Raw genomic sequence first — 68,839 nt, 5'->3', positions numbered from 1 at the left:
ATTTGATTTCAGTAAATTACATCGTTGACCTGGTCTCTTTATAACAGTGACCATGAGATCAGCATGGAGCATTGTCAGTCAGATTTTAAATCAGAGAGCCGTTCACACACAGATTTGCACAACCTCAATGATTAGAATCACTCACCGGGAACACCAATAATGGCGATGATTGGGTAGAATATTTTCTCAGCTATCTGAACTGGATACAGCATCTTCGGTGTGAAGTGATGTGTCCCTTCGAGCTGCTGACAGTCTCTCTGACTTTAACATCTGACGTTATATATTCCCAAAGCCTTTAATTTATACGCCGTAATGTCACCTGAGGGACATTGCGGCAGCAACCTGGTTTGAAGTTTTTTTTAAAATATATGAACAAACAGATTACGACATTGAGTTCAGTGATGGAAAATATTTATTTTTAGTACTGACTTACTTTGAGTGGAAAGATGCTGTCCATTCAAACACCTTCAGTCCCATCTCGAGATCTCAGAAAGTTTCAGTGGCATCTGTCACTGGACTGTGATATTTCAGTGATTGAGTTTCAATTGTTACCGTGTCTCTCTGTATGATTTTTAACAGTGGGCATTCTGCAATGTGATTTAAGTGGGTTAGAGTTTGGCATGAATTGCAAAATTATGTTGATCAATAATTTGGAACTATTTAGTCTGCAAAGAAATTTGTTTTTTATCCCGAAATCTAATGCAGCTTCTCAAACTGAGAAAATATTCAGAAACAATGGGACATCTCAGAAAATTCAGACCCTGCAGCTGATACCAACACATCACCTCTGAGAGCGGTAAAATAACAGATTTAACTGTGATGAGCAATACACAGGCTCCAAATGGCACTGGACCTACATCTGATACAGTGTTCAGAAATGTGCTCAGATGTGGAAGGAGAGAGATAAGTACGAGAGAGAGGGACAATTTGTGGGATGGGCTGAATCTAGAAAGGGTGCGAGGCTGGGAAAATGAAAGGATAAGAGTGAGAGAGAAAGACTGAGTGAGTGAAAGTGAAAAAGAGGAAGACAGAAGGATAGATAGGGCGGGATTGCGGGCGTGATGATGGGGGAAGCAGTTATTGTGAGAGGAATGGTGTTCATGACAGTAACAACTTAGAGAGAAGTCAGCTCCGTTGGTTATGAGGAGAGGTTGCATAAACCAGGATTGTTTTCAGTGGAAAGACGGAGGCTGAGGGGTGACCTGATCGAGGTTTACAAAATTGTGGGAGGCACAGACAGTTTGGATAGTCAGAAGCTTTTCTGCAAGGGTGGAAGTGTCAATTACAATCGTGCCGTGATTCCAAATGCACGAGGAAATATTAAAGGAGATGTGTGGGGGATGTATTTCACACAGAGAGTGTCGGTGCCTGGAATGTGTTGCCAGAGGAGGTGGTTCAATCAGGCACATTAGCAACTTTTAAGATGCATCTGGATTGATACATTAATAGGAGGTAAGAGGGATACAGACCGAGTAAGCACAGCAGTTTTTATTTAAAATACGGCATCATGATCAGCACAGGTTTGGAGGGTCATAGAATCATAGTAACCATACAGCACAGAAAGAGGCCATTCGGCCAATCGAGTCTGCACCGACCACAATCCCACCCAGCTCTACCCCCCTATCCCTCCATACTTACCCACTAATCCCTCCAACCTACGCATCTCAGGACACTAAGGGCAAATTTAGCATTGTCAATCAACCTAACCCGCACATCTTTGGACTGTGGGAGGAAAGCGGAGCACCCGGAGGAAACCCACGCAGACACGAGGAGAATGTGCAAACTCCACACAGACAGCGACCCAAGCTGTGAATCGAACACAGGTCCCTGGACCTGTGAAGCATCAGTGCTAACGACTGTGCGACCCTGCTGCCCTAGGTCGAAGGGCCTGTTCCTGTGCTGTCCATTTTTTTGCCCTTTGTTCTTTGAGAGTGTGTGCATCAGGAAACACGCAACTGGGGTAAGAGAGAGACCGCAAGGCTGTGCTCCTGCTACAGGCTTACATGCAAAGGCTAAAGCGGGATGATCCATCAAATAATGTCATGTAATGTTGGTCTGAGGAATCGAAAGATCTCCTATGTGACTGTTTAGAGTCCGTGGACTGGTCAGTATTTAAAAACTCTGCGACCAGCCTGAACGAGAACGCCACTACAGTAACTGACTTCATGAGGAAGTGTGTAGAAGACTGTGTGCCCAACAAGATATTCCCTGTGTTTGCCAACGAGAAACCATGGATGAACAGGGATATCAACTGGTTACTGAGGTCTAGGTCTGAGGCGTTCAACTCTGACCGATAAAAGAAAGCCAGATATGATCCACACAAGTCCATCAAAAATGTCAAGAAGCCAGAACCGGACCAAGCTTTTGTCCCATCCGAGCCACACGGGCCCCCACCGGCTATGCCAAAGTCTGCAAGACATAGCAGGCTACAAGATCAGGGCATGTAAAATCGCTGGCTCAAACGGATCCCTCGCTAATAAGCTCAATGTGTTCTATGCCTGTGTTAAGCATGAGGTCAGCGGTAACATGCCCTCCACCCCGGACACCTCGGATGAAGCTGTGTCTGAGGTCACCATTGCAGATGTCAGGACAGCATACTCGAAAGTCAACCCATGGAAAGCGACTGGCCCGGATGGGGTCCCCGGACAAGCACTCACACCCTGCATGGATCAACTGGCGAGGGTATTCACAGTCATCTTCAAACTCTCTTTACAACAATCTGAGTTCCCGATCTGCTTCAAGAATACGACCATTATCCCAGTAGAAAAGATAAAACAAGCAGCGTGCCTTAATCACAATCGTCTGGTGGCATTTAAATCGAATTAATGAACTGCCCGCCCAACTCTATCAACATTCCCGACTGTACCACCGCGTTTGCCGATCCCAAATCGCGCTTTTAGCGACTTGCTAAATAAAAGTCTGAAGCGGGTGCTCCAGACTCTGAAGAGCGCGTTCAGTGTTTCCAACGGCTCTCTGGCTCAGACCAGTGAAGGGGGGGGGGGGAGGAGGGAGGCGGGCCAGCTCATTCTCTGGTTGGAGGGGGGAGGCGGGGAATTAGGTCAGATCGTTGTCTGGTTTGGGGAGGGGGGGGGTGGGGAGGAGGAGGAGGCGGGTCAGATGTATCTCTGGCGGGAGGGGGGGCTGGAAAGGGCCGATAGTTGTCTGGTTGGGGGGGGGGGGGAAGAAGGAGGAGGCGGGTCAGATGCATCTCTGGCGGGGGGGGGGGGGGTTGGAGTGAGCCCAGACCATTATCTGGGAGGGGAGGGGGAGGACAGATCGTCGTATAAGGGTGGGGGGATGGAGTGAGCCAGATCGTTGTATGGAGGGGGGGGCGCTGAGGCCGAACCAGTCTCTGTGGGGGAAGGGGGGGAGGGAGTGAGGCCAGATCATTGTATTGGGGGGAAGGGAGTGAGGCCGGATCGTTGTCTTGGGGGGGAGGGAGGCGGGTAAAATGTATCTCGGATAGGGGGGGCAGATGGATCTCTGGTGGGGGGTCAGACGCAGCCGAGGTGATGGGGGGGCGGGGGGGAAGTGATCTCTGGTGGGGGAGGCAGGGGGTCCGCTGCCACTCTGCGGGCGATCGGTGGCAGGGGAAGTGGGCAGTGGTGGCGATCGGTCTGGGTAGTGGGGGGGTTAATAATGGGGACACACACACAACATTGTCCCCCTTATCTACCACCCCCCACTACCCAGACCGATGGCCACCCTGCCCCCCTCACCCCCCTCCCCCCCATCGATCGCCCACAGAGTGGCAGCGGACCCCCCTGAGCCCCCCGCACCCCCACCAGAAATCCATTTGCCCCCCCACCAGAGATCCATCTGCGCTCCCTCCCCCCCCCCCCCCACGTCCTGCTCCGAGATGCACCCTCACTCCCGCTTGTCACTGCCGGGCCGCTTTCTCTGCTCTCTGCTTTCTGCAGGTCGGAAATGATCCGACACAGGCGCGCTTTTTCCAGTTTTTCTCTAACTGCGCATGCACAGTTCAGAACTCAGAACGTTCCAGCAGCGCTCAGTCCCGCCCACAGCGCGAATGGGACTGGAGATGGCTGAGAGCGTATGGGGGCACCTGAAAGCAGATTTCTAAGTCAGATCTGTACTCTGCCCAGATTCGGCACTTATAATGAAAATGGTAAAATCGGGCCCTTGGTCTGTTGTTGTAGGGGGCAAGGCCTCAAAATAAGGGGAAGCACATTTCGGACTGAGTTGTGGAGGAACTTCTTCACACAAAGGGTTGTGAATCTGTGAAATTCCCTGCCGAGTGAAGCAGTTGAGGCTGCCTCATTGGACGTTTTTAAGGCAAGGATAGATAGATTTTGAACAGGAAAGGAACTATTAGCTATGTTGAGCGCGCAGGTAAGTGGAGCTGAGTCCACGAAATGATCAGCCATGATCTTATTGAATGGCGGATCAGGCCTACTCTGCTCCTCGTTCTTATGTTCTTATCTTCTTCTGTTTACGCCAGGCATCAGTTTTATTCATAACACTGGGCATCTTATTACAGAGACTGGCTGTTTACTGAGGTCATGCTAGTGCTTGAAATTAGTGAGCACGTAAATAATCATCGGAGAACTAGTGTGTGTGTGTTTGTGTGTGTGTGTGTGCACGTGCGCGCGTGCAAAACTTTACGTTTGTCTGTTAGTGTGTGCATGTGTGTGCATGGTTTTCTGTGTCCAATTTCGGTCACCACACTGCCAGAAGGATGCGGACAGGGTACAGAAAAGGTTTACCAGGACGTTGCCTGGCATTAGTTATGAGGGGAGATTGAATAAACTGTGATTGTTGTCCCTGGAAAGACGGAGGCTGAGGAACCATCGGATAGAAGTTAAAAAAATTATGAGAGGTATATTTTTTTTGTTCGAAGTGGTGCAGGACAGAGGGAGAGATTCTCAGCAGGAGTACTGAGGGTGAGTAAAGTGCTGTGATTTATTTATTTATTTAATCCGTTTTTTCGCGGGCTTTTTTCAAGGGTTTAAACTAAAGGAAGTGGGAGTAGGCTGCAGGGGATTCTGGGAGATTGTGTTTTTTAGTATAAAGGTCACTCTATACAGCGGGCAGCGTTGGGAGCGGGCAGTGGAGTGAGTGGGAAGCTGAGTGAAAGCTGTAAGGGCTTTGGCTCACAGGGCATAGGCAGAAAGGGCGAGCAGGGGTGAGCTTAATTCATTTTTGCTGTTTCTACCTGGTACTGGCAAGGTATCTCGAGGGGATGGATGTGCAAGCAGTGCAATCTTCCTCTTGCACTATGTTTGAGGTGAGGGACGACGTCAGTGTCCCTGCTGATTACATCTGTGGGAAGTGCACCCATCTGCAGCTCCTCCAAAGCCGTGTTAGGGAACTGGAGCTGGAGTTGGATGAACGTCGGAACATTAGGGAGGCAGAGGTGGCCATAGACAGAAGCTTTAGGGATACAGTTACTCCAAGGAATGAAAATAGATGGGTGACGGTGAGAGGGGCTGGGAGGAAGCAGTCAGTGCAGGGATCCCCTGTGGTCGTTCCCCTTAGCAACAAGTATTCCGCTTTCGATATGGTTGAGGGAGACGACATACCAGTGGTGAGCCGCAGTGAGAGGATCTCCAGCACTGTGTCCATCTCTGTGGCTCGGGAGGGTAAGGGGGAGAGCGGGAGGGCAATAGTTATTAGGGACTCGTTAGTTAGAGGGATAGATAGGAGGTTCCGTGGCAGCAAAAGAGACTCGAGGATGGTATGTTGCCTACCGGATACCGGGGTCCGTGACGTCTCGGACCGTGTCTTCCGGATTCTTAAGGGGGAGGGGAAACAGTCACAAGTCATGGTGCACATTGGTACCAACGACATAGGTAAGAGAAGGGACGGGGATTTGAAACAGGAATTTCGGGAGCTGGGCAGGAAGCTGAGAGCCAAGACAAAATATGTGGTCATCTCTGGTGCGTTGCCACGTGCTAGCGAGTTGAGGAACAGGGAGAGAGTGCAGTTAAACATGTGGTTGCAGGGATGGTGTAGGAGGGAGGGTTTCAGATACGTGGATAATTGGAACACATTCTGGGGAAGGTGGGACCTGTACAAACAGGACGGGGTGCACCTGAACCAGAGGGGCACCAATATCCTGGGAGGGAAATTTGATACGGCTCTTCAGGGGGGTTTAAACAATTTGTCAGGGGAGTGGGAAAAGGAGTTGTAGTCCAGAAGTCAGTGTTGAGGGTGGTGAGGTATTGGGGAAGGTATCAAGGTCAAGGGTGGGTACCAGTAGAAGGTGGTTGAAGTGTGTCTACTTCAATGCAAGGAGCATCCTGAACAAGGTAGATGAACTTGGGGTGTGGATTGGTACTTGGGACTGCGATGTTGTGGCCATTACGGAGACGTGGGTAGAACAAGGACAGGAATGGTTGTTGGACGTTCCAGAGCATAGATGTTTCAGTAAGTGTAGGGAAGCTGGTAAAAGAGGTGGAGGAGTAGCATTGTTAATCAAGGATAGTTTAACGGCTGCGGAAAGGCACTTCGAGGGGGATCTGCACACTGAGGTAATATGGGCTGAAGTTAGAAACAGGAAAGGAGCGCTCACATTGTTAGGAGTTTACTGTAGGCCCCCAAATAGTAATAGAGATGTGGAGGAAGAAATTGCTAAGCAGATTATGGATATATGTGGGGGTCACAGGGTAGTTGTCATGGGGGACTTTAACTTTCCAAATATTGATTGGAACCTTTGTAGGTCAAATAGTTCGAATGGGGCAGTTTTTGTGCAGTGTGTGCAGGAGGGTTTCCTGACACAATCTGGGGATAGGCCGACAAGAGGTGAGGCCACATTGGATTTGCTACTGGGAAATGAACCGGGCCAAGTCTAAGATTTGGTTGTGGGAGGGCACTTTGGAGATAGTGACCACAATTTGGAGTCTTTTGTTATTGCAATGGAGATGGATAGGGCCGTACGGCAGGGCAAGGTTTACAATTGGGGAAGAGGTAATTATGATGCGATTAGGCAAGAATTAGGGGGCATAAGATGGGAACAGAAACTGTCAGGGAAAGGCACTAATGAAAACTGGAACTTTTTCAAGGAACAAATACTGGGTGTCCTTGATAGGTATGTCCCTGTCAGGCAGGGAGGAAATGGCCAAGTGAGGGAACCATGGTTCACGAAAGAGGTGGAATGTCTTGTGAAAAGGAAGAGGGAAGCTTATGTAGGGATGAGGAAACAAGGTTCAGTTGGCTCGATTGAGGGTTACAAGTTAGCAAGGAATGAGCTGAAAAAGGGGCTCAGGAGAGTTAGGAGGGGGCATGAGGAGTCCTTGGCGGGTCGGATCAAGGAAAACCCCAAGGCTTTTTACTCTTATGTGAGGAATAAAAGAATGACCAGGGTGAGGTTAAGACCGGTCATGGACAGTACTGGGAACTTGTGTATGGAGTCAGTAGATATAGGCGAGGTGATGAATGAATACTTTTCTTCAGTGTTCACCAAGGAGAGGGGCCATGTTTTTGAGGAAGAAAAGGTGTTACAGACTAATAGGCTGGAGGAAAAAGATGTTCGGAGGGAGGATGTACTGCCAGTTTTGAATAAACTGAAGGTCGATAAGTCCCGTGGGCCTGATTAAATATATCCTCGGATTCTTTGGGAGGCAAGGGATGAGATTTCAGAGCCTTTGGCTTTGATGTTTGGGTCCTCACTGTCCACGGGGATGATGCCAGAGGACTGGAGAGTGGCGAATGTTGTTCCTCTGTTTAAGAAGGGGAGTAGAAATGACCCTGGTAATTATAGACCGGTTAGTCCTACTTCGGTGGTTGGTAAATTGATGGAAAAAGTCCTTAGGGATGGGAATTACGACCATTTAGAAAGATGCGGATTAATCCGGGATAGTCAGCACGGATTTGTGAAGGGCAAGTCGTGCCTCACAAATTTGATTGAGTTTTTTGAGGAGGTAACTCAGTGTGTTGATGAAGGTAGGGCAGTTGATGTCATATACATGGATTTTAGTAAGGCGTTTGATAAGGTCCCCCATGGTCGGCTTATGATGAAAGTAAGGAGGTGTGGGAGAGAGGGAAAGTTGGCCGATTGGACAGGTAACTGGCTATCTGATCGACGACAGAGGGTGGTGGTGGATGGAAAATTTTCGGACTGGAGGCAGGTTCCTAGCGGAGTGCCACAAGGATCAGTGCTTGGTCCTCTGCTCTTTGTGATTTTTATTAATGACTTGGAGGAGGGGGCTGAAGGGTGGATCAGTAAATTCGCTGATGACACCAAGATTGGTGAAGTAGTGGATGAGGTGGAGGGCTGTTGTCGGCTGCAAAGAGACATAGATTGGATGCAAAGCTGGGCTGAAAAATGGCAAATGGAGTTTAACCCTGATAAATATGAGGTGATTCATTTTGGTAGGACGAATTGAAATGTGGATTACAGGGTCAAAGGTAGGGTTCTGAAGACTGTGGAGGAACAGAGAGATCTTGGGGTCCATATCCACAGATCTCTAAAGGTTGCCACTCAAGTGGTTAGAGCTGTGAAGGAGGCCTATGGTGTGTTAGCTGTAGTCGCGGGCATTCAGCCTGGGATCTTCAGGTAAGCGTTCTCCAAGGCGGCCTTCACGACACACGACAGCGCAGAGTCGCTGAGCAGAAACTGATAGCCAAGTTCCGCTCACATGAGGACGGCCTAAACCGGGATGTTGGATTTATGTCACATTATCAGTAACCCCCACAGCTTGCCCCCTGATCTTGCAGAATCTCACTAGCTGCTCTGTCTGGAGACAATACACATCTCTTTAACCTGTGTTGAATGCTCCCTCCACCCACATTGTCTGTACCTTTAAGACCTGGCTGGCTGAAGAGATTCGCATTCTAATTAGTATTCTGTAACTTGATTTCTGTGTCTGTGCACTGTTTGAGAGCACATTTGCACTCCATCTGACGAAGGAGCAGTGCTCCGAAAGCTTATGGTATTTGCTACCAAATAAATCTGTTGGACTTTAACCTGGTGTTGTGAGACTTCTTACTATGTTTACCCCAGTCCAACGCCAGCATCTCCACAGCTTAGCTGTTATTAACAGGGGGTTGGAGTTTAAGAGCCGTGTGGTTATGCTGCAACTGTACAGGACCTTGGTGAGACCACATTTGGAATATTGTGTGCAGTTCTGGTCACCTCACTATAAGAAGGATTTGGAAGCGCTGGAAAGAGTGCAGAGGGGATTTACGAGGATGCTGCCTGGTTTGGAGGGTAGGTCTTATGAGGAAAGGTTGAGGGAGCTAGGGCTGTTCTCTCTGGAGCGGAGGAACTTGAGGGGAGACTTAATAGAGGTTTACAAAATGATGAAGGGGATAGATAGAGTGAACGTTCAAGGACCATTTCCTCGGGTGGATGGAGCTATTACAAGGGGGCATAACTATAGGGTTCATGGTGGGAGATATAGGAAGGATATCAGAGTTAGGTTCTTTACGCAGAGAGTGGTTGGGGTGTGGAATGGACTGTCTGCAGTGATAGTGGAGTCAGACACTTTAGGATCATTTACGCGGTTATTGGATAGGCACATGGAGCAAACCAGGATGATAGGGAATGCGATCGCTTGATCTTGATTTCAGATAAAGCTCGGCACAACATCGTGGGCCGAAGGGCCTGTTCTGTGCTGTACTGTTCTATGTTCTATACATAAGGTGAACAGTTGTAAGCTTTTTCCCAGGGCAGACGTGACAACTACAAGGGGTCAGAAGTTCAAGATAAGGAGGGAAAGATTCAGTGGAGATGTGCGGGGGAAGGTTTTTACACAGAGGGTGGTGGGGGCCTTGAACGCACTGCCAACTGATGCAGTCACTTCAGCCACATTTAAGACATATCTTGATAGGCATATGAACAAGCGGGGAATAGCGGGATATAAGCGGTTGATCAGGATAGGTAAACATGATCGGCGCAGGCTTGGTGGGCCGGCCTGTTCCTGTGCTGCAGTGTTTTTTGTTCTTTGATTGTGTGTATGTTTGCGTTCTCTTGTGTCTGTTTGTGCGTGTGTGTGTGTGTGTGTGTGAGAGAGAGAGAGAGCGAGAGAGAGAGAGAGATTATCAGTGAGATTGTGTTTGTGAGCATGTGTGAGTGAGCCTATGCGTGTGTGTATGTGTGAGAGAGTTGGTGGTCGCGAATTTCACACATGAATCACCCTCTGGATGAAAAGAAAATCTCCTCACCTCAGTTCTAAAAGGTTTACCCCTTATCCTCAAACTATGACCCCTAGTTCCGGACGCCCCCACCATCGGGAACAGTCTTTCGGAATCCACCCTGTCTAATCCTGTTAGAAATTTATCATTGATATAAGATCCATTCTAACCCTTTTAATCTCCAATTGAGTGTGAGATGTGTGATTGGGTGTCAGAGTTTGTTACTCTGAGCGTGCATGCGTGTGTGCATGTGTATGAGTATCTGTCTTTGAGTGTGAGAGTGTAAGATTTACTGACTCAGTGTGTGATTGGCTGTGTGAGATAGTGTGAGAGAATGTGTTTGTGAGAGGGTGTGCGTGTCAGCGAGATTTTGTCTGTGTGTGAGAGAGCGAGAGCTCTGCATGTGAGAGACTGGCAATGTGGGAGAGACAGAGACGGACAAATTGACCAAGTGTCTAATGGAGACAGACACACAGAGAGACGCAGGGAAAGATTCGCTAATATTAAAATGATTGTGGATTTGCAATGGGCCACAGGCAGTTTTAGAATTCATGACCAATTTCATCATGGAGTGACATTCTGGAAAATTGACACTGCGGAACACAGAAGCACACACACATAAACTTGGACAGAGACACACACACACATATAGAACACACACACACACGCACACACATATAGAAAACACACACACGCACACACAAAACATGGTGGCAAAGAAACAGACAATGACTGATTAACATTTTGATTTCAAACAAATAAAAGCCCTGTGTAAACTGTCACTGGAGTGTGGGGTTAACCCAGCAAACTCACACAGCTGGGGCAGGATTAAGCACAAGATGGAGACTCGAAGATAAGGCAGGGCTGACAGCAAACTACGCACTGTCAGCAATGAGAGAAAGAATCAAAGAAATACGATGTCTTCAACAACCCTGCAGATGGAGTGCAGTATAGATCAGCATGGTTGCTGCCAGATGGGTCTGTCCGCTCCAGGATGGCCCTCCTGTCGCAAAAGTTCACAGTAATGTCCACCGATGCCAAGCCGGCATTCTCTTCTGACCACTGTCTCCTCCTGGACGAGCATCACCAACTGAAAACCCACAAAGTGGGCGAGGCGTACACTGAAGCTGAAGGTAAAACTTTTGACCCTGGAGAACCTTGAATAACTCAGAAGGGATTACAAAGGTTGGAGAATCGTGAAACCCTTATTTAATTTGATTTATTATTGTCGCATGTATTGCGAAAAGTTTTGTTTCTTGCGCACTATGCAGACAAAACATACCGTTCATAGAGTACGTAGAGGAAAAGGAAACGAGAGAGTGCAGAATGTAGTGTTACAGTCACAGCAAGGGTGTAGATAAAGACCAACTTAATGCAAGGTAGGACCATTCAAAAGTTTGACAGCAGCAGGGAAGAAGCTGTGTTTGAGTCCGTTGGTACGTACCCTCAGACTTTTGTATCTTTTTTCCTGACGGAAGAAGGTGGAAGGGTGAATGTCCGGGGTGCGTAGGGTCCTTAATTATACAGGCTGCCTTTCCCGAGGCAGCGGGAAGTGTCGATGGAGTCAATGAATGGGAGGCTGGTTTGAGTGATGGACTGGGTTTTGTTCATGATCGTTTGTAGTTTCTTGCTGTCTTGGGCAGAGCAGCAACCATATCAAGCTGTGATATAATCAGAAAGAATGTTTTATCTGCTGCATCTGGAGAAGCTGGTGAGAGTTGTAGCTGACAGGCCAACTTTCCTTAATTGAGTCTCCATCGCTTTTTTGGAAAGCTATTAAGGGGAACCCCAGGAGGTTCTTCATCCTGAAAGGAGTTCAGAATGTGAGAGAGAGATGAGGGGAATGTCCCGACCCCGAAAAACCATCTGCTCCGGCTGCCGTCTATGGGGGTGGATACCAGGGAGGATTGCCAGGAGTTGAAGAAACCAGGAGATCTCCCGGATAATTTTTTCCCCGTGAACGAAGGTAATGGTCCTCTTTCCAACACTCTGACTTTGTTACTGTGGGGAGAAGTTGGCCCATTGTCCATATCAGTGACAGGGAACTCAGTGCTACCTTACAGAAAGAGATAGGGAGAGCACCTCGCCTCACTCGAGTTAACACAGGCCTGGATTACATCAACTGCTTCACCAACAGAGTCGAGAAACCACTTACTGTATTGAATGTTCCTGAATTCCAGCAAGTTACCTGTTCAATTCTTCTCCAGTCTCTGTCAATTGCCCTTGCTCTTCACAATGTGTTTGTCTCTGTCTAGCAGTGGTAGTTCACTGGGAATGTTCCAGAGACCTGAACACTTGAGGCAAACACTGGTGCACTACTGAGGGCGCACTGTCAGAGGATCAGTACTGAGGGAGAGCTGCACTGTCAGAGGATCAGTACTAAGGGAGTTCCGCACTGTCAGAGGGTCAGATTGAAGGAGTGCTGCATTGTCAGAGGGTCAGTGCTGAGACAGCACCGCACTGTCAGAGGATCAGTCCTGAGGGAGTGCCGCACTGTCAGAGGGCCAGTTTGAGGGAGTGCTGCACTGTGGGAGGGTCAGTACTGAGGGAGTGCTGCACTACCAGAGGATCAGGACTGAGGGAGTGCTGCACTGTCAGAGGGTCAGATTGAGGGAGTGCTGCATTGTCAGAGGGTCAGTACTGAGAGAGCACCGCACTGTCAGAGGGTCAGTACTGAGGGAATGCCGCACTGTCAGAGAGTCAGTACTGAGCTGGTGCTGCAATGTCAGAGGGTCAGTACATTAGATAGTTAACCTAACCCTTCGGTACCCTCCTTGGCACATGGTACATTTGAATATGAATTTTGCTCTACTCCCTCATCTCCACCAATTAAGTATTCGTGTCCTGCACCTCAAAATGGTTTCGTTATAATAAATACAAACAAGATACTGTATGATAATGCTTGTAATGAATTGGACCCAGTTGTATTAGATTTCACGAAAATGCATTTACAAGATTGGTGTCTCTCTCAACTTAGAGAATTATATTTGCATTTAACACAGAGGGCCCGATTTTACTATTTTCATTCTAAGTGAAATCTGGGTAAAGTACGGATCCGACTTAGAAGTCTGCTTCCAGACGCCCCCATACACTTTCAGCCATCTCCAGTCCTATTCCCGCTGTGGACGGGGCTTAGTGCGGCCGGAACGATCAGATCTCGGAACTGATCATGCGCAGTTAGAAATAAATTGGAGAAAGTGCGCCCGTGTCGGACCGCACCCGACCCGCAGAAAGCACAGAAAGCGGACCCGGAGTGACAAGCAGGAGCGAGGGTGTATCTCGGGCGGTGGGGGCGGGGGCGCAGATGGATCTCTGGTGGGGGTGCAGGGGGTCCGCTGTCACTCTGCGGGCGATCGGTGGGGGGAAGGGGGCAGGAGTGGCGATCGGTCTGGGTAGCGGGGTGTGGTGAATAAGGGAAACAGTGATCTGTGTGTGTATCCCTTATTCACCCCCCAACCGCCCCACTACCCAGACCACTACTCCCACTACTCTTCCATTTGGGCAGCACCACAAACAGTGTCTTGTTATTTATTTCATTGGCAGCTGCCCCGGGTGCTCTTGATGCTCCTGCTGCAGCACCTTTGCTCTTAATGATGGGGGAATGAGGCTCTCAGAGCCCAGAGTAAACATCCAGCAACACCCACAACTCCCGGCTTCCCCCATCTCCAATAAGAGAGACCTCTATCTCAATTTGAAGTGTGCCTTATCTCAATTTAGATTGCTCACTATCCTGATTTAGAGTACCCCATCCCAATTTGGAGCATCCCCTAACTCGAATAAGAGCCTTCTATCTCAATTTAGATTTGGAGACCGACTATTTCAGTTATGGGAGCAACGAATAATTATGAGTGCCCGAATCTCAAATATGAGTGCCCGAGTCAATTAGGAGTGACCCCTGTCAATTCCGGGTGAATTATGAGTGCCCTGGTCAATTAGGATTGCCCCCTGTCAATTCTGAGTGCCCCCTGCCCATTTTGAGTGCCACCAGACAATTAGGAATACCAGTCTCCATTATGAGTACCCCCTGTCATTTCTGACTGCTCAGGTCAATTAGGTGTGCCCCCTGTGAATTACCAGTACACGTGTCGATTTGTAGTGACCCCTATCTCGATTTGGAGTGCCCCCGATCTCAATTAGGAGCATCTCCTATCTCGATTTGGAGTGACCCCCATCTCGATTTAGAGTGTTCCCTGTCTCGATGACAAGTGCCCCACATCTCGATGACAAGTGCCCGCCCCCCCCCCCCCCATGACTATGAGGAGTGCCCCAATGTCAATTAGGAGGGCCCCCTGTCAATTACGGGTGGCCTCGTCAATTAGGGGTGACCCTGTCAATTAGGGGTGGCCCGCCAATCAGGAATACCTGGGTGAATTAGGTGCGCCCCCTGTCAATTATGTGCCAGTGTCAACTCGGAGTGCCCCCGATCGATTATGAGTTCCAAATGTCAATTTCCAGTGCCCCGGGTCAATTAGGAATGCCCTATATCTCGATTTGGAATGCCCCCTATTTTGATTTGGAATGCTCCCATCTCAATTTGGAGTGCTCACTATTTCGATTAGGAGAGGCTGGGTCAATTATGAGTGCCCCTTGTTAATTATGAGTGTCCCTTGTCTATTATGAGTGCCCTCTGTCAATTAGGCATGCCCCTACCTTGACTAGGTGTGCCATTATCTCGAATTGGATTTCCCCCATTCTAGTTGGAGTGCACCCCCATATCCCGATTTGGAGTGCCCCCCATATCTGGGTTTGCGGTTCCTCCCATATCTCGATTTGAAGATCCTCCAATCCCTCGATTTGGAGTGCCCCCCATATCTCGATTTGGAGTTTTCCAACCTCCCCGTATCACGATTTGGAGTGCCCTGCATATCTCGGTTTGGAATGCCCCCCATATCTCGATTTGGAGTGCCCCCTATCTCGAATTGGAGTGCCCACCCTATCTTGGTTTGAGTGCGCGCCATATCTCGATTTGGAGTGCCCCCTATCTCGATTGGAATGCCACCTATATCTCCATTAGGAATGCCCCCTATCTCGATTTGGAGTGCCCCCTATCTCGATTTGGAGTGCACTTATAGCGGTTTGGAATGCAACTTATTTAGATTTGGAGCAGCGACTCTTTCAGTTACGAGTGCTGAGTCTCAATTAGGAGTGCCCCTGTCAATTAGGAGGGCCCCCCGTCAATCAGGAGTGCCCTTGTCAATTTGGAGTTCCCCCTGTCAGTTAGGCGTGCCACCTGTCAATTAGGAGTGCCCCCTGTCAATTAGGCATGCGCCATTCAATTAGGATTTGAATATTCCAGGGTATAAGTGTTTTAGGCGAGACAGAGGAGGGGCTATGAGAGCAATGCTGGTTAGGGAGCATAATACAGCGGTACAGAGGGTGGACAATTTGGAAGGGTCAGGTAACGAGTCACTGTGGGTGGAGCTCAGAAACAGGAAGGGCGCAGTCACTATGCTGGGGGTATACTCCGGGCCTCCCAACAGCCCACGGGAAGTTGAAGAACGGATATGTAAGGAGATTCTGGACAGGTACAGAAAAAATAGGGTTGTTGTAGTGGGAGACTTTAATTTCCCTCACATAGACTGGAAATCGCTTAGGGCTGGGTACCTGGACGGGGAAGAATTTATAAAATGCGTACAGGAAGGTCCTTTGGAATAATATGTTGACAGGGCAATTGAAAGGGGGCTATACTGGACCTAGTCCTGGGGAATGAGCCCGGTCAGGTCATCAAAGTTTCAGTGGGGGAACATGTGGCAAATAGTGACCACAATTCTGTAAACTTTAGGATAGTAATGGAAAAAGATGAGTCTTGTCCTTTGGGTAAGGTGCTGAATAGGGGGAAGGCTAACTAAAGCCGGATTAGGCAGGATTTGGTGGCTGTTGATTGGGAGAGGCAGTTCGAGGATAAATCCACAACTGGCGTGTGGGAGTATTTTAAGTAGCAGTTGATAGGACTGCAGGACAAGCATGTGCCTGTAAAGAGGAAGGATAGGAAAGGTAGGAATCGAGAGCCGTGGATAACCAGTGAAATTGTGGGTCTAATCAAAAAGAAAAAAGAGGCATACATGAGGTCCAGGCAGCTAAAAACAGATGGAGCACTGGAGGAATACAGAGAAAGCAGAAAATAACCTAAACAGGGAGATAGAAGGGCAAAAAGGGGTCACGAAATGTCCTTGGCAGACAGGATTAAGGAGAATCCTAAGGCATTTTGTACATATGTTCTGAACAAGCGGGTTAGAACATAGAACATAGAACATTACAGCGCAGAACAGGCCCTTCGGCCCACGATGTTGCACCGACCAGTTAAAAAAAAACTGTGACCCTCCAACCTAAACCAATTTCTTTTCGTCCATGAACCTATCTACGGATCTCTTAAACGCCCCCAAACTAGGCGCATTTACTACTGATGCTGGCAGGGCATTCCAATCCCTCACCACCCTCTGGGTAAAGAACCTACCCCTGACATCGGTTCTATAACTACCCCCCCTCAATTTAAAGCCATGCCCCCTCGTGCTGGATTTCTCCATCAGAGGAAAAAGGCTATCACTATCCACCCTATCTAAACCTCTAATCATCTTATATGTTTCAATAAGATCCCCTCTTAGCCGCCGCCTTTCCAGCGAAAACAATCCCAAATCCCTCAGCCTCTCCTCATAGGATCTCCCCTCCATACCAGGCAACATCCTGGTAAACCTCCTCTGCACCCTCTCCAAAGCCTCCACATCCTTCCTGTAATGTGGGGACCAGAACTGCACACAGTACTCCAAGTGCGGCCGCACCAGAGTTGTGTACAGTTGCAACATAACGCTACGACTCCTAAATTCAATCCCCCTACCAATAAACGCCAAGACACCATATGCCTTCTTAACAACCTTATCTACTTGATTCCCAACTTTCAGGGATCTATGCACACATACACCTAGATCCCTCTGCTCCTCCACACTATTCAAAGTCCTCCCGTTAGCCCTATACTCAACACATCTGTTATTCCTACCAAAGTGAATTACCTCACACTTCTCCGCATTAAACTCCATCCGCCACCTCTCGGCCCAACTTTGCAACCTGTCTAAGTCTTCCTGCAAACTACGACACCCTTCCTCACTATCTACCACACCACCGACTTTGGTGTCATCAGCAAATTTGCTAATCCACCCAACTATACCCTCATCCAGATCATTAATAAATATTACAAACAGCAGTGGCCCCAAAACAGATCCCTGAGGTACACCACTTGTAACCGCACTCCATGATGAATATTTACTATCAACCACCACCCTCTGTTTCCTATCCGCTAGCCAATTCCTGATCCAATTTCCTAGATCACCCCCAATCCCATACATCTGCATTTTCTGCAGAAGCCTACCATGGTGAACCTTATCAAACGCCTTACTAAAATCCATATATACCACGTCCACTGCCTTGCCCCCATCCACCTCCTTGGTCACTTTCTCAAAAAACTCGGTGGGTGATATTTGTATCTATTCTCCTGGAAACTGAATGAATCTTGTTCCAAACTGGGTTCAATATCAGACATTTCAGGGAGTCCGGAATCATTCGCCCCTGAACCTACACTGGTAAAACCCCAGGCAGTTCCTCAGTAAGGGTTTTTCTGGTTCCTCACCATATATTAGTCAGGATACTGAAACCCAGCTTTTTTACAGTCCACTCCTGGAGGTCCCACTCCCTGAGCCGACAAAATTCAGCAGTGTCAGTGCTGAAGTTTCACAGTGGGAGTGATTCCCAGAGTAACTGTCAATCATATCACCATTGATGTCCAGGTTTGTGTAGTTTTAGTTATCCTGATGTCTAACACACACACATCAATAAAACAGGGAATTCCTGCAAACAAACTGCAGCTTCTTCTCTGTCTGGACAGACAATGTTTGTTGAATAATTGTCCCAATGGTTAACAGGCTCCTGTGAACTCATCCAACTCGTATTTTAATACTGACTTTAACAAATATATATTAAATAGGTTTATTTTAAATAAGTTAAAACCAGCCTTAAAATGGTAGATATAGTATAATAACCATAGTACTTTTCAGACTGGAAACTTTAACCTGCTGTTTCACTTTGATTTAGGAGCAGATCCCAGTTTTACACCAATCTCTGATTCATGTATCCAGCATTCACCGTCATTCTAAAAACAGAAGTTGCTGCAAAATCTCAATAAGTCTGACAGAATCTGTAAAGTCAGGAACAATTAATGTTTCCAGTTGAATGTGACTCTTCTTCAGTGTCAAAACATTAGATCTGTTTCTCTCTCCAGAGATGCTGTCAGACCTGCTGAGTTTTTACAGCACTTCTTGTTTTTATTTACGAGTTCAGGACTCAGACAAGACAATCCACAATACAAATCTTACAACTGGGCTCGGGTTTATTAACATCAGCAGAAACAGACACCAATGAAAATGGTTGGGACCTCGATGTGATTAACAGCAAAATCCAGTCCTTGCAGTCACTCGTGAACCTGATGGTGTTTCAGCAGGTGAGGTGACTGAGTGAATCCCTTCCCACACACGGAGCAGGTGAATGGCCTGTCCCCAGTGTGAATTCGCTGGTGTGCCTGCAAGTTGGATGACTGAGCGAATCCCTTCCCACACTGAGAGCAGGTGAACGGCCTCTCCCCAGTGTGAACTCGTTGGTGTCTCAGCAGGCTGGATGGATCACAGAATCCCTTTCCACACTGAGAGCAGGTGAATGGCCTCTCCCCAGTGTGAACTGGCTGGTGTCTCAGCAGGCTGGATGAATCACCGAATCCCTTCCCACACTGAGAGCAGGTGAACGGTCTCTCCCCAGTATGAATGCGCTCGTGTGCCCGCAGGCTGGATGACCGAGTGAATCCCTTCCCACACTGAGAGCAGGTGAATGGCCTCTCCCCAGTGTGAACTCGCTGGTGTGTCTGCAGGCTGGATGGCCGAGTGAATCCCTTCCCACACTGAGAGCAGGTGAATGGCCTCTCCCCAGTGTGGTTGCGCCGATGTGCTTCCAGCTGTGATGGGGCTCTGTATCTCTTCCCACAGTCCCCACATTTCCATGGTTTCTCCATGGTGCAGGTGTCCTTGCCTCTCTCTTGGGTGGACAATCAGTTGAAGCCTCGTCCACACACAGAACACGGGTACCGTCTCTCCCTGCTGTGAATGGTGTGATATTTATTCAGGCTGTGTAACTGGTTAAAGCTCTTTAGTCCGAGCACTAGAACACTCTCACTCGAGTGTGGCAGTGTGTTGGTGCTTTTCCAGTCACACTGATGTTTGAAATCTTTTCAAATCAACAGACTGGACAATCATTTCTCCTTCTAGATTCAAAGTCCGATGATATTCAGCTCCCAAGGAATATGACTGTCAGATCTAGACGTGACATTTGAGATTTCGGGCTGTGATTCCTCTTTCAATATCCTGTAAAACAAGTTTACAAAAGTCATCAGTGTCAGTACAGGATAGAAATTCAGAACAGACAATTCTAGTTTCTATGGAACATTCTTTCCTCTCCCATTCCTCAAAAGCTGTAAATCTCCATCCCACACACTCTCCCTCCATTCTCACTCTGCTGTATCTAATATTCACCCTCCCAATTCTCCTGAAGGTGCTGATTGAGGCTGATTGACAGATCCATGCTCACTGCTTCCTGTCCTGGACACAGAGACCATAACAAATAGGAGCTGCAGTCGGCCATTTGGCTCATCGAGCCTTTTAAACTATTCAATGAGATAATTCGTTCATCTACCTCAGCATCATTCTCCCCACACTAAACCCATATCCCTTGATATCTTCAATATCGAGAAACCAATCAATCTCTCTCTTGAAAATAGTTGATGACTGAGGCTTCACTGTCCTCAGGGGTTGAGAATTCCAAATCTTTACCACATCCTTGAGTGAAGAAATCCCCCCACATCTTAGCTTTTGCTCCATCTTCTTGTCTGTTCCCCATAACCTTTGACACCCTTGTCAGTCAAAAATCTGTCTAACTGGAATATATTCAATGATCCTCAGCCTCCACTGGTCCCTGTGGAAGAGAAATCCAAAAGACGAACAATCCTCTGAGGGAAGAGATGTCTGGAAATATATAACGGAGCTACAGTTCCATATTACAAAATATTCAGATCCCAAGGAATATGACTGTCTCGATGTGACAGTTGAGATTTTTGCCTGTGATTCCTCGTTCAAAATCTTGTGAAATGAGTTTGCAAAAGTCATCACAGTTAATATAGGATAGAAATTCAGAGCAGACAATTCTAGTTTCTATGGAACATTCTTTCCTATTTCATTCCCAAAAAGTTGTAAATCTCCATCCATATCAATGGATTCTCACCTGGTGTTGTGAGACTTCTTACTGTGCTTACCCCAGTCCAACGCCGGCATCTCCACACTCTGAGTGGAAACAGAGAGAAGTAGGAGAGGCCGGAGGTGAAGAGAGAGATTTTATTCATCAACAACTCAACAGGAACTTTGACAGAATTTCCAAACCCTGTGAACACCATCAGCTCCAAGTTCCTCTCCAACTCACACACCATCCTAACTTGTCTGACATCCAGTACTGAAAGAACAGAAATTTATTTCATTTAAATACTGGGAAGACTGAACCCATTGTGTTCAGTCCCCACTACAAACTCCACTCCCTCGCCAACAACTTTATCTCTCCTCCTGGCAACTGTCTGAGGCTGAACCAGGCTGTTCACAACCAGGGTGAAATAGTTCATCTCAAGATGAGCTTCCAGCCACATGTCCACATCATCATCAAGACCACCTTCATTCATAGAAGCATTAATAGTAATTAATAATAATGAATAATAAAATACAGTGTAGAAGGAGGCCATTCAGCCCATCGAGCCTGCACCAACAACAATCCCATCCAGGCCCTATCCACATATTTACCTGTTAATTCCCCCTGATACCAAGTGGCAATTTATCATGGCCAATCCGTCTAACCAGCACATCTTTGGACTGTGGGAGGAAACCGGAACACCCGGAGGAAACCCACACAGACACGGGGAGAATGTAGAAACTCTGCACAGACAGCGACCCGAGGCTGGAATTGAACCCGGGTCCCTGGCGCTGTTAGGCAGCTGCACTAACCACTGTGCCACCGGGTCACATGTCAGTGACATCGCCCGACTCCAGCCCAGTCTCAGCTCATCTGGAACCCTCACCCATTGCATTGTGACGTCACACCCTCACCCATTCCATTGTGACATCACACTCTCACCCATTCCATTGTGACGTCACACACTCACCCATTCCATTGTGACCTCAGGGCTTCCCTCTCCGATCACAATCCCTGCCGGCCTCCCACATGCAGCCTCAATGGCGGCAGTCAGCCCGGGTCTAACACTACAAGCTGCCGCTCCATTTGGTACAAAGGGGGGGACCGGGAAGTTCATTTCCGGGGTTTGGGTTTGAACAACATGTTTACAAAGTCTCTCCACCCACCCGCCACATTTATCATTCCCCGCGCGCCGCCCTCTACCTCGTATTGATCTCGCTTCCGAGTTAAAACCGCCTGTCCGTCGCCATTACCCGCACTTCCTGCCCCTCATTCACTCCGATTGGTTGGAGGACCAGCCACTGCCACTCGGTCCTCCAACCCCGCCCCCTCTTCTGATTGGTCCGGAGCTGCCGTCAATCAGTGCCCGGGCATTGTGATGTGGAGCATGCGCAGTGTCATTGCTGTCCTTGGCGCTTGTTTGTCCCGGAGAAGCGGAGTCAGCGTTAGGCGGTGGCTGGGAGGATTTGGAAACACTTTGTGGATCCGCAAACCCTTCAGAATTATTGTCAGCTCCCTGGTTTGCAGCTGCGGGGCTTCTCCCTCCCTCCCGAGAACAGGCCCAGGTTAACGGCCCCATCCTGGCTCAGCCACTGGAGGATGGTTCACATCAGAGGATGGGGGAGGGGGACAATAAATAAGAGGTTCCACTTTGGCCTCAAATCAATGAGGACTCTGATCTCTGGGAAGGAAGGAAACCCTGGGAGGTGGGCGGGGAGGATTCACAAACACCCGCTGGAGGCCCCAACACCCCCAATAAGACCCATTGGTTTTATTGTCAGACAGGAGCTGGAGAACTGAATCCAGTAAGATTTTTAACAACACCAGGTTAAAGTCCAACAGGTTTATTTGGTAGCAAACACCATTAGCTACCATTAGGTGTTTGCTACCAAATAAACCTGTTGGACTTTAACCTGGTGTTGTTAAAACTCTTACTGTGTTCACCCCAGTCCAATGCCGGCATCTCCACATCAGAACTGAACCCAGACAGAGGAGAGGGAAGGAGCAAACTGGGAGTGGAGAAAAGAAATGGTGAGATGGGTTTGGATTTCAGCGCAGGGAGGAGGGAGAGTGTGTGGGACAGGAATTTATTGATTTGGGGAACAAGAGAGGAAGAAATGTTCCAGAGAATTAGAATTGCCTGTTCAAAATTTCTATCCTGGACTGACAGTGATTAACTTTGTAAACTCCTTTTACAGGTGAGGTGAAGAAACATCACATCAAAATCAGACAGAGTCTCGATTCACTTGGACTTAAATATCCTCAGACTTTGAACGTGGAAGGAAAAATGTTTGTCTTCTGTCTGGAGGAGAAGATTTCAAACATCAGTGTGACTGAAAAAGCACCAAGATACCCACACACCTGAGTGAGAGTGTTTCAGTGAGTTGACTGTGGAAAGAGCTTTATCCAGTTACGCAGCCTTAAAAAACATCACACCATTCACAGCAAGGAGAAACTGTACACGTGTTCTGTGTGTGGATGAGGCTTCAACTGATCGTTTAACCTGGAGAAACATAAGGACACCAGCACCATGGAGAAACCGTGGAAATGTGGGGACTGTGGGAAAGGATTCAGTTACCCTTCTCTGCTGGAAAATCATCGGCGCAGTCACACTGGGGAGAGACCGTTCACCTGTTCTGTCTGTGGGGAGGGATTCATTCAGTCATCGGGCCTTTGGTCTCACCAGAGAATTCACACTGAGGAAAAGCCATTCACCTGCACCTCCTGTGGGAAGAGGTTCAGGCATTCTTCAGCACTCACTGTGCACCAACGCACTCACACCGGGGAGAGACCATTCATCTGCTCCGTATGTGGGAAGGGATTCACTCAGTCATTCCACCTGCTGTCACACCAGCGAGTTCATTCTGGGGAGTGGCCGTTCACCTGCTCCGACTGTGGGAAGGGATTCACTGGGTCATCCCACTTACTGTCACACCAGCGAGTTCACATTGAGGAGAAGCCATTCAGCTGCACTGACTGTGGACGGAGTTTCAGACAGGCATCCTCCCTCATTGCACACCAGCGAATTCACACTGGGGAGAGACCGTTTACTTGCTTTGTGTGTGGAAAGGGATTCACAGTTTTACCCACCCTGCTGAGACACCAGAAAATTCACACTGAAGAGAAGCCATTCAGCTGCACTGACTGTGGAAAGAATTTCAGGCAGTCATCCAACCTCACTGCTCACCGACGCACTCACACTACAGAGAGACCATTCACATGCTCCGTGTGTGGGAAGGGATTCAATCGGCCATCCAACCTCTCTGCTCACCAGCGAGTTCACACAGGGGAGAGGCCATTCACTTGCTCCGTGTGTGGGAAGGGATTCGCAAAGTCTTTCAACCTGCTGGCTCACCAACGCACTCACACTAAGAGGCCATTCAACTGCTCTGTGTGTGGGAAGGGATTCACTCAGTCACAATGGCTCCTGAGACATCAACAAGTTCACAAGTGACTGCAGGGGTTGGATTTTGCTGTTTTTGCTGCTGTTCAGTATTGACAGTCTGACAATATTTTATTTCTGTTGATGTTAACAAACCCTATAACTAGCTGGAATTTAATATTCTGGAAGTGTCACTGATTTTCAGGGCTGCAATGTCACTTTTTAAAAGCACCACCAATGATCTTCCCTCTTAACTGAAGAACTCTCAACAGGAACCTGTTTAGAATAAAATTAAGAACTTTTGCTTCAATTCTAATTTGATCCTTGGGGCAAAATCTACAATTCATTCTCTGAAAGATCCATCTGCAGGGCACAAAGTATTTATTTTCAATGCTTGTATTGAGATTTTCTGGAAAGCTACTCTTTGATTTTTAAGGGCTATTTTTTGGTTTCCAGGGCATCGTTTTCCATTCTCAGTAACTCCTTTATTAGTGATGTAGTCACGTAGTAACATTACCTTTTGTGTTTCTGTTAGTTTACTTCTTTGAATAAGGTAGCACAAATACTGAAGACTGTGTATACATTAAATCTTTTAAATTGGAATCTATGAATGATATTTTTTGTTAACTTATTTTAAAAATACTCCCATACTCTCTTTCCAAAATGAGAATTCTAACTATTTGACACAAGGTAACTGAATCAGATGTTTACTGGTTCAGACGGTGGAGCAGGAAAAATCTCTCCCGATTCTGATCTTCATTGTGTGTGGATTTACATTGATAACCCATCAATAACCTCACTACAGCAGCTGAGATCAGCTCTGACCGGGGATTCTGTATGTTGTCTGTGAACGTTCAACTGCAAATAAAAGCAGTTTAGAATATGAACCTGGATGAATGGATCTCAATTTCTAACGTGACGACCCAAGTGATTGTAAGTACGTTCACAATATCTGGTTACTCCAATTCCTGAGTTGTAAACCCCACCTCCTGAGATATATAAAAATAATCGAGACTTGTTCAGCAGAATGGGGAAATCTCTGCCGATGGTTGGATCATTCCTTTTGAGGCTCACACTGCTATGAAACTAGTTCTGTAGCAGGAAGACACAACTCCTCCACACATCATCGATAGGCTGCTGAGTCAGGGAACTTCTTTTTTCAAAATAGGTGGCAAAGCTGTTCTTCCAGTTTGAGACTCTGTCTCTGCAGATGTCGCAACATCGGGAGAGACAGAATCTGTGATTGGAGGAGATGGTCCTCACAGTTTCTGCCTCTCCCATGTACAGGATGATCTTTTTCTTCCAGTAGTTCCTCACAAGACTTAATTTCTGCAGGCCTTTTGGCAAGTCATGTTGCAGCTTTATAGAATCTCAGTTAGGCCGCACTTGGAATATAGTGTTCAATTCTGGTCGCCACACTACCAGAAAGATGTGGAGGGTTTGGAGAGGGTGGAGAGGGTACAGAAAAGATCTACCAGGATGTTGCCTGGCATGGAGGGCATTAGCTATGAGGAGAGGTTGGAGAAACTTGGTTTGTTCTCACTGGAACGACGCAGGTTGAGGGCGATCTGACAAAGTCTACAAGATTGTGAGGGGCTTGGGCAAAGTGGATAGAAGCTTTTTCCCAGGGTAGAAGAGTCAATTACTAGGGGGCATAGGTTTAAGGTGCGAGGGGCAAGGTTTAAAGGAGGCAGGTTTTTTACCCAGAGGGTGGTGGGTGCCTGGAACTCGCTGCCGGGGGAGGTAGTGGAAGCAAATACAATAGTGACTTTTAAGGGGCGTCTTGACAAATACATGAATAGGATGGGAATGGAGGGATCTGGTCCCCAGAAGGGTAGGGGGTTTCAGTTCAGTTAGGCAGCGTGGTTGGTGCAGGCTTGGAGGGCTAAAGGGGGTGTTCCTGTGCTGTAATTTTCTTTGTTTTCTTTTGAGAGTGAATTCACCCTCCACAGCCGTTCATTTTGAACCCTGGATGAAATATTCTCACTCTGGGTTTAAGGCTTCCTGGCGTAATACACAGATTTAGATCTTACCACCAAACACCAATTCATATCCTCATCCGAGTCCCAGATTTAAATGTGATTGTCCAAACTAGAAAACATATATAATTTGACTCTTTTTAAACCTGATTCACCACACCCTGCCACACTAACCACAACAGATTGTTTTTGGGACCAGTTGTTCCATTGAAGTCTGTGTTGTTCTCAATGATGACAGTTTTAACCTTCTCCATAACCTGTCCTAGCCCTTCTGCCCTCCAGGGGGCTCTGTTTTTCTGATGGTGACATTCCCTGTTTACCCAGTCAGCCCTTGAATTGTTTGTGAATCCAGTCACATGTCGGTTAGACTGGATCAGGGCGGCAGATTTCCTTCCTGAAAGGGCATTACAGAACCAGATGTGTTTTTACAACAATTAATTCATGCTCATCAATATTTTTATTGAAACGTGGTGGGATTCAAACCCAGGTCCCAAAATCATTATAATAAATAGAGAAAATGCTGGATAAACTCAGCAGGTCGGTTCTTTTCAGAACTCCAGCATCTGCTGGATTTTGCTTTACCTCCAAATCATTCCCCTGGATTACTCCTGCTCTGGCTCTAATTCCAGTCAGCTCAGACAACAAAAACAGGTTTCACAAAATCACAAACATTTAAAAAAGGAGGTAGACAAAAGGCAGGTAACTATAGGCTGGTTCGCTTAACTTCTGTAGGAGGGAAAATGCTTGGATCTATCATCAGGGAAGAAATAGCGAGACATCTGGATATAAATTGTCCCATGGGTAAGACGCAGCATGGGTTCATGAAGGGCAGGTCATGTTTGACTAATTTGGTGGAATTCTTTGAGAACATTACATGTGCACTGGACAATGGGGAACCTGTGGATGTGGTGTATCTGGATTTCCAGAAGGCATTTGACAAGGTGCCGCACCAAAGACTGCTGCATAAGATAAAGGTGCACAGTGTTACGGGTAATGTATTAGCATGGATAGAGGATTGGTTAACTAACAGAAAGCAAAGAGTGGGGGTAAATGGGTGTTTTTCTGGTTGGCAATCAGTGACTAGTGGTGTGCCTCAGGGATCAGTGTTGGGACCGCAATTGTTTACGATTTACATAGATGATTTGGAGTTGGGGACCAAGTGTAGTGTGTCAAAATTCGCAGATGACACTAAGAGCAAAGTGTGCAGAGGACGCTGAAAGTCTGCAAAGGGATATAGATAATCTAAGTGAGTGGGCGAGGGTCTGGCAGATGGAGTACAATGTTGGTTAATGTGAGGTCATCCATTTTGGTAGGAATAACAGCAAAATTGACTATTATTTAAATGGGAAAAAATTGCAGCGTGCTACTGTGCAGAGGCCAAGCTGATTGGAGGAGGGAAAGCAATTCCTCCTCCAAGACTTGATCTCATTTGCATCTTAGCCAAAAGGCCGAGATACTGCTTTTAAAAATTGCTTCATATGAAACATATGAAACTTCAATGTAACCTAATGACCTCAAACAAACCTCTGCAAGACGTGCCGGATCATTGACACGGATGCCATCATCTCACGTGAGAACACCATCTACCAGGTACACGGTACCTACTCTTGCAACTCGGCCAACATTGTCTACCTGATACGCTGCAGGAAAGGATGTCCCGAGGCATAGTACATTGGGGAAACCATGCAGACGCTACGACAACGGATGAATGAACACCGCTCGACAATCACCAGGCAAGACTGTTCTCTTCCTCTGGGGGAGCACTTCAGCAGTCACGGGCATTCAGCCTTGGATCTTCAGGTAAGCGTTCTCCAAGGCGGCCTTCACGACACACGACAGCGCAGAGTCGCTGAGCAGAAACTGATAGCCAAGTTCCGCACACATGAGGACGGCCTAAACCGGGATGTTAGATTTATGTCACATTATCAGTAACCCCCACAGCTTGCCTCCTGGGCTTGTAGAATCTCACTAGCTGTTCTGTCTGGAGACAATACACATTTCTTTAACCTGTGTTTAATTTTCCCTCCACCCACATTGTCTGTACCTTTAAGACCTGGCTGGCTGGAGGATTCACATTCTAATCAGTATTCTGCAACTTGATTTTGTCTGTTTGCACTGTTTGAGAGCACATTTCCACTCCATCTGACGAAGGAGCAGTGCTCCGAAAGCTTATGGTATTTGCTACCAAATAAACCTGTTGGACTTTAACCTGGTGTTGTGAGACTTCTTACTCTGTGCAGAGGGACAGGGGTGTCCTTGTGCAGGAATCTCAAAGAGTTGGTTTGCAGGTGCAACAGGTAATTAAGAAGGCAAATGGAATTTTGTCCTTCATTGCTCGAGGGATGGAGTTTAAAAACAGCGAGATTATGTTGCAGCTGTATAAGGTGCTGGTGAGGCCACACCTGGAACACTGTGTACAGTTTTGGTCTCCTTACTTGAGAAAGGATATACTGGCACTGGAGGGGGTGCAGAGGAGATTCACGAGGTTGATTCTGGAGTTGAGAGGGTTGGCTTATGAGCAGAAACTGAATAGACTGGGGCTATACTCATTGGATTTCAGAAGAATGAGGGGAGATCTTATAGAAACATATAAGATTATGAAGGGAATAGATAAGATAGAAGCAGGGAAGTTGTTTCCACTGGCGGGTGAAACTAGAACTTGGGGGCATAGCCTCAAAATAAGGGGAAGCAGATTTAGGACTGAGTTGAGGAGGAACTTCTTCACACAAAGGGTTGTGAATCTGTGGAATTCCCTGCCCAGTGAAGCAGTTGGGGCTACCTCATTGAATGTTTTTAAGGCAAGGATAGATAAATTATTGAACAGTAAAGGAATTAAGGGCTATGGTGAGCAGGCGTGTAAGTGGAGCTGAGTCCACAAAAAGATCAGCCACGAGGCTCGAGGGGCCAGATGGCCTACTCCTGCTCCTAGTTCTTATGTTCTTCCCACAATTCCCACATTTCCATGGCATCTCCCTGTGACTGCAATTATGTTCCAAAAGGCCAGATGATTGGTTGAAGCTTTCACCACACCTGACTAAACCTCTGACTAACCTGAGTAAAACTGAGGGTAAAGTATTGGTGTCTGTAAGGGCTAAAACAATACCCTTGGCTTCCTTGCAGATCTGTGGCACCAAGTTCAAGACTCCTTCATGAATCATCCTCTTGGCCTCTTGCCTGTCAACTGTCCATGAGAATCTCATGTTTCAGAATGTTCACTGCTCATTCTTCCAGAACTAATGAGTATAGGTGCAACCTTTCCCCAAAAGACAACGAGTTGGATTCTGTGGGATCACTTCCCCAAAACTGGAGAATCCCCCCCTGAAGTCAGAGGACCCCCCGGCCTGCTACGATTCCTGTGGTGGGTGGGATGGGAGAATTCTCCCCTACACCTTCACAACCTTTCCTCAAAAGCCAACACCTTCATCTTAGGAATGGGCCTGGTGAACTTTCTCTGAACTCATTCCAATGAAAGCATGTCATTCCATAAGTAGGGAGACCAAAACCGCACACAGTATTCCAGCTGCTATCTCAGCAATGTCCTGTGTAGGTGCAGCAAGTTCCCTTTTTCAAACTCCACCCCCTTGCAGTAAAGTCCAACACTCCATTTGCCGCCTTCTTTACTTGCTGTACCTTCATCCTATTTTTTCACGATTCATGTACAAGGACACCCAGATTCCTCTCTACGGCAGTATTCTTCAGTTTCTGTATATTTATAAATTGTTTGCTTCTCTATTCTTCCTGCCAAAGTGGAAAAGCTCCCACTTTCCCGCACTATACTCCATCTGCCATTTTTCTGTCCATTCAGGTAACTTATCTGTGTCCCTTACAGATTTTTTGTAATAACCTCACAACTTGCTTTTCTACCTATCTTTGTATCATCAATTCTGGCTTCATCCAAGTCATTGATCAAGGTGGCTGTTTTTCTCTCTCTCAGTTGTGGGTGATATTTGTCCCTATTCTCCTGGAAACTGAATGAATCTTGTTCCAAACTGGGTTCAATATCAGACATTTCAGGGAGTCAGGAATCATTCGCCCCTGAACCTACACTGGTAAAACCCCAGGCAGTTCCTCAGTAAGGATTTTTCTGGTTCCTCACCATATATTAGTCAGGATACTGAAACCCAGCTTTTTTACAGTCCACTCCTGGAGGTCCCACTCCCTGAGCCGACAAAATTCAGCAGTGTCAGTGCTGAAGTTTCACAGTGGGAGTGATTCCCAGAGTAACTGTCAATCAGATCACCATTGATGTCCAGGTTTGTGTATTTTTAGTTATCCTGATGTCTAACACACACACATCAATAAAACAGGGAATTCCTGCAAACAAACTGCACCTTCTTCTCTATCTGGAGATCCAATGTTTGTTGAATAATTGTCCCAGCGGTTAACAGGCTCCTGTGAACTCATCCAACTCGTATTTTAATACTGACTTTAACAAATATATTTTAAATAGGTTTATTTTAAATGAGTTAAAACCAGCCTTAAAATGGTAGATATAGTATAATAACCATAGTACTTTTCAGACTGGAAACTTTAACCTGCTGTTTCACTTTGATTTAGGAGCAGATCCCAGTTTTACACCAATCTCTGATTCATGTATCCAGCATTCACCGTCATTCTAAAAGCAGAAGTTGCTGCAAAATCTCAATAAGTCTGACAGAATCTGTAAAGACAGGAACAGTTAATGTTTCCAGTTGAATGTGACTCTTCTTCAGTGTCAAAACATTAGCTCTGTTTCTCTCTCCAGAGATGCTGTCAGACCTGCTGAGTTTTTACAGCACTTCTTGTTTTTATTTACGAGTTCAGGACTCAGACAAGACAATCCACAATACAAATCTTACAACTGGGCCAGGGTTTATTAACATCAACAGAAACAGACACCAATGAAAATGGTTGGGACCTCGATGTGATTAACAGCAAAATCCAGTCCTTGCAGTCACTCATGAACATGATGGTGTTTCAGCAGGTGAGGTGACTGAGTGAATCCCTTCCCACACACGGAGCAGGTGAATGGCCTGTCTCCAGTGTGAATTCGCTGGTGTGCCTGCAAGTTGGATGACTGAGCGAATCCCTTCCCACACTGAGAGCAGGTGAATGGCCTCTCCCCAGTGTGAACTGGCTGGTGTCTCAGCAGGCTGGATGAATCACCGAATCCCTTCCCACACTGAGAGCAGGTGAACGGTCTCTCCCCAGTATGAATGCGCTCGTGTGCCCGCAGGCTGGATGACTGAGTGAATCCCTTCCCACACACTGAGAGCAGGTGAATGGCCTCTCCCCAGTGTGAACTCGCTGGTGTGTCTGCAGGCTGGATGACCGAGTGAATCCCTTCCCACACTGAGAGCAGGTGAATGGCCTCTCCCCAGTGTGGTTGCGCCGATGTGCTTCCAGCTGTGATGGGGCTCTGTATCTCTTCCCACAGTCCCCACATTTCCATGGTTTCTCCATGGTGCAGGTGTCCTTGCCTCTCTCTTGGGTGGACAATCAGTTGAAGCCTCGTCCACACACAGAACACGGGTACCGTCTCTACCCGCTGTGAATGGTGTGGTATTTATTCAGGCTGTGTAACTGGTTAAAGCTCTTTAGTCCGAGCACTAGAACACTCTCACTCGAGTGTGGCAGTGTGTTGGTGCTTTTCCAGTCACACTGATGTTTGAAATCTTTTCAAATCAACAGACTGGACAATCATTTCTCCTTCTAGATTCAAAGTCCGATGATATTCAGCTCCCATGGAATATGACTCTGTCAGATCTAGACGTGACGTTTGAGATTTCGGCCTGTGATTCCTCTTTCAATATCCTGTAAAACAAGTTTACAAAAGTCATCAGTGTCAGTACAGGATAGAAATTCAGAACAGACAATTCTAGTTTCTATGGAACATTCTTTCCTCTCCCATTCCTCAAAAGCTGTAAATCTCCATCCCACACACTCTCCCTCCATTCTCACTCTGCTGTATCTAATATTCACCCTCCCAATTCTCCTGAAGGTGCTGATTGAAGCTGATTGACAGATCCATGCTCACTGCTTCCTGTCCTGGACACAGAGACCATAACAAATTGGAGCTGCAGTCGGCCATTTGGCTCATCGAGCCTTTTAAACAATTCAATGAGATAATTCGTTCATCTACCTCAGCATCATTCTCCCCACACTAAACCCATATCCCTTGATATCCTCAATATCTCGAAACCAATCAATCTCTCTCTTGAAAATAGTTGATGACTGAGGCTTCACTGTCCTCAGGGGTTGAGAATTCCAAATCTTTACCACATCCTTGAGTGAAGAAATCCCCCCACATCTTAGCTTTTGCTCCATCTTCTTGTCTGTTCCCCATAACCTTTGACACCCTCGTCAGTCAAAAATCTGTCTAACTGGAATATATTCAATGATCCTCAGCCTCCACTGGTCCCTGTGGAAGAGAAATCCAAAAGACGAACAATCCTCTGAGGGAAGAGATGTCTGGAAAGATATAATGTAGCTACAGTTCCATATTACAAAATATTCAGATCCCAAGGAATATGACTGTCTCGATGTGACAGTTGAGATTTTTGCCTGTGATTCCTCGTTCAAAATCTTGTGAAATGAGTTTGCAAAAGTCATCACAGTTAATATAGGATAGAAATTCAGAGCAGACAATTCTAGTTTCTATGGAACATTCTTTCCTATTTCATTCCCAAAAAGTTGTAAATCTCCATCCATATCAATGGATTCTCATCTGGTGTTGTGAGACTTCTTACTGTGCTTACCCCAGTCCAACGCCGGCATCTCCACACTCTGAGTGGAAACAGAGAGAAGTAGGAGAGGCCGGAGGTGAAGAGAGAGATTTTATTCATCAACAACTCAACAGGAACTTTGACAGAATTTCCAAACCCTGTGAACACCATCAGCTCCAAGTTCCTCTCCAACTCACACACCATCCTGACTTGTCTGACATCCAGTACTGAAAGAACAGAAATTTATTTCATTTAAATACTGGGAAGACTGAACCCATTGTGTTCAGTCCCCACTATGAACTCCACTCCCTCACCAACAACTTTATCTCTCCTCCTGGCAACTGTCTGAGGCTGAACCAGGCTGTTCACAACCAGGGTGAAATAGTTCATCTCAAGATGAGCTTCCAGCCACATGTCCACATCATCATCAAGACCACCTTCATTCATAGAAGCATTAATAGTAATTAATTAAAAGTAATGAATAATAAAATACAGTGTAGAAGGAGGCCATTCAGCCCATCGAGCCTGCACCGACAACAATCCCTATCCAGGCCCTATCCACATATTTACCTGTTAATCCCCCTGATACCAGGTGGCAATTTATCATGGCCAATCCGTCTAACCGGCACATCTTTGGACTGTGGGAGGAAACCGGAACACCCGGAGGAAACCCACACAGACACGGGGAGAATGTAGAAACTCTGCACAGACAGCGACCCGAGGCTGGAATTGAACCCGGGTCCCTGGCGCTGTTAGGCAGCTGCACTAACCACTGTGCCACCGGGCCACATGTCAGTGCCATCGCCCGACTCCAGCCCAGTCTCAGCTCATCAGGAACCCTCACCCATTCCATTGTGACGTCACACCCTCACCCATTCCATTGTGACATCACACTCTCACCCATTCCATTGTGACATCACACGCTCACCCATTCCATTGTGACGTCAGGGCTTCACTCTCCGATCACAATCCCTGCCGGCCTCCCACATGCAGCCTCAATGGTGGCAGTCAGCCCGGGTCTAACACTACAAGCTGCCGCTCCATTTGGTACAAAGGGGGGGACCGGGAAGTTCATTTTCGGGGTTTGGGTTTGAACAACATGTTAACAAAGTCTCTCCACCCACCCGCCACATTTATCATTCCCCGCGCGCCGCCCTCTACCTCGTATTGATCTCGCTTCCGAGTTAAAACCGCCTGTCCGTCGCCATTACCCGCACTTCCTGCCCCTCATTCACTCCGAATGGTTGGAGGACCAGCCACTCCCGCTCGGTCCTCCAGCCCCGCCCCTCATTCACTCCGATTGGTTGGAGGACCAGCCGCTCCCGTTCGGTCCCCCAGCCCCGCCCCTCGTTCACTCCGATTGGTTGGAGGACCAGCCACTCCCGCTGGTCCTCCAGTCCCGCCCCTCATTCACTCCGATTGGTTGGAGGACCAGCCGCTCCCGTTCGGTCCTCCAGCCCCGCCCCTCATTCACTCCGATTGTTGGAGGACCAGCCGCTGCCACACGGTCCTCCAACCCCGCCCCCTCTTCTGACTGGCCCGGAGCTGCCGTCAATCAGTCCCCGGGCATTGTGATGTGGAGCATGCGCAGTGTCATTGCTGTCCTTGGCGCTTGTTTGTCCCGGAGAAGCGGAATCAGCGTTAGGCGGTGGCTGGGAGGATTTGGAAACACTTTGTGGATCCGCAAACCCTTCAGAATCATTGTCAGCTCCCTGGTTTGCAGCTGCGGGGCTTCTCCCTCCCTCCCTCCCGGGAACAGGCCCAGGTTAACGGCCCCATCCTGGCTCAGCCACTGGAGGATGGTTCACATCAGAGGATGGGGGAGGGGGACAATAAATAAGAGGTTACACTTTGGCCTCAAATCAATGAGGACTCCGATCTCTGGGAAGGAAGGAAACCCTGGGAGGTGGGCGGGGAGGATTCACAAGCACCCGCTGGAGGCCCCAACACCCCCAATAAGACCCATTGGTTTTATTGTCAGTCTGCAGACAGCAGCTGGAGAACTGAACCCAGACAGAGGAGAGGGAGGGAGAAAACTGGGAGTGGAGGAGAGAAATGGTGAGATGGGTTTGGATTTAAACCCAGGGAGGAGGGAGAATTTGTGGGACAGGAATTTATCGGTTTGGGGAACAAGAGAGGAAGAAATGTTCCAGAGAATTAGAATTGTCTGTTCAAAATTTCTATCCTGGACTGACAGTGATTAATTTTGTAAACTCGTTTTACAGGTGAGGTGAAGAAACATCACATCAAAATCAGACAGAGTCTCGATTCACTTGGACTTAAATATCCTCAGACTTTGAATGTGGAAGGAGAAATGCTTGTCTTCTGTCTGGAGGAGAAGATTTCAAACATCAGTGTGACTGAAAAAGCACCAAGATACACGCACACCCGAGTGAGAGTGTTTCAGTGAGTTGACTGTGGAAAGAGCTTTATCCAGTTACGCAGCCTTAAAAAACATCACACCATTCACAGCAAGGAGAAACTGTACACGTGTTCTGTGTGTGGATGAGGCTTCAACTGATCGTTTAAGCTGGAGAAACATAAGGACACCAGCACCATGGAGAAACCGTGGAAATGTGGGGACTGTGGGAAAGGATTCAGTTACCCTTCCCTGCTGGAAAACCATCGGCGCAGTCACACTGGTGAGAAACCGTTCACCTGTTCTGTCTGTGGGGAGGGATTCATTCAGTCATCTGGCCTTTGGTCTCACCAGAGAATTCACACTGAGGAAAAGCCATTCACCTGCACCTCCTGTGGGAAGAGGTTCAGGCATTCTTCAGCACTCACTGTGCACCAACGCAGTCACACCGGGGAGAGACCATTCATCTGCTCCGTGTGTGGGAAGGGATTCACTCAGTCATTCCACCTGCTGTCACACCAGCGAGTTCATACTGGGGAGAGGCCGTTCACCTGCTCCGACTGTGGGAAGGGATTCACTGGGTCATCCCACTTACTGTCACACCAGCGAGTTCACATTGAGGAGAAGCCATTCAGCTGCACTGACTGTGGACGGAGTTTCAGACAGGCATCCTCCCTCATTGCACACCAGCGAATTCACACTGGGGAGAGACCGTTTACTTGCTTTGTGTGTGGAAAGGGATTCACAGTTTTACCCAGTCTGCTGAGACACCAGAAAATTCACACTGAAGAGAAGCCATTCCGCTGCACTGACTGTGGAAAGAATTTCAGGCAGTCATCCAACCTCAGTGCTCACCGACGCACTCACACTGCAGAAAGACCATTCACATGCTCCGTGTGTGGGAAGGGATTCAATCGGCCATCCAACCTCTCTGCTCACCAGCGAGTTCACACAGGGGAGAGGCCATTCACTTGCTCCGTGTGTGGGAAAGGATTCGCAAAGTCTTTCAACCTGCTGGCTCACCAACGCACTCACACTAAGAGGCCACTCAACTGCTCTGTGTGTGGGAAGGGATTCACTCAGTCACAATGGCTCCTGAGACATCAACAAGTTCACAAGTGACTGCAGGGGTTGGATTTTGCTGTTTTTGCTGCTGTTCAGTATTGACAGTCTGACAATATTTTATTTCTGCTGATGTTAACAAACCCTATAACTAGCTGGAATTTAATATTCTGGAAGTGTCACTGATTTTCAGGGCTGCAATGTCACTTTTTAAAAGCACCACCAGTGATCTTCCCCCTTAATTGAAGAACTCTCAACAGGAACCTGTTTAGAATAAAGTTAAGAACTTTTGCTTCAATTCTAATTTGATCTTTGGGCAAAATCTACAATTCATTCTCTGAAAGATCCATCTGCAGGGCACAAAGTGTTTATTTTCAATGCTTGTATTGAGATTTTCTGGAAAGCTACTCTTTGATTTTTAAGGGCTATTTTTTGGTTTCCAGGGCATCGTTTTCCATTCTCAGTAACTCCTTTATTAGTGATGTAGTCACGTAGTAACATTACCTTTTGTGTTTCTGTTAGTTTACTTCTTTGAATAAGATAGCACAAATACTGAAGACTGTGTATATATTAAAACTTTTAAATTGGAATCTATGAATGATATGTTTTGTTAATTTACTTTCAAAATACTCCCATACTCTCTTTCCAAAATGAGAATTCTAACTATTTGACACAAGGGAACTGAATCAGATGTTTATTGGTTCAGACAGTGGAGCAGGAAAAATCTCTCCCGATTCTGATCTTCATTGTGTGTGGATTTACATCAATAACCCATCAATAACCTCACTACACCAGCTGAGATCAGCTCTGACCGGGGATTTTGTATGTTGTCTGTGAATGTTAAACTGCAAATAAAAGCAGTTTAGAATATGAACCTGGATGAATGTATCTCAATTTCTAATGTGACAACCCAAGTGATTGTAAGTACGTTCACAATATCTGTTTACTCAAATTCCTGAGCTGTAAACCCCACCTTCTGAGATATATAAAAATAATCGAGACTTGTTCAGCAGAATGGGGAAAGGTCTGCCGATGGTTGGATCATTCCTTTTGAGGCTCACACTGCTATGAAACTAGTTCTGTAGCAGGAAGACACAACTCCTCCACACATCACAGATCGGCTGCTGAGTCTTTTCTCAAAATAGATGGCAAAGCTGTTCCTCCAGTTTGAGACTCTGTCTCTGCAGATGTAGCAACATCGGGAGAGACAGAATCTGTGATTGGACGAGATGGTCCTCACAGTTTCTGTCTCTCCCATGTGCAGGATGATTTATTTCTTCCAGTAGTTCCTCCCAAGACAGAATTTCTGCGGGCCTTTTGGCAAGTCATGTTGCAGTTTTATAGAACCTTAGTTCGGCCACACTTGGAATATAGTGTTCAGTTCTGGTCGCCGCACTACCAGAAGGATGTGGAGGCTTTGGAGAGGGTGGAGAGGGTACAGAAAAGATCTACCAGAATGTTGCCTGGCATGGAGGGCATTAGCTATGAGGAGAGGTTGGAGAAACTTGGTTTGTTCTCACTGGAACGACACAGGTTGAGGGCGATCTGATAGAAGTCTACAAGATTGTGAGGGGCTGGGCAGAGTGGATAGTCAGAAGCTTTTTCCCAGGGCAGAAGAGTCAATTACTAGGGGGCATAGGTTTAAGGTGCAAGGGGCAAGGTTTAAAGGAGGCAGGTTTTTTACCCAGAGGGTGGTGGGTGCCTGGAACTCGCTGCCGGGGGAAGTAGTGGAAGCAGATATGATAGTGACTTTTAAGGGGCATCTTGACAAATACATGAATAGGATGGGAATGGAGGGATATGGTCCCCAGAAGGGTAGGGGGTTTCAGTTCAGTCGGGCAGCGTGGTTGGTGCAGGCTTGGAGGGCCGAAGGGGGTGTTCCTGTGCTGTAATTTTCTTTGTTTTCTTTTGAGAGTGAATTCACCATCCACAGCCGTTCATTTTGAACCCTGGTTTGAAATATTCTCACTCTGGGTTTAAGGCTTCCTGGCGTAATACACACATTTAGATCTTACCACCAAACACCAATTCATATCCTCATCCGAGTCCCAGATTTAAATGTGGTTGTCCAAACTAGAAAACATATATAATTTGACTCTTTTTAAACCTGATTCACCACACCCTGCCACACTAACTACAAGAGATTGTGTTTGGGACAAGTTGTTCCGTTAAAGTCTGTGTTCTCAATGATGACAGTTTTAACCTTCTCCATAACCTGTCCTAACCCTTCTGCCCTCAAGGGGGCTCTGTTTTTCTGATGGTGACATTCCCTGTTTACCCAGTCAGCCCTTGAATTGTTTGTGAATCCAGTCACATGTCGGTTAGACTGGATCAGGGCGGCAGATTTCCTTCCTTAAAGGGCATTAGAGAACCAGATGTGTTTTTACAACAATTAATTCATGCTCATCAATATTTTTATTGAAACGTGGTGGGATTCAAACCCAGGTCCCAAAAGCATTATAATAAATAGAGAAAATGCTGGATAAACTCAGCAGGTCGGTTCTTTTCAGAACTCCAGCATCTGCTGGATTTTGCTTTACCTCCAAATCATTCTCCTGGATTACTCCTGCTCTGGCTCTAATTCCAGTCAGCTCAGACAACAAAAACAGGTTTCACAAAATCACAAACATTTAAAAAAGGAGGTAGTCAAAAGGCAGGTAACTATAGGCTGGTTAGCTTAACTTCTGTCGGAGGGAAAATGCTTGGATCTATCATCAGGGAAAAAATAGCGAGACATCTAGATATAAATTGTCCCATTGGTAAGACGCAGCATGGGTTCATGAAGGGCAGGTCATGTTTGACTAATTTGGTGGAATTCTTTGAGAACATTCCATGTGCAGTGGACAATGGGGAACCTGTGGATGTGGTGTATCTGGATTTCCAGAAGGCATTTGACAAGGTGCCGCACCAAAGACTGCTACATAAGATAAAGGTGCACAGTGTTACGGGTAATGTATTAGCATGGATAGAGGATTGGTTAACTAATAGAAAGCAAAGAGTGGGGGTAAATGGGTGTTTTTCTGGTTGGCGATCAGTGACTAGTGGTGTGCCTCAGGGATCAGTGTTGGGACCGCAATTGTTTACGATTTACATCGATGATTTGGAGGTGGGGACCAAGTGTAGTGTGTCAAAATTCGCAGATGACACTAAGAGCAAAGTGTGCAGAGGACGCTGAAAGTCTGCAAAGGGATATAGATAATCTAACTGAGTGGGCGAGGGTCTGGCAGATGGAGCACAATGTTGGTAAATGTGAGGTCATCCATTTTGGTAGGAATAACAGCAAAATGGACTATTATTTAAATGGGAAAAAATTGCAGCATGCTGCTGTGCAGAGGGACCTGGGTGTCCTTGTGCAGGAATCTCAAAGAGTTGGTTTGCAGGTGCAACAGGTAATTAAGAAGGCAAATGGAATTTTGTCCTTCATTGCTAGAGGGATGGAGTTTAAAAACAGCAAGATTATTGCAGCTGTAGAAGGTGCTGGTGAGGCCACACCTGGAGTACTGTGTACAGTTTTGGTCTCCTTACTTGAGAAATGATATACTGGCACTGGAGGGGGTGCAGAGGAGATTCACGAGGTTGATTCCGGAGTTGAGAGGGTTGGCTTATGAGGAGAAACTGAATAGACTGGGCCTATACTCATTGGATTTCAGAAGAATGAGGGGAGATCTTATAGAAACATATAAGATTATGAAGGGAATAGATAAGATAGAAGCAGGGAAGTTGTTTCCACTGGCGGGTGAAACTAGAACTAGGGGGCATAGCCTCAAAATAAGGGGAAGCAGATTTAGGACTGAGTTGAGGAGGAACTTCTTCACACAATGGGTTGTGAATCTGTGGAATTCCCTGCCCAATGAAGCAGTTGGGGCTACCTCATTGAATGTTTTTAAGGCAAGGATAGATAAATTATTAAACAGTAAAGGAATTAAGGGCTATGGTGAGCGGGCGTGTAAGTGGAGCTGAGTCCACAAAAAGATCAGCCATGAGGGCTCGAGGGGCCAGATGGCCTACTCCTGCTCCTAGTTCTTATGTTCTTCCCACAATCCCCACATTTCCATGGCATCTCCCTGTGACTGCAATTATGTTCCAAAAGGCCAGATGATTGGTTGAAGCTTTCACCACACCTGACTAAACCTCTGACTAACCTGACTAAAACGGAGGATAAAGTATTGGTGTCTGTAAGGGCTAAAAGAATACACTTGGCTTCCTTGTAGATCTGTGGCACCAAGTTCAAGACTCCTTCATGAATCATCCTCTTGGCCTCTCGCCTGTCAACTGTCCATGAGAATCTTATATGTTTCAGAATGTTCACTGCTCACTCTTCCAAACCCAATGAGTATAGGTGCAACCCTTCCCCAAAAGACGAGTTGGATTCTGCGGCATCACTTGCCCCGAGGTCAAAGGACCTTTGTGTGGTCCACCCCCTGGCCTGCTACGATTCCTGTGGTGGGTGGGATGGGAGAATTCTCCCCTGCACCTTCACAACCTTTCCTCAAAAGGCAACACCTTCATCTTAGGAATGGGCCTGGTGAACTTTCTCTGAACTCATTCCAATGAAAGCATGTCATTCCATAAGTAGGGAGACCAAAACCGCACACAGTATTCCAGCTGCTATCTCAGCAATGTCCTGTGTAGGTGCAGCAAGTTCCCTTTTTCAAACTCCACCCCCTTGCAGTAAAGTCCAACACTCCATTTGCCGCCTTCTTTACTTGCTGTACCTTCATCCTATTTTTTCACGATTCATGTACAAGGACACCCAGATTCCTCTCTACGGCAGTATTCTTCAGTTTCTGTATATTTAAACAATTTTTTGCTTCTCTATTCTTCCTGCCAAAGTGGAAAAGCTCCCACTTTCCCGCACTATACTCCATCTGCCATTTTTCTGTCCATTCAGGTAACTTATCTGTGCCCCTTACAGATTTTTTGTAATAACCTCACAACTTGCTTTTCTACCTATCTTTGTATCATCAATTCTGGCTTCATCCAAGTCATTGATCAAGGTGGCTGTTTTCCTCTCTCTCAGTTGTGGGTGATATTTGTCTCTATTCTCCTGGAAACTGAATGAATCTTGTTCCAAACTGGGTTCAATATCAGACATTTCAGGGAGTCAGGAATCATTCGCCCCTGAACCTACACTGGTAAAACCCCAGGCAGTTCCTCAGTAAGGATTTTTCTGGTTCCTCACCATATATTAGTCAGGATACTGAAACCCAGCTTTTTTACAGTCCACTCCTGGAGGCCCCACTCCCTGAGCCGACAACATTCAGCAGTGTCAGTGCTGAAGTTTCACAGTGGGAGTGATTCCCAGAGTAACTGTCAATCAGATCACCATTGATGTCCAGGTTTGTGTATTTTTAGTTATCCTGATGTCTAACACACACACATCAATAAAACAGGGAATTCCTGCAAACAAACTGCAGCTTCTTCTCTGTCTGGACAGACAATGTTTGTTGAATAATTGTCCCAGCGGTTAACAGGCTCCTGTGAACTCATCCAACTCGTATTTTAATACTGACTTTAACAAATATATTTTAAATAGGTTTATTTTAAATGAGTTAAAACCAGCCTTAAAATGGTATATATAGTATAACAACCATAGTACGTTTCAGACTGGAAACTTTAACCTGCTGTTTCACTTTCATTTAGGAGCAGATCCCAGTTTTACACCAATCTCTGATTCATGTATCCAGCATTCACCGTCATTCTAAAAGCAGAAGTTGCTGCAAAATCTCAGTAAGTCTGACAGAATCTGTAAAGACAGGAACAGTTAATGTTTCCAGTTGAATGTGACTCTTCTTCAGTGTCAAAACATTCGCTCTGTTTCTCTCTCCAGAGATGCTGTCAGACCTGCTGAGTTTTTACAGCACTTCTTGTTTTTATTTACGAGTTCAGGACTCAGACAAGACAATCCACAATACAAATCTTACAACTGGGCCAGGGTTTATTAACATCAGCAGAAACAGACACCAATGAAAATGGTTGGGACCTCGATGTGATTAACAGCAAAATTCAGTCCTTGCAGTCACTCGTGAACATGATGGTGTTTCAGCAGGTGAGGTGACTGAGTGAATCCCTTCCCACACACGGAGCAGGTGAATGGCCTGTCCCCAGTGTGAATTCGCTGGTGCTTTACCAGGTTGGATGATTGACTGAATCTCTTACCACAATCAGAGCAGGTGAATGGTCTCTCCCCAGTGTGAACTCGCTGGTGTCTCAGCAAGGTGGATGAATCAATAAATCCCTTCCCACACTCGGAGCAGATAAATGGCCTCTCCCTATTATGAATTCTCTGGTGTTTCAGCAGGTCGGATGAATCAGTGAATCCCTTCCCACAATCAGAGCATCCTCCCCATTGACCAACTGTGAGAATGAACAAAATGCAGTCCTGGATGTAATTGAGAGCAGAAACTATAACAGCAGAATCCAACCTCTGGAATCACTCGTGAACTCGTTGGTGTCTCAGCAGGTGGGATGAAACTCTGAATCCCTTCCCACACTGAGAGCAGGTGAATGGTCTCTCCCCAGTGTGAACTCGCTGGTGTATCCGCAGGCTGGATAATCGAGTGAATCTCTTCTCACATTGAGAGCAGGTGAACAGCCTCTCCCCAGTGTGAACTCGCTGGTGTCTCTGCAGGCTCGATGACTGAGTGAATCCCTTCCCACACTGAGAGCAGGTGAACGGCCTCTCTCCAGTGTGAACTCGCTGGTGTCTCAGCAGGCTGGATGAATCACAGAATCCCTTCCCACACTGAGAACACGTGAACGGTCTCTCTCCAGTGTGAACTCGCTGGTGTGACCGCAAGTGGGATAACTGAGTGAATCCCTCCCCACACTGAGAGCAGGTGAATGGCCTCTCCCCAGTGTGGCTGCGCCGATGAGCTTCCAGCTGTGATGGGGCTCTGTATCTCTTCCCACAGTCCCCACATTTCCATGGTTTCTCCATGGTGCAGGTGTCCTTGCCTCTCTCTTGGGTGGACAATCAGTTGAAGCCTCGTCCACACACAGAACACGGGTACCGTCTCTCCCTGCTGTGAATGGTGTGATATTTATTCAGGCTGTGTAACTGGTTAAAGCTCTTTAGTCAGTGCACTGGAAGACTCTCACTCGAGTGTGGCAGTGTGTTGGTGCTTTTCCAGTCACACTGATGTTTGAAATCTTTTCAAATCAACAGACTGGACAACCTTTTCTCCTTCTAGATTCAAAGGCCGATGATATTCAGCTCCCATGGAATATAACTGTCAGATCTGACGTGACGTTTGAGATTTCGGCCTGTGATTCCTCTTTCAATATCCTGTAAAACAAGTTTACAAAAGTCATCAGTGTCAGTGCAGGATAGAAATTCAGAACAGACAATTCTAGTTTCTATGGAACATTCTTTCCTATTTCAGTCCAAAAAAGCTGTGAATCTCCATCCCACACACTCTCCCTCCATTCTCACTCTGCTGTATCTAATATTCACCCTCCCAATTCTCCTGAAGGTGCTGATTGAGGCTGATTGACAGATCCATGCTCACTGCTTCCTGTCCTGGACACAGAGACCAGAACAAATAGGAGCTGCAGTCGGCCATTTGGCCCATCGAGTCTTTTAAACTATTCAATGAGATAATTCGTTCATCTACCTCAGCATCATTCTCCCCACACTAAACCCATATCCCTTGATATCTTCAATATCCAGAAACCAATCAATCTCTCTCTTGAAAATAGTTGATGACTGAGGTTTCACTGTCCTCAGGGGTTGAGAATTCCAAAGCTTTACCACATCCTTGAGTGAAGAAATCCCCCCACATCTTAGCTTTTGCTCCATCTTCTTGTCTGTTCCCCATAACCCTTGACACCCTTGTCAGTCAAAGATCTGTCTAACTGGAATATATTCAATGATCCTCAGCCTCCACTGGTCCCTGGGGAAGAGAAATCCAAAAGACTAACAAGCCTCTGAGGGAAGAGATGTCTGGAAATATATAACGTAGCTACAGTTCCATATTACAAGATATTCAGATCCCAAGGAATATGACTGTCTAGACGTGACGATTGAGATTTTTGCCTGTGATTCCTTGTTCAAAATCCTGTGAAATGAGTTTGCAAAAGTCATCACAGTCAGTATAGGACAGAAATTCAGAGCAGACAATTCTAGTTTCTATGGAACATTCTTTCCTATTTCATTCCCAAAAAGTTGTAAATCTCCATCCATATCTATGGATTCTATTTAAAAATGAAAGTGGATGGGCACTTGAAGGAAATAAACTTTCAGGAGAATGGGATATAGAGTGGGAATGGGACTGGAATGTTATACAGAGAGTCAGCATGGACTCGAGTTACCGAATGGATTCCTTCTGTGCTGTAATGACTTTATGACTGGAAATGTATAACATCGCTGCAGTATTATATTACAATGCAAGAAATAATAATAAATATATTTTATTACAGAAACATAAATAATGTATCTAATCTGGGTACCATATAATAACACTAGACATATCTCTGTCCTATATTAACCTTCTGTCCCCTTAAATGTCAGCCATCTCCTGCCCTTTAATTGTGAACATTAGGAAAGAGACCATCCTTTTAGACAGAAAGAAGATTAACGTTTCAGGGTGGGCAGAATGAATTGCAGGGAATAAAAATGTATCAGATTTTGTTGGTCAATATAAGCTCAGAAGTGGAAAGGAAATGATCTCCAGTGGAAGAGAAACAATTCCTGAACATTGTAAGACTAAGCTGGCAAATCAGCAGTGAATAGAGTTGTGAAGTGATAAAAACCTCATCAAGACATTGCTTGCGGAAATAATAGTTAAAATACACCCATTATTAGAGGCAGAGGAAGGTAGACAATGTCAGAGAGCTGATCAGGGAGGGCAGAGGTGAAACAGAGAAATGGATGGCCGTTTAAAAATTCATAAAAAGCATGGTTAGCAAGTTTGCAGACGATATTGAATTCGGAGGTATCGCTGATAGTGAAGAAGGTTATCAAAAATTACAGGGAGATCTTGATCAGTTGATCGGTTAGGGAAGTGGGCCGATGATTGGCAAATGGATTTCAGTACAGATAATACAGAGTACAGAGGCACAACCTCAGGCTAAAGGTCCTTTAAAACAGAGATAAGGACGAATTTCTTCAGCCAGAGAGTGGTGAATTTGTGGAACTCTTTGCCGCAGAAGGCTGTGGAGGCCAAGTCATTGACTGTCTTTAAGACAGAGATAGATAGGTTCTTGATTAATAAGGGGATCTGGGGTGATGGGAAAAAGGCAGGAGAATGGGGGGAGAAAAATATCAGCCATGATTGAATGGCGGAGCAGACTCGATGGGCCAAGTGGTCTAATTCTGCTCCTATGTCTTATGGTCTTAAGTGTGAGTGTTGCATTTTGGAAAGTCAAACCAGGGGAGGACTTGTACAGTGAATGGTAAGGCCCTGGGGAGTGTTGAGGAACAGAGGAACCCAGGAGTACAAGTACATAGTTTGTTGGAAGTGGCAGCACAGGTAGACAGAGTGGTGAAGAAGGCATTTAGCACACTGGCCTTCATCAGTCAGGGCACTGAGTTTAGGAGTTGGGACATTATGTTATAGTTGTATAAGTTGTTGATGAGGCTGCACTTGGAGTACTGTGTACAGTTTTTGTAACCCTGTCATAGGAAAGACATTGATAAACTGGAAAGAGTGAAAAGAAGATTTATGAGGATGTTGCCGGGACTAATGGGCCTGAGTGATAGCGAGAGGTTGGACAGGTGAGGGCTTTATTCCTTCGAACACAGGAGAATATGGGGTGACTATATTGAGGTGTATTAAATCATGGGGGGCATAGATAGGATGAACCCACATTGCCTTTTTGCCAGGGTAGCGCAATTGAAAATTAGAGGGCATAGGTTTAAGGTGAGAGGGGAAAGATTAAAAGGGACCTGAAGGGCAACATCTTCATGCAGAGGGTGTACATGGAATGAACTGCCAGAGAAAGTGGTTGAGACAGGTTTAAACATTTAGAAAGCATAAGTACATGAATTGGAAAGGATTAGAGGGATATGAGCCAAACATGGGCAATTGGGACGAGCTGGGAGGGCACCATGGTTGGCATGGATCAGGTGGGCCCAAGGGCCTGTTTCCGTGCTGTATTGCTCTATGACTCTATGTGTTGGCTGCGTCAGCATCTATTGCGCATAACTCATTGCCCTTGAACTGAGTGGTTTGCATTGCTGGGGGATGTGGTAATTTCCTTCTTTAAAGGACATTATTAAATTGGATGGATTTTTACAACAATTGTCATCAATGGACTTCTAATTCTAGATTTTTACTGAATTCAAATTTCAACATCTGCCATTGTGGGATTCGAATCCAGGATTCACAGTGTATTGCCCTGGATCCCTGTATTACTAATCCAATGACACTGTCACTGCACCATTGCCTGCCCATCCATGGTAAAGGAGTCACAATAGCCTGAGATCCATGGAATCAGAGCATGCTCTAAATTTAAATTAATGCTCACTCACACTCACCCCAAAACAATTTCACTGTTTTCAACGTTTTAAATCTGCTGGAGTCTACGTCTGCAAAGATCTCAGGGAGATTGGTGTCTGGGAAAAATGTTGCAATCTTCAAATCTTCTCCCTGTAAATGATGAAAATTATAGGTGCAATTCAATGTTAGAAATTCAAGACAGACAAACATTTCTTTTGGTCTGAGTTTGCTGTGAGTAAATCCTCCCCTTCTAACCCCCTGTAAAAGGAGTTTCCAAAATCCATCAGCATCTGTCCAGAACAGAAATTCAAAACATTCTCTCCTATTGCTTGCACAGAATTACTTTAGTGGGACAAAATTGCAGTGGAGGCAGTTCAGAGAAGATCCAGTTGGTTGATTCCTGAAATGAGGAGTTTTATCTTTCAGGTTGAGCAGCTGGGGCCTGTACTCTTTGGAGTTTAGAAGACTGAGAAGTAATCTTATTGAAACATCTGGGAATTTCAGGGTGGCATAATGGTTCGCACTGCTGCCTCACAGCACCAGGATCCCAAGTTCAATTCCAGCGTTGGGTCACTGTCTGTGTGGAGTTTGCACATTTTCCCCTTGTCTGTGAGTTTCCTCAGGGTGCTCCAGTTTCCTCCCACAGTCCAAAGATGTATGGATTAGGTGGATCAACCATGCTAAATTGACCCAAGTGTCAGGGGGATTAGCAGGGTAAATGCAGGGGGTTGTGGGGATGGGGCTGGGTGGAATTGTGGTTGGTACAAACTTGATGGGTCGAATGGCCTCCTTCTGCACTGTTGGGATTCTATGATTCATATGATATAAGGTGCTTGACAAGGTAGATGCTGAGGATGTTTCCTTTGGTGTGGGAATCAAGTCGAAATAAAGGATTTAAGATTAAGATGAAGAGAGATCTTTTCTCTCAATGGGCTGTTGATCTTTGGAACTCTGTCTTCACCAGAGAGGATTGGAGGCAGGTCATTGAATATATTCAAAGCTGAGGTTCTGATCCACAAGAAAGTCATGGGTATTGACGGGGTGGGGGCAGCAAAGTCATAGATTCATAGAGATTTGCAGCATGGAAAACGGCCCTTTGGCCCAACTTGTCCATGCTGCCCTTTTTTTTAAACCCTTAAGCTCATCCCAATTGCCCACATTTGGCCCATATCCCTCTATACCCATGTAACTATCTAAATGCTATTTAAAAGACTAAATTGTACCCGCCTCTACTACTACCTCTGGCAGCTTGTTCCAAATACTCACCACCCTATCTAACTGCAACGGGATCTTGATCAATTGGGCCAGTGGGCTGACGAATGGCAGATGGAGTTTAATTTAGACAAATGCGAGGTGATGCATTTTGGTAGATTGAACCAGGGCAGGACTTATTCAGTTAATGGTAGAGTTACAGAACAAAGAGATCTAGGGGTACATGTTCATAGCTCCTTGAAAGTGGAGCCACAGGTGGACAGAGTGGTGAAGAAAGCATTCGGCATACTTGGTTTCATCGGTCAGAACATTGAATACAGGTGTTGGAATGTCTTGTTGAAGTTGTACAAGACATTGGGAAAACCACACTTGGAATACTGTGTGCAATTCTGGTCACCCTATTATAGAAAGGATATTATTAAACTAAAAAGAGTGCAGCAAAGATTTACTAGGATGCTACTGGGACTTGATGGATTGAGTTATAAGGAGAGGCTGGATAGACTGGGACTTTTTTCTCTTGAGCGTAGGAAGCTGAGCAGTGATCTTAGAGAGGTCTATAAAATAATGAGGGGCATAGATCAGCTGGATAGTCAATATCTTTTCCCAAAGGTAGGGGAGTCTAATACTAGAGGGCAGAGGTTTAAATTGAGAGGGGAGAGATACAAAGTGTCCAGAGGGGCAATTTTTTCACAGAGGGTGGTGAGTGTCTGGAACAAGTAGTAGTCGAGGCGGGTTCAATTTTGTCTTTTAAAAAGCATTTCGATAGTTACATGGGTATGATGGGTATAGAGGGATATGGGCCAAATGCGGGCAATTGGGATTTTTACAAAAGTGCGGCATGGACAAGTTGGGCCGAAGGGCCTGTTTCCATGCTGTAAACCTCTCTGACTCTATGACCCTCTGTGTGAACAAATTGCTCCTCTGGACACTTTTGTATCTCTCCCGTCTCACCTTAAACCTATGCCCTCTAGTTCTAGACTCCCCTACCTTTGGGAAAAGATACTGACTATCTAGCTGATCTGTGCCCCTCATTATTTTATAGCCCTCTATAAGATCACCCCTCCGTCTCCTGTGCTCCAGAGAAAAAAAGTCCCAGTCTATCCAGCCTCTCCAAAGTAGACATGATCTTATTGAATGATGCAGCAGGCTCGATGGGCCGAATGACTGGCTCCTGTTCCGAATTCTTCTTCGGATGTGCTTGGATAGTTGCGCATGCGCCCTGCAACATATTGTCCCTCTGAAGATCGTGGTTCTGAACCAGCCCCTGAAACCACGCCCGTTATGACCAGCCCGAGAGCATGCGCTCTCCTTCCCCGCTGGAACAAGATGGCGGCCGAAAACCGGGGCCTGTTCCTGGGAAAAAAAACCCAAGAGCTGCAAACCCGGAACCCGCATGGTCTTATTCGCGCCTTGCAACCTGCAGCGGGTATTTGTGGAGCCTCCGCTCCCTCCCCACCCCGACTCCATTCCTCCCTCCGCCACACTGACTCTCACCCGCTGAAAAAAACGTCCGCCGCACTCGCAGGGCTCTGAGCAAAGTGGCACTGCGCAGGCTCCAGATACAGCACTGCGCCTGCGCAATAGGCTGTGTGGACTGAACAGGACACTTTGACACCCGCAGGCATACTTGGGAATTAACGGCGCCATTGTCAATCAAAGACATAATAGAAAACTATCTGGTGCAATTGAGATTAATTAATTTTTAAAAATACATTCCTCTGAATTTGTGATGAATTGGCCTGTGTACTAAGCAGATATTAAGGTTCCATTTAAAATTAAAAGAAAAGATGCTGATAAAACGCAGCAGGATTGAGAGAGAACCCACAGAGGCAAGTTATGAATAGAGTTCAGACTGAAGCAACAATAAAAAAACGCACACGGGGGGCCAGGAACTGAGTTCTGCATCCAACAGACAGCCTAATTCATGCCAGCTCCTAACTGTGTTTCTAAACTCGAACCTATAAAACAGTACCACAGAAACAAAACTCTGGAGAGACTGGTTCCGGGACAAAGAAAATAAATACTGGAGATAGTCATCAGGCAAGGCAGCCTGTGAGAGTCACAAACAGAATTGAGGGTTCAGGTTGCTGACCTGCCCTCAGTCTGCAATTAAACATTTAGAGTCAGTCACTGATTAATGGCGGTCACAATTCCCACAATGTTCGGCGCCTCAGAAACCCCTCCATTCAAAAGTTGTTCGCCGGAATTCACTAATCATAGAATCCTTACAGTGCAGAAAGCGGCCATTCGATCCATCGAGTCTGTACTGCAACGGCAACAATATATTCTGCACCCGACTCTTTTCCTTTCCCCCTATGTACTCTATCAATTTACTTTTTTTCTGTACAGCACGCAAGAAATAATACTTTTCACCGTATCCCAGAACATGCGACAATAATAAATCAAATTAGACACTACATATCTTGGACACCAAGGGACAAATTTACCTAACCTGCACATCTTTGGGCTATGAGAAAAAAACCGGAGCACCCAGAGGAAATGCACACAGACAGAGGGAGATTGTGCAAACTCCACACATGAGGTGGAGATGCCAGCGCTGAACTGGGGTGAGCACAGTAAGAAGCCTCAAAATACAAGGTTAAAGACCAACAGGTTTATTTGGAACCACAAGCTTTCAGAGCGCTGATGAAGGAGCAGTGCTCTGCAAGCTCGTGATTCCAAATAACCAAAAGAGAGAATGCTGGAAAATCTCAGCAGATTTGGCAACATCTATAAGGAGAGAAAAGAGCTGACATTTCGAGACCAGATGACTCTTTGTCAAAGCTTTGATAAAGACTCATGTGGACTCGAAGCATCAGTTCTTTTCTCTCCTTACAGATCCTGCCATATCGGCTGAGATTTTCCAGCAACTTCTCTTTTGGTTTCAAATTCCAGCATCCGCAATAAGTTACTTTGATTCCAAATAAACTTATTGGACTTTAACTTGGTGTTATGAGACTTCTTCCTGAGCAAACTCCAGAGAGACAGTCACCCACCACTGGAATCGAACTCTGACTCAGTGAGGCAGCAGTGCTAACCACTGTGCCACAGTGAAGGTAGTTTGCCGCAAATTTCGGGTGATAACAATGGGCTGGATGTTGCTCAGAATGTGGAGCACTGCAGCAAAGTACAGAGAGACAGAGCAGCAGACTGGACTGAGAAATGGAGTCTGCAGACTGGAACTGGCAGCATGAGGAGAGGTTATTTAGTCTACAGCAATCTACAACCCACCCCTATTACCGAGACAGTGAGACAGAGATTACAAACACTCACCAACACAGCTCCACTGAAACGTCCCAGGAAAAAGGGGGAAATCTGTGGCAGTTCATGTCCTGATATAGCCCCAGGACTGTCACTCAAAGCCCCAACCCGGCCCAGTTCTCAGCTCAGCCTCTCAGCTTGCAGCTTCCTGCACCTTGAGGCAACCCTGTCCAGGTGTGGGAGGTCTGTGGAACCACAGACTGGGGGGTGGGGTGACCTCCTGCTGTGCCCCAAATAGTTTCTCCTTCCCGTCCCCCTTGGCGCTCTAAGATCTGAATGTTGATCTGTTGATGGACATTGCAGAGCCTAACTGAGCTGCGCCTGTCCCTTATCCTGGGTCACTCCCTCCCCCTGGGGTCAGTGTGTTCAGTTCGCTGCTTCTTTCCCTGCTGAACCTCCAGACTGGAAGCATTAACTCCATTCTCTCTCCACAGATGCTGTCAGACCTGCTGAGATTTTCCAGCATTTTCTGTTTCTGTTTCAGATTCCAGCATCCGCAGTATTTTGCTTTTATCTTCATTTAAACAAACATTCTTTGACGGCCTTTACCCCCATTGCTCCTTTCCAGAGCTTCCCACCTTCTGCTATTGTCCGTAACTCCCACATTAACTCTGTCATTCCTCCCCTTTACCCCGCTCACCCTGTCTGAAATCAGCTCAGAGTTTTACCGCCATCTCCCCCTCCCCCAGCCTCCACATCCCAACACCCGGAATCTCTAACCCAGCGGTTCCAGTTTGTCTGGTTTGAGTTCAGATTTGCCGCAGCACCGACAGGATTTCACTTCAAACCAGCCGGAACTGACTGCTCACAAATCCCTAAATGTTTCTCCAGCAGCCCGGGCTTGTTAATGTTGTTTAAAGTCAGCGCCCAAATGCAGTTACTCTCCTCAGTTTAAAAAACTTCTCCGTTTAATCTAAAGTATTATTCGCACCAGACGCAAACACAAAATTGTGAACGTTACCCTACCACCGCCCCCGCCCCCCCCCCCCCGCCCACCACCCCCAGACCCGAGCTGGGGTGTCCTGAGTAAGAGACATCTGTTCCAGGTGTGACAATTCTTACACATTGTCTGGTTGGAAATATTCATGAATGAAAGCAAGTTGCTGCTTTTGTCAAAAGGGTCACCTGAATTCGAAACGTCAGCTCTTTTTGTCTCCTTACAGATGCTGCCAGACCTGCTGAGATTTTCCAGCGTTTTCTCTTTTGGCTGGAAATACTCAACAAGTCAGGCAGCCTCTGTGGAGAGAGGAACAGACTGAATGTGACCTGTCATCGGAACTGGGAAATATATTATTATTTCTCGCAACTGAAAGAGACACTTTACAGCCTTCAGAACAAAACTGAGCTCAACAATTTTACACCACAATCTCTGCCCCCATTGTGATCTGTGTTTCGTTGCTGCTTTTTTCACCTCATTTCCCTCTTGTTTACTTTACATTCAGACTATCGCTCACCGGCTATTCACACCTCATCCAGAACATCTTTTGTGTCTTTACTTGTTCAATTACCACTCGTTTTGGTCTTGGGCCGTGAAACATTTTGTCAGTTTGCAGATCTTTCATTTTGTTCTTCTCCACCTCCCTCTCTCAATTCTTCAGAGGTCAGTCTTTGACAAAGGGTCATCTGGACTCGAAACGTCAGCACTTTTCTCTCTTGACAAATGCCCGTGACCGCTGAAGTGCGTCATGGGCATTCAGCCTCTGATCTTTGGGTAAGCATTCTCCAAGGCGGCCTTCACGACACACGACAGCGCAGAGTCGCTGAGCAGAAACTGATAGCCAAGTTTCGCACACATGAGGACGGCCTAAACCGGGATGTTGGCTTTATGTCACACTATCAGTAAACCCCACAGCTTGCCTCCTGGACTTGCTGGCTGTCCTGTCTGGAGACAATACACATCTCTTTAACCTGTGCTTAATGCTCCCTCCACTCACATTGTCTGTATCTTTAAGAACTGGTTGGCTGTAGAGATTTGCATTCTAATCAGTATTCTGTAACTTGATTTTGTGTCTCTTTGCCCTGTTTGAGAGCAGATTTCCACTCCATCTGACGAAGGAGCAGCGCTCCAAAAGCTAATGGTATTTGCTATCAAATAAACCTGTTGGACTTTAACCTGGTGTTGTTAAAACTGTTACTCTAAATATATCCCCATCGCTCCGGGTGGGAGTGGAATTGATGATTTCTTGACTGTCTGTCTGCACTGCTGCCTCACAGTGCCAGGGACCCGGGTTCAATTCCCAGCTTGGGTCACTGTCTGTGTGGAGTCTGCACGTTCTCCCCGTGTCTGTGTGGGTTCCCTCCGGGTGCTCCGGTTTCCTCCCACCGTCTGAAAGATGTGCTATTTAGGTGCATTGACCCAAACAGGTGCTGGAGTGTGGCGACGAGGGGAATTTCACAGTAACTTCATTGCAGTGTTAATGTAAGCCTTACTTGTGACTAATAAATAAATTTAACTTTTAACTTTAATTTTGTGAACTCATAGAATCGTAGAATCTTACAGTGCAGAAGGAGGCCATTCAGCCCATCGAGTCTGCACCAACCACAATCCCACCCAGGCCCTATCCCCGTAACTCCACATATTTAACCTGCTAATCCTCCTGACACTAGGGTCAATTTTGCATGGCCAGTCAACCTAAGCAGCACATCTTTGGACTGTGGGAGGAAACCGGAGCACCCGGAGGAAACCCACGCAGACACGGGGAGAATGTGCAGACTCTGCACAGACAGTGACCCAAGCCAGGAATTGAACTCAGGTCCCTGGCGCTGTGAGGCAGGAGTGCTAACCACTGTGCCACCATGCTGCCCTCATCTCCTTGAACAAATAGTAAATTGTAGAGATTATAAAGTTTGAATTGTAATATCTAATGGTGTAAAATATCTGGGAGCAGAGTGGATGTGATAAAGGCTGGAATACAGACTGTGGGAATGAGGCTGAAACTGCTGTGCTCAGTGAATGGTTCTTATTGGAGGGAGGGATGTAGCGGGATCTTCCTTGTTACTCCACTTACAGGCCGATGTTTGAGGGTCTGCCGATAGCTGCGAGTGTCTCTCTCTTACAGGCCTTGAAATTTCAACGGCCGGGGAATGCTGTACTGGGGCAAGTCCACAGGAGAGAGAGCGCTGAACCAGGCTCACCGTTTATACCTGACCGGTAACCTGATACTTATATCACACAGCCATCCCAAAACCGCCACCAAGGCCTGAGTGATTCTCTCCCTTGTCAGTGGGACAACGGCCACCCTGCACCCACTCCACTCGAGTAGGTCTCCAAGAGAGAGAACAGAGAGACTCTGTTCTTTATCTCCTGACCAGCAGTCTCCCTTGAGTGAGCGGGTTCGAATCGCTCAGATCACCCTCGGTTCTAGACTCCGGATTTATGGTAAGGGATATTGAAACTGTGACCTCGTCAGAGTGCACTGATGAGAGAACAAGAGGCAAGACGGACTCCAAATGAGTTTCAAAACTTACAGTGATTTATTTAACAATACAATCAACCTCTTCAATACCCCACCACACATGAATAAAACTTATACTTTATACTACACTATGGGAGAAATGCAAATGGGTACAATGTATTCCTGAACTTTAAAATTACAATACACCACCCCTCCCCTTGCCTCAACCTCTATCCTATCCTCGGGAGCTTCGCATGGTTGGCTGGGATACTCACAATTCTAAAAGGGTCGGCTTTGTGGTCGGCTCAAATGTCTTAGTGCAGGGTCGAAACTGAAGAGAGCTCGGTCCTGCTTGTCTGTGTCTCAGCTTGTGATTCTGGAAGAGAGCTTGGTTCTGCTTGTCTGTGTCACTGCTTGCGATTCTGGAAGAGAGCTTGGTTCTGCTTGTCTGCTTTTCAGCTTGCGATTCTGGAAGAGAGCTTGGTTCTGCTTGTCTGTGTCCCTGCTTGCGATTCTGTAAGAGAGCTTGGTTCTGCTTGTCTGTGTCACTGCTTGTGATTCTGGAAGAGAGCTTGGTCCTGCTTGTTTGACTCTCAGCTCAATGTATCAAAAACACCTTCCCTGCCCCCGTAGGTGATTTTCAAGGACAATGGGGCTTTCGATCACTGGCAGTTTCAGTTTAATTTCGTCAAGTCCACACACAAAAGGCTGGAACTGCCTTGACCCCCTGTGGGTCGTTATTTCAATGTCTTCTGTGGATGGGCCGATTTCTGTGGCCATGGACTCCCTGCTGGTCTGTTTACTGTCCTTTGTCCTTCTGATGATTCGATCACTGGTGTGTCTGCCTTTTTGGCCACTTACATATTCAGGGACCTCACACCTTTTTTTCTCTTAGCACAGTCCACAGGCAGGTTATGTTTGTCCTGCCGAGCCTTCTGGGAGGTTTTTATCAGCCAGCAGCCAGAGTTGGCCACTTTTAAACTGGCAGGTTTCTCCTGAGTCCTTTTAAAATATGGAGGATTGCCCTGAAACTTACAGGGATGGGAGGAAGGAGAAAGGGATGGATGGTGAGAGGGAGGGATGAGTGAGGTGGATGGAGGGAGATGGGGGTGAATGTGAGAAGCTGAAGTTTACATTTGGAGAGGTTCCCAGTCTCTCTGATCAGCTGAACTGGGGAAGCTTTTGCGCAGACTGCACTGCTGCTGTTTCCCCTCCTATCCACCAGGGGTCGCTGTAGGCCTCCCAGCTGCTGCTCCGCCCAGTGTCACCACTTGCCCACTCCAGCCCCTCCAGTACACCTCCCGGGCCATTCTTGCCATCCTGCCAGGTCTCGGGTACTGAGGCCAGTAGTAAAGTTTATTTATGAGTCACAATAAGGTTTACATTCACACTGTAATGAAGTTACTGTGAAAATCCTCTGGTCGCCACACTCCGGCACCTGTTCGGGGACACTGAGGGAGAATTCAGCTTGGCCAATGCACCCTAACCAGCACATCTTTTGGACTGTGGGAGGAAACCGGAGCACCCGGAGGAAATCCACAGACACGTGGAAAATGTGCAAACTCCACACAGTGACCCAAGCCGGGAATCAAATCCAAACCCCTGGTGCTGTGAGGCAGCAGTGCGAACCACTGGGCCACTGTACCGCCCAGTGCTCTAAGGTTAAGTTTCTTCTTCAAACCGAAGAAGATTCAGTGTCACATCAGGATGGGGAAAAGGGAGTCCATTGGCTTCAGATGGATAATGGTAAAAGTTAATATCCCAATTTATTCACTTTATTCCTTCAAGCTGAGGTTTACAAAGTGAAAATTCCACTGTTTACAGCAGTGACTAAATAAGCAATGACACTCATCCTATATTTAAATTAGTCTGGAATACACCTCAATTTCACACAGGTTAACATTTTTCAAGCATTTGGAACCCCAAATGTCTGCTGATGTGTCATCCAGAGCTGTTTTCCTGGCAGTTTGTGTCAGTAGCAGGCTGCCGTTACCATCCACTCTTGGGCAGGGTGAGGAGACAGCTCCGACACCGACCTCAGCTGGAATGGGAATTGAACCATACATTAGTCCGCAGGCCAGCAATGCTGCAGGAATTGCAAAGGGGCTGCACAGAGGTCCAGAATTAGAAGAGGGGGTTGTGAAGATGGAGGAAGCGTCTGCAAGACATGAGGACATTTTGGATTATCTCAAAATTACAGAATGCGGGAGACCAGTCAGGAATGTGTTGAAATTGTCAAGTCTGGCAGTAATGTGTGGATGTGGGATTCAGCAGCAGATGAAGGGCTGCACGGTGGAACAGTGGTTAGCACTGCTGCCTGACAGCAGTGGGTTTCTGTGTACGTTCTCCCTGTGTCTGAGTTTCCTCTGGGTGCTTCCGTTTCCTCCTACATTCCAAAGATGTGCAGGTTAGGTGGATTGGCCATGTTAAATTATCCGTTAGCGTCCAAAGATGTGTAGGTTAGGGGGGGTTAGCAGGGTAAATGCACAAGGGTACAGGGCCCATCGAGTCTGCACCGACTCTCCAACAGAGCATCTTACCCAGGCCCTATCCCCGTAGCCCCACATATTTATCCCGCTATTCCACTGTGTTACTTATTCATCACAATAGGGACCAGAGTCTGAGGTTATAAATGGGTGAGTTTACTCCAATAGTAATTCTTTCGACATCTGACAAGTTTACAGCTATTAACATCCTGCCTATCAAATAGCTCCAGCCTACATATGAGAGGACCAACATTCAGAGCTTTCAAATCTTTATCCTGAAGTTACAAAACAGACTTTAGTCAACGGCCTGCTGATACATCGGCACATTCACACAGGGGTGGATTGGACTGTGATCTGTTTATTATTCATCTTTAGTTCAATACAGTTTCTGAGTGATTTAAATTTAAAACAAGGTCTGCAGGTGTGAAGATTTATTGACACATGAATGAGAGATGCTATGGGGTATTCTACAAGTCCAACAGGGCTGATTTACATCAGAAAAACTCCAACTATCAGTATAAACGTAATTTAGTTGTGATGTAATTAACAGCAGCAATAACAGCAGAATCACACCCCTGTGATCACTGGTGAACTCGCTGGTGTCTCACCAGGTTGTGTGACTGGGTGAATCTCTTTCCACACATGGAACAAGTGAACGGCTTCTCCTCACTGTGAACCTGTTGGTGTCTCAGCAGAGTGGATGACCGGGTGAATCCTTTCCCACACTCAGTGCAGGTGAACGATCTCTCCTCAGTGTGATTTCGCTGGTGTGCGAGCAGAAGTTTTCTGCTTTTAAAGCTCTTCACACAGTCAGAACATCTGAACGGTCTCTCATTTGTGTGAACAAGTTGGTGTGAAGTGAGAGAGGATAAACAATTGAATCTCTTCCCACACACAGGGCAGGTGACCGGCCTCTCCCCAGTGTGAATTCGCTGGTGTACAGTGAGGTCGCCTGATCGCCTGAAGCCAGTCCCGCAGTGAGAACACGTGAATGGTCTCTCGTCAGAGTGAACACGTTGATGGTGACGTAGTTCCTCAGAACTTTTATAGCCCTTCCCACAGTCTGGACATTTAAACCGTCTCTCTTCACTGTGAACTCGTTGGTGTTTCTGCAGGTTGGATGATCGGTTAATCCCCTTCCCACATTCAGAGCAGGTGAATGGCCTCTCTCCAGTGTGAATGCGCTCATGTGCCACAAGATGGAATGATGTCCTGAACCCCTTCTGGCAGTGGGAACAGCTGAACAGTGTGGAACTGGTGTGAATGTACTGGTGCTCCCGCAGTGTGCATCGAGTTTTAAAATTCTTTCCACACTCAGTGCATTAAAACTCTCTCCTGACGGTGTGAACTCGCTGGTGTCTCTGCAGGGCAGAGAAATCTGTGAATCCCTTCCCACACACGGAGCAGGTGAAAGGCCTCTCCCCTGTGTGAATGTGTCGCTGTATCAGCAGGGCCGATGACTGAGTAAATCCTTTTCCACATTCAGAGCAGGTGAACTGCCTCTCCCTGCTGTGAATGCGCTGGTGTATCAACAGGCCAGCTGTCTGAGTGAATCCCTTCCCACACACAGAGCAGTTAAAAGTTCTCTCTCCAGTGTGAGTGTGTTAGTGATTTTCCAGGTCAACTGGATAATTGAATCCTTTCCCACAGTCTCCACATTTATACGGTCTCTCCCTGGTGTGACTGCGCTTGTGACTCTACAGGCCAGATGATTGGTTGAAGTCTTGTCCACACACAGAACACATGTATGGTTTCTCCCCTCTGTGAACGGTGCTTCTTTCTTCCATGTTGAAAGGCCGATGATGTTTAGATCCTGATGAATCGAGACACTCTGTCAGATCTTGATGTGATCCTTGATTTACAATTTTCTGTAATTCCTCACCTTCCAATCCCCTGAAAAATGAATTGAAAACAGAAAGAGGGAAACATGAGAGACAAGCCATTAAAACACAAAATACGAAATTCAGCTGAACTAATTTGGTAAACTGTGGAATTGGGACTAGGAAATAGTGGATATGAAAGCTGCTGGATTGTGACAAAGACTCAAACTGTTCACCAATGCACTGAGGGAAAGGAACCCTCCACCTCTTCAGAGCCTACAACAAGAATCCAGCCTTTATGCAAAAGAGGAAAAGATCAGGAGGAAGGTGACGGAGAGAGACTTTATGCATCAGCAACTCAACCAGGATTTTGGCAGAATCTCCTCAACCCACAATCTTCCCCACCTGGAAGTACCAGAGCAGCTGGGACGTGGGAAAACCACACAACTTCCCGACTTGGACAAATATCACTGTCCCTTCAATGTGACTGGGTTAAAATTCTAATACTCTTGCATTGTGGGAGCACCTTTACTATACGGACTGCAGAGGTTCAAGAAGAAGGCCAACTATCACCATCACAAAGGACAATTGGTGATTGGTAACATATCACTGTCTGTGATAGTAATTCAGGACAAATACCTGGGCCTTGTCAGTAATGTCTACTTCCAAAGAATTTTTTATTTTTTTGCAAATCTGTATGAAACCTGCAAGTTCATATGTTCATAAGATATAGGAGCAGAATTAGGCCATTCGGCCCCTTGAGTCCACTCCACCATTCAATCATGGCTGATATGCTTCTCATCCCCATTTTCCTGCCTTCTCCCATAACCTTTCAACCCATAACCAATTAAAAATCTGTCCAACTCCTCCTTAAATTACTCACTGCCCAGCATCCACCGCACTTTGGGGCAACAGATGAAAGGAAAACAAGGAAACAAAACCAATGGCCGCTACAATCCAGGAGGACAAGGACAGTGGACAGATGGGAAAGCCATCACCTGGAAGTCCCCTTCCAAACCACTCAGCATCTTGACTTTGAAATATGTCACTGTTCCTTTACTGTCATTGGATCAAAATCCTGGAATTCCCTCACTAACAACACTGTGGATGTACCTACGCCACATAGACTGCAGCGATTCAAGAAGGCAGCTCACCACCACCTTTTCAAAGGCAGTTAAGGATGGGCAATAAATGCTCGTCTAGCCAACGACTAGAATCAATTGAACGATTTTTAAAATGACTTGGAATATCCATGAGAAAACAATCCTGACAGTTACTCAAATAAATACTTCACTCAGTCACACCAGCTTCTGAGTTTATATTTGACTGAAGTGGTTGGATTTTGCTGTTGTTTGTGGAAAACTTTGGGGCATTTGCGCAGTCCATTACACAAACTAGCCTCCCATCCATTGTCTCCATCTACACTTCCCGCTGCCTCGGAAAAGCAGCCAACATAATCGAGAATGTCACACACCCCGGACATACTCTCTTCAACCTTCTTCCGCCAAGAAAAAGGTACAAAAGTCTGAGATCATGTGCCAACCGATTCAAGAACACCTTCTTCCCTGCTACCATCAGACTTCTGAATAACCTAATTCTCATTAATTTGATCTTCCTCTACAGCCTAACTGTGACTGTAATACTACATTCTGCACTCTCTCCTTTCCTTCCCTATGTACAGTATGCTTTGTCTGTATAGTGCACAAGGAATAATGCTTTTCACTGTACACTAATACATGTGACAATAATAAATCAAATCAAAAAAGAACCACACGCACTCCGGACACCCTCTCTTCCACCTTCTTCCATCAGGAAAAAGGATGCAAAAGTCTTGAGATCATTTTCCAACTGACTCAAAAACAGCTTAATCCCTGCTGCCATCAGACTTTTGAATGGAGCTGCCTTATATATTGTTTTGCTACACCGTGGATATGTCTGTAACACTACATTCTGTACTCTTTTCTTTCCTTCTCTCCTATCCGCTCGATGAATGGAATGCTTTGTCTGTACAGTGCGCAAGAAATAATAATTTTCACTGTAAACCATAACGTGACAATAATAAATCAAAATAATCCACCAGTTCCCACTTCTGTTCTTTCTGATGAGTGAAGGATCTGTGCACAGCTTTTTCGACCCTCCTCCCAATCTCCACATCACAGCAAAAAGATCACCAGTCAACAACAACGACTTTCAATGACGGAGGATTTACCCAGCATTCGCCGCGGTGGTGAATGTCCCATATTTACACGAGAGGAAGGCACTGCGCAGGTGCAGTATCACCAGTATTGGCGCATGCGCAGTCAGTCATGGCGATGGGGTGCGTCTCTCTTTTTGTCTCTTTGCCACGGGAAAGGAAGCGGAAACTCTGAGGGAGCGATGGAGCCGGCTCTGGAGAAGAAGAGTTTCTAAACACCTGGTGGGCGCTCAAACCCTGATTGAGACTCTGCGCTTCCGTGTTTGCAGCTCCGGATCTTTTTCCGCCCGAGGCCCAATTTCAGGTTAACGGCCGCCATCTTGGATCAGCGAGAGGCGCATGCGCCAGGGTCTTCGTGGCGCAACAGTGAGGGCGGGGTTTAGATTTTACAGTTCCCACCGGGTCCTAGTTTCCAGCACATCAGAGTTATAATTATTTATTCGTGTCAGAAGTAGGTTTACATTGACACGACAATGAAGTTACTGTGAAAATCCCCTAGTCGCCGCACTCCGGCGCCTGCTCGGGTCCACTGAGAGAGAATTTAGCATGGCCAGTGCACCTAACCAGCACATCTTTCGGACTGTGGGAGGAAACCTGAGCACCTGAAGGAAACCCACACAGACACAGGGATAATGTGCAAACTCTACACAGACAGTGACCCAATCCGGGAACTGAAGCCAGGTCTAACCACTGTGTCACCGTGCCTCCCAGCAAACTGGGCAACAGGTGTCTAAACAGTTTCACCCGCTCCCAGCCTGCAGCTGATGTTTACAGGAGTCCATGAACCATGTACATATTCAGTGTGAGAGGTTGCAGTTCCTGAAGGAGCTGCTTCTCCACTTTTAGTTACACTTCTATTCTGCCCCATGCGCCTAATGATTAGCTGCCCATGTGGAGGAGGCTTGGGAGGTCAGAGGGTCTTTTCCTGGACCTGCTCTTGGGGCTGATTAAAACAGTGATTTGTAGATCAGCATGGGGTAACTAGGCTGTTGGCCTCTCTTCCATGGTCTTGTCCATGCTCTTGTGGTCCTGAAGAAGTGTGCAGTGTCGACTGGAACACTCGATACCTTCCACAACTCAGGGTACAGAGTGTCTCATAGACACTGGAAACAAAGTTCTGGTTTAGTTGAGATGGAAGTTTGACTGGACCACAAGATTGGGGAAACAAGAGAGAAAATAATATTCCATAGAAACTAGAATTGTCTGTTCTGACTTTCTATCTTGTGGTGACAATGATACTGACTCTGTCAATGTCTTTTACAAGGTCCACGAGGGCGATGAATTGCAGATGGGAAACTGAAACCAAACATTACATCAAGATCTGATAGAGTCCCTCAGTTCATCAGGACCTGAATATCATCAACCTTGAAATGTGGAAGGAGAAATGTTTTTCTATTTTGGCGGCGAGGAAAGATTTCAAACATCAGTGTGACTGGAAAAGCACCAAGACATACACACACACCCGAGTGAGAGTGTTCCAGTAAACTGACTGTGGAAAGAGCTTTAACCAGTTACACAGCCTGATTTAAAAAAAAAAATCTCAGTAATCACAGCAGAGAGCCAAAGGATGAGAAGATCTTGGAGCAGAATTAGGCCATTGGGCCCATTGAGTCTGCTCCACTATTCACTGATCTGAGATAATCCTGAACTCCACTTTCCTGCCTGATCCCCATGACTCTTGATTCCCTTACTGAGAAATAATACACAAGTTCTTTATGTGGACAAGGCTTGAACAGATTGTTTAACCTTGACGGACACAAGGACACCCGCACCATGGAGAAACCATGGAAATGTGGGGACTGTGGGAAGGGATTCAGTTACCCATCATTGCTGGAAATACATCGCCGCAGTCACACTGGGGAGAGACCATTCACCTGCTCTGTGTGCAGGAAGGGATTCATTCAGTCATTCCACCTGCTGACCCACCAGCAAGTTCACATTGAAGAGAGGCTTTTTAACCACTCTGACAGCGATAACAACTCTAAAAGCTCTGAGGACCTGGTCAAGCACCAGATTGTTCTCATTGCGAGACAGTTCAGTTGCTCTCACTGTGGGAAGCTGTTTAAACAATCACAGAACCTCATTGAACACAAACGCACTCACACTGGGGAGAGGCCGTTCACCTGCTCTGTGTGTGGGAAGGGATTTACATGATCATCCCACCTCGCTACACACCGATTGGTTCACACTGATAACAGACCTTTCAAATGTACTGAATGTGAGAAGAGTTATAAAACCACAAGTGATCTGCTGATACACCAGCGAGTTCACAGTGAGGAGAGGCCATTCAGATGTACAGTGTGTGGGAAGGGATTCACTCTGTTATCCAGCCTCCAGAAACACCAGCGAGTTCACACTGGGGAGAGGTCGTTCACCTGCTCCTTGTGTGGAAAAGGATTCATTTATTTAACCAGCCTCAGATCACACCAACTTGTTCACTCGGATAAGAAACCTTTCAAATGTTCTGAATGTGAGAAGAGCTTTAAGACCTCAAGTATTCTGCTGAGACACCAACAAGTTCACTCCGGGGAGAGACCGTTCACCTGCTCTGACTGTGGAAAGGGATTCACTCGTTCATCCAACCTGCAAACACACCAGCACATTCACACCGGGGAGAAACCGTTCTTGCTCTGAGTGTGGGAAGGGATTTTCTCACTCATCCCACCTGCTGAGACACCAACATACTCACAATGGAGAGAGACCATTCACCTTCTCTGAGTGCGAGATGGGATTCACTCAGTCAACCCACCTTCTAACACACCAGCAAATTGACAAGTGTCTGGAGGAATTGGATTCTGCTGTTATTGCTGCTGTTAATCACATCCAGGACTGAACAATGTTCATTCTGACAGTTGGGGTGTGTTTTTGCTGATGTTAGTGATCGCTATAACTGGGCTGGAGTTTATTACTCTGGATAAATGTCAAATTAACTAATATTGTTTAAGACACAAAGCTGAGACCTTCATTTCTCCAGGATAAGAAAAGATTAATCAATGTCTTGTTACCAATTGCTGCATTTTTGTGGCCTTTTCTCCTTTCTAACTCTGGATTATTTCAGTTCTCAGACCTTCAGTTACTCTCCTGGGCAGGTCCCAGCTCCCCACACCTTCCAGAGTGTCTTTCCTGGCCTTGGAATCCATGGAAGGCATCAGTAACACATCCGCGATCACCAAAGACAAATCACAGTTGTTTGCACTGATCCACTTCTTTCCCCAGTCATTGAGGATGGTGATGTTTGTGGAGCTTTCTCTCTCTGTGATTTGTTTAATTGTCCCCCACCATTCACGACTGGATGTGGGGGGACTGCAGCTTTGATCTGATCCGTTGTTTGTGGGATCGCTTGGCCCTGCCTGGAAGATGCTGCTTCTGCTGTTTAGCATGCTTATAGTCCCGTGTTATAGAGTCACCAGATTGGAATCTCAGTTTTAGGGTGCCTAGTGCTGCTCCTGACTTGTTCTCCTACACTCCATCTTGAACTAGGGGAGGTGATGACTTGGTGGTATTATTGCTGAACTATTAATCCAGAAACTCAGCTAATGATTTGGGGACCGGGTTTCGAATCCTGCCACATCAGTTGGTGGAATTTGAATTCAATGAAAAAAATCTGGAATTAAGAATTTATTGATGACCATAAAACCATTGTTGATTATCATAAAAAACCCATCTGGTTCACTAATGCCCTTCAGGGAAGGAAATCTGCTCTCCTTACCCGGTCTGGCCTACATGTGACTCCCTCTGAAATGGCTTCGCAAGTCACTCAGTTCAAGGGCAACAAGGGCTGGGCCATAAATGCTGGCCATCCAGCAATACCCATTTCCCACGAATGAATAAAAAAGAATTTCAAGTTGAGGACTCCCAGGAAGACTCACTTGCAGTGTACACCTCTGTGCTGCTCCCTCTACTCAGGTCTGAACTGCTGGTAGGACAGCACATTTTGGCAGGAAGAATAAAAGGCAAGCAGATTATCTAAATGGTGAGAGATTGTCGAGCTCTGAGATGCAGAGGGATCTGAGTGTTCTAGAGATTGAATAAACTGGGATTGTTCTCCCTGGAAAGACCGAGGCTGAGGCGCGACCTGATAGACGTTTATAAAATTATGAGGGGTGTGGATAGGGTGAACAGTTGGGAGCTTTTTCCCAGGGCAGAAATGACAATTACAAGAGGGCACAAGTTCAAGATAAGGGGGAAAGGTTCAGTGGAGATGTGCGGGGGAAGGTTTTTTACACAGAGGGTGGTGGGGGCCTGGAATGCGCTGCCAAGTGAGGTGGTTGAGGCAGATACGTTAGCAACATTTAAGATTTATCTTGATAAACACATGAACAGCCGGGGAATAGAGGGATATAAGCGGTTGGTCTCGATAGGACAATGTGATCAGCGTTGGCCGAAGGGCCTGTTCCTGTTCTTTGCATGAATCACAAAAAGCTGGTAAGCAGGTAAAACAAATAATTAGGAAAACTATCATTTCTGAGGGGAATTGATTACATAAATATGGAGGTTATGCTTCAGTTATCCAGAGCACCAGTGAGACCACATCTGGAGTACGGTGTACAGTATTGGTCATCTTGTTTCAGCAACGATGTAAATACATTGGAAGCAGTCGATTGACCAGACTAATGCCAGAAATGTGTGGATTATGGGTAAAGCTTGGACAGGCTAGGTTTGTGTCTGCTGGAGTTTAGAAGAATAAGATAAATTTGATCGAAACATAGAAGAAACAAGAAGGGTCTTGACAGGTTGATGTGGAAAGGATGTAGTGGAAAGGATCTTGTGTGAGAATCTAGAGCTAGAGGTCCCTGTTTAAAAATAAGGGTTCACACATTTAAAACGGAGATGAGGTGAAATATTTTCTTTCAGAGGGTCATGAGCCTCTGGAACGCTCTTCTGAAAAGGCGGTGGAAGCAGAGTCTTTGAATATTTTTAAGGCAGATGTAGATAGATTCTTGGCAAGCAAGTGGGTGATAGATTATTGGGGGTAGGCAGGATGCAGATTTAAAGTTACTATCAGATCAGCCCTGATCTGATTAAATGGTGGAGCAGACTCAAGGGGCCAAATAGCCGAATCCTGCTCCTTGTTCCTGTGAGACATTGGCAGTAAGATATGATTCAAAGTATGACTGTGTCAGCCTGTTGCTTGACTGGACTGTTTGACTGTAGGAACGGTCATGTTTAATAGTTTGTAGCTTAGTTATGTGTAATAATCAAGTAATTGAAGTTTATTAATCAATTAACCTGATGTGATATTCTGCTTAATTATAATATATTAGTATCATGTAACTGGCTTTGTCTGTAACTGCATTCTCATTTGACAAGTGAAATACATCACATGACCCGAGGCTGGTGTAAAGCTACACTTTTATACTTTAATTACAGAGTCCCGTGGATCCCATCAACTCTGGATGAGCTAAGGTCTGGAACTGTTAACCCCTCAGCCATTAATTAACAGTTATACTTGAGTTAGAGGCCATATTGTGTGAAGAAACCAGCTGTGAAGTTTCAAACCTTCAGCACTGTGTCATAAATTAGTTTAAACTTTTAACTTGTAATATCTTAAAAGAAACAATCACTTTCCTTCACACGCTATAACCATCTTTGGTTTGAAAAATTAAAGGTTTCAGTTTAGTTTTCATCACACAGTAGTTATTCTGACTCATTAGTTTTGAACATTTATCAATTGAATGTATCATACTGTATTTGTGTTTCCTGCTATCTCACCTTTTACACACTGATTTGATGCCCACTTTCTTTGGATTTTAGATCTGAAGTAACTTTGTAATTTCTGTATTAGTTTAAGGCTGTGTGTCACTTTGTGTCCTTTTAATTAACTGTGTTCCAAGCTCTGGCAACCACTACAAAAACCAGCAAGCACTTTCTTTAACCAAAATATACTGAGAGTCACCTGCCCCAATGAGAACTCTACAGGATTTCTACACATCAATTAGACATTTGAGACAATGAACCCAAATGTTAACCATTAGGATTTGACACCATAAACTTGCTTTTCTCAAATAAGTGACAAAGAAGATATCTTTAGGCCTCCATTATCTCAGTGTAAAGCCATACAATTTAATGAAATCACAGAAAAGGCATATGGGGCAAACTCCGGAAGTAACTGACACATTAGAGGGCCAGTCGGGAGATTGCAGGAAATGGTCAGTAGATGACCATCACCATTAAGAAACCAATCAGAAACTGATTACACACCATCTAAATCAATCAGGGACTGATCATGGTGAACCAGAGTTCAGGAACACCATTGATCGTGCACAGGGGCTGTGTCTAGAAAGGGTTAATAACCATCAGCTTTCAGCTGCCCAGTTCACAGCTCAGAGAAGCGGAGTAGGAAGAAGAGTACGTCCAAAGATGTGCAGGTTAGATTGATTGGCCATGCTAAAAATTGCCCCTAGTGTCCTGAGATGTGTAGGTTAGAGGGATTAGTGGGTAAAATATGTAGGGATATGGGGGTAGGGCCTGGGTGGGATTGTGGTCGGTGCAGACCCGATGGGCCGAATGGCCTCTTTCTGTACTGTAGGGTTTCTATGATTTCTATGAAGATAGTCAACAGAACAAGAAACAATACCGCAGTTGGCTGGAAGTTGTGAGCCAGCGTTACAAAGTGAACTGACTGCTTCCACTGCCTTTGTTAAGTTTTGCATTTTGTACTTATGTGATTAACTTAGTAAATTCTGTAAAGCTTGTGACAATATTTGCACCCAGTATGGTCCTGTAGCTAGTTGTAAATGAAAGTCCCTTTTAGATCAGCTCTCCCAACTAAACCCAACAATTGTAATTGACTTTAAGTCTTACATTTAAGTTGAGGTGAACCCACGTCTTTCAGAAAATCTCTGCCAACTTTGGCACAAGCCCCCAGCTGTTAGCCAGGAATTCTTTGCAGGATTAACTTGGGAACAGTGTGCTTTTATCATTTCTGGAACCTAGGTCAATGCAGGGTGGTCAGTCTGGTTTTATCATTGACTCTTCTGTAGCAATTTGACACAACTGAATAGCTTGCTCAGGATAGAGAGCTCTGAATCTAGGGTACTACCTCTGTTCTGCAGGACAAGTAACTATATTCTGTCTATTATTGCAGTGCTGTAATAAAGTCAGTTAAAGACAATCTGGTGTTGGGAGTTTGATTATCTGATGTATGAAACCATAAGATTCAATATTTAGAGTCAACAAGATGAACAAGGAAACACATCAGGGCCCAAAACTCCAGCTGGATATTCACAGGAGAAAGTCTGTTACCCAACATCTTGAGTGGACAGAACAGAGAAAGGTCCCAACTGTAAGAAACCCTCCAAACATTTGTAAATATATTTCAAATGTTGACAGGTCCCAACTCCCAGTTTCCATTCAATTGAAATCAATGAAAGATCTGAGACAGACAGTTGGGTTGAAAGCAGTGCGGGGCCCACATGGACTGAGAAACCAAATCCAGGGACCATTTACACCAAGACACCAAATCCAGGCAGCATTTATACTTTGAAGTTGATTTATCAGGTAGAAGTTGTTTGCAATAAATCCCCAATTTTAAATTAAATCTACAATATTTAACTATCTGGCCAGAATGAACATTCTAATTGGTAAATTCAGAAGATTTATTAACCATTAAGAAGGTAAAAAGGTAACAAGTTAGAAAGATAAAAAGCAAAGTTTGAATTAACAGTGATGGAGAGGAGGAGGAGAAAGCTCATCTTTAACAATGAAACAGACTTCTCACAACTTTCCTCGGTCGATGAGGCCAAAGACATGAAATGATCATCAGACAAGGACATGTTAACAGATTGGCGACTCAAAACCTTTATTTTAACCCCTTCAACTCACATTTACTTAACTCAAATTAGCCTCAGTGTTGAATGATAATTGATTAACTTAATTGTCTGATTGGCCCCTGACACCTACTAGCATCTCCTGATGTCTGAGTACAAAGGTCTACTGAATAAATGAGGCAGCTTGGGTAAGGTCCCATTTATTCCCAACTTAATGTAACTTGTCAAAGCCATAAATGTTTTGTGAGCTCGACCTTATCTTTCTAGATTGGCTGGAAAACATAATTTGACAGTTCTCATGATTTATGACCAGTGTACTTAAAATCATATTATTTATTATAATAAAACATTACAGACTTTGTGTTACAGGTTATATTACCAGTCTGACAAGTACATCTATTGATTAAGTGCTGATT

General features: G+C 46.1%; 1 protein-coding gene and 1 pseudogene across 2 annotated transcripts; both read right to left on the bottom strand.

The window, feature by feature from the left end:
* Positions 1 to 18,450: 18,450 nt before the first annotated feature.
* Positions 18,451 to 21,632, bottom strand: LOC144488558 (uncharacterized). 2 transcript variants are annotated; one of them, XM_078206619.1, is made up of 2 exons: positions 21,562 to 21,632; positions 18,451 to 19,493 (listed from the first exon to the last, which is right to left on the bottom strand). In XM_078206619.1, the coding sequence occupies exon 2, from the start codon at positions 19,142 to 19,144 to the stop codon at positions 18,554 to 18,556; it is 591 nt and encodes a 196-aa protein (XP_078062745.1). In that variant the 5' UTR covers positions 19,145 to 19,493; positions 21,562 to 21,632; the 3' UTR covers positions 18,451 to 18,553. The 2 variants fall into 2 exon arrangements, with proteins under 2 accessions (XP_078062745.1, XP_078062744.1); XM_078206618.1 differs by lacking the exon at positions 21,562 to 21,632 and adding an exon at positions 21,329 to 21,449.
* Positions 21,633 to 30,123: 8,491 nt separating this feature from the next.
* On the bottom strand, positions 30,124 to 60,973 carry LOC144488559 (uncharacterized; annotated as a pseudogene).
* Positions 60,974 to 68,839: the final 7,866 nt, after the last annotated feature.

Source organism: Mustelus asterias, unplaced genomic scaffold (genome assembly GCF_964213995.1).
Source record: "Mustelus asterias unplaced genomic scaffold, sMusAst1.hap1.1 HAP1_SCAFFOLD_1664, whole genome shotgun sequence".
Classification (NCBI taxonomy): domain Eukaryota; kingdom Metazoa; phylum Chordata; class Chondrichthyes; order Carcharhiniformes; family Triakidae; genus Mustelus; species Mustelus asterias.
Note: the sequence above shows the minus strand (reverse complement) of the source record. Positions and strands in the feature narration are given on the sequence as shown.

Excerpts from the sequence above, each read along its gene's own strand:
- LOC144488558 (XM_078206619.1), bottom strand. The coding sequence starts at position 19,144 with ATGGAGAAACCATGGAAATGTGGGGACTGTGGGAAGAGATACAGAGCC.